The sequence below is a fragment of the Heptranchias perlo genome, chromosome 20, assembly GCF_035084215.1.
Source record: "Heptranchias perlo isolate sHepPer1 chromosome 20, sHepPer1.hap1, whole genome shotgun sequence".
Lineage (NCBI taxonomy): Eukaryota > Metazoa > Chordata > Chondrichthyes > Hexanchiformes > Hexanchidae > Heptranchias > Heptranchias perlo.
This window is the reverse complement of record NC_090344.1, coordinates 26,593,631-26,665,719: the sequence shown is the minus strand read 5'-3', so window position 1 is coordinate 26,665,719 and position 72,089 is coordinate 26,593,631. Positions and strand designations below refer to the sequence as shown.

General features: G+C 44.0%; 12 non-coding genes across 12 annotated transcripts; 2 read left to right on the top strand and 10 right to left on the bottom strand.

The window, feature by feature from the left end:
- Positions 1-4,448: 4,448 nt before the first annotated feature.
- trnak-uuu (transfer RNA lysine (anticodon UUU)) lies at positions 4,449-4,534 on the bottom strand. The gene is given in 2 exon segments: positions 4,449-4,484; positions 4,498-4,534. It is a non-coding gene; the product is annotated as a tRNA-Lys (tRNA).
- Positions 4,535-13,926: 9,392 nt separating this feature from the next.
- trnat-agu (transfer RNA threonine (anticodon AGU)) lies at positions 13,927-14,000 on the bottom strand. Its single transcript has one exon. It is a non-coding gene; the product is annotated as a tRNA-Thr (tRNA).
- Positions 14,001-20,238: 6,238 nt separating this feature from the next.
- Positions 20,239-20,311, bottom strand: trnav-cac (transfer RNA valine (anticodon CAC)). The gene has a single exon. It is a non-coding gene; the product is annotated as a tRNA-Val (tRNA).
- A 7,814-nt stretch (positions 20,312-28,125) lies between these two features.
- On the bottom strand, positions 28,126-28,198 carry trnar-ucg (transfer RNA arginine (anticodon UCG)). Its single transcript has one exon. It is a non-coding gene; the product is annotated as a tRNA-Arg (tRNA).
- Positions 28,199-30,825: 2,627 nt separating this feature from the next.
- On the top strand, positions 30,826-30,917 carry trnar-ucu (transfer RNA arginine (anticodon UCU)). The gene is given in 2 exon segments: positions 30,826-30,862; positions 30,882-30,917. It is a non-coding gene; the product is annotated as a tRNA-Arg (tRNA).
- Positions 30,918-32,797: 1,880 nt separating this feature from the next.
- Positions 32,798-32,870, bottom strand: trnav-cac (transfer RNA valine (anticodon CAC)). The gene has a single exon. It is a non-coding gene; the product is annotated as a tRNA-Val (tRNA).
- A 7,942-nt stretch (positions 32,871-40,812) lies between these two features.
- trnar-acg (transfer RNA arginine (anticodon ACG)) lies at positions 40,813-40,885 on the bottom strand. Its single transcript has one exon. It is a non-coding gene; the product is annotated as a tRNA-Arg (tRNA).
- Positions 40,886-49,789: 8,904 nt separating this feature from the next.
- On the bottom strand, positions 49,790-49,860 carry trnag-gcc (transfer RNA glycine (anticodon GCC)). Its single transcript has one exon. It is a non-coding gene; the product is annotated as a tRNA-Gly (tRNA).
- Positions 49,861-52,801: 2,941 nt separating this feature from the next.
- On the bottom strand, positions 52,802-52,872 carry trnag-gcc (transfer RNA glycine (anticodon GCC)). Its single transcript has one exon. It is a non-coding gene; the product is annotated as a tRNA-Gly (tRNA).
- Positions 52,873-58,567: 5,695 nt separating this feature from the next.
- On the bottom strand, positions 58,568-58,638 carry trnag-gcc (transfer RNA glycine (anticodon GCC)). The gene has a single exon. It is a non-coding gene; the product is annotated as a tRNA-Gly (tRNA).
- A 2,948-nt stretch (positions 58,639-61,586) lies between these two features.
- On the bottom strand, positions 61,587-61,657 carry trnag-gcc (transfer RNA glycine (anticodon GCC)). Its single transcript has one exon. It is a non-coding gene; the product is annotated as a tRNA-Gly (tRNA).
- A 10,092-nt stretch (positions 61,658-71,749) lies between these two features.
- Positions 71,750-71,831, top strand: trnas-gcu (transfer RNA serine (anticodon GCU)). Its single transcript has one exon. It is a non-coding gene; the product is annotated as a tRNA-Ser (tRNA).
- Positions 71,832-72,089: the final 258 nt, after the last annotated feature.

Below are 72,089 nucleotides of genomic sequence, written 5' to 3'. Positions count from 1 at the left end.
TCCAGGCAACATCCTTGCAAATCTTTCTTGCCTTGTATAAAATGTCTGCTATTTGAAAGTCGTGACATTGATCAAAGTCCGCGTTCCTTTTTCTTGCCATTTCTGTCAAGATTTGGAAAAGATCTGTTACCTGACACTTTAAATGTTGCCGACCTTTAACTGTAGCTCACAGTGTCTGAACAGTCCCTGTTATCATTGGACTTTTATGTATCTTCTTGTGCTCCATCTCCTTAACAACACAAGCTGATCACAGCAATGTTTTCTTCAAATGGAATCCCAGTGTAAAAAATGCACAATTTCAGAGCGAAGCAACATATGCAAGATTGGTGGGAGATGCGACTGGAGATAACGGGCCTGGGGCAGTGTGAACATCTCTTGAGCATTAAGATATTCAGTATCCGAAGAAGCAGGGAGATGAGGTCGTTGTGTCAATTTATCCTGGTATCTGCAAAATCCATCGTCTCTCAATGCCCAGCACCATTCTTCCCCTCTCCTCATTTCCAGTTGAGGTTTTTTTCTCGTTAAGTCTCTGTATTTACTTTGAACATCTACTTCACCGGCATGTGGAGGTGCAGAGGAAGCTCGAGATAAAGTAGTGACAGAAACAGAAGGAGATGGCAGGTGATGGCAGAATCTTGTGTGTGTCAGTTGCTTCATGTGAGACATGACAGCCCTGCGTTGCCTTGTAAATTTCCGTGGAGTTTCACTGATTCGGTGCGTGCGTTTTGGAAATGGAAACAGTTGCACCAGCAGCTTGTGGTAATATTTCCCCTCACTGTCCATTTCATGTACTTGCCGACCCGCACTTGGTGCTGTCGTTGTCAGAAAAAGGCTTTCATGTTCTAACAGTAAATTCCATTTTGTGCGAGCAACTTGTCTGGGCGAAAGTGACGTGAGTTTCAAAGGGACAAGTCGGAAAGGCAACGTTGGTCTGTTTGCTTTAATGAAAATTGCAGCGGATTCGCTGGTGGTTTAGTGCTGAGGATTCGGCGCTCTCGCCGCCGCGGTACCATGTTTGATTCCCGATCAGGGAACTTGACTTTCCTGGTGTGGTTCAAAATAGCACCAACCAAATTCCCCCGACTGAGCACAAAGCTCGCTCCTGATCAACATGAGTAATTTCACCGCTCCTGCCTGAACAGCCAGCAGCCCATCATTCTTCAATTTTACAACCCATAAGAGCGATACACAATGCACTTTCTTGCCTTCTGTAAAATGTCTCCTGTTCGAAAGTCGTGCCGTTGATCAAAGTCTGCATGAAATTTTCGTGCCATTTCTGTCATGATTTGGAAAAGATCTGCTGCCTGACACTTTAAATGATGAAGAACCTTTAAATGTAGCTCACAGTGTTCGAACAGTCACTGTTATCATTCGCCTTTGATGTATCTTCTTTTACTCTATTTCCGGAACAACACCAGCTGATCACAGCATCGTTTTCTTCAAATTGAATCCCAGTGTGAAAAAATGCATAATTTCAAAGCTAAGCAACGTGTGCAAGATTGGAAGGAGAGTGCGAGTGGAGATAATTGGCTTGGATCAGCGATCTCTTGAGCATTAAGACATTCATTATCTGTAAGAAGCACGGAGATGAGATTTTTGTCGAGATTTATCAGTGTAGAAAAGAAGCAGGGAGTTGAGATCCTTTTGTCCATTCATCCTGCTATCTACAAATTCCTTCGCCTCTCAATGCCCAGCATCTTTCTTTCCAACTCCTTGCTCTGCAGGGAAGTCTTGGTTTCATTAATTCTCCGTGTTTACAGCAAACATCTAATTCACCTGGCAGATCTGGCCTTGTCTTCCAGTCATAATACGTCCCATCGTGCTGACATCATGTTAGCAACTCAAGATAAGCTGTTTTATGTTGATGGAATGCATTCGAGACAGTTTTCTAGATCAATACGTCGAGGAACCAACAAGGGAACAGGCTATTTTAGATCCAATATTGTGTAATGAGACAGGGTTAATTAGTAATCTTATAGTAAATGATCCTCTGGGGAAGAATGATCATAATATGATAGAATTTCAGATTGAGTTTGAGAATGATGTCGTTAAGTCCGAAACTAGGGTTTAAACAAAACCAATAACGGAGTTATGAGGGGTGAGTTGGCTGAGACGGTTTGTGAAATTAGATTAAAAATATGATGGTAGATAATCAATGGCGAACATTTAAAGAAATAATTCATAATTTCTCAACAAAGTTACATTCGCTTGAGGATTAAAAACACCACCGGAAAAGTAGAGAAATTAATGATAGAATTCGGGTAAAAGAGGCTCATATTTTCCCCAAAAAGAGTAGTAAGCCTGAGGATTAGGAGGGTTTTGGAAATCAGCAAAGGATGACCAAGAAATTGCTAAAATGGGAGAATATAGAAAGAGGATAAATCAGCAGGAAATGTAAACATGAATTGTAAGAGCTTCTTCAAGGGAATTCGGGGTTACGGGGAGCGGGCAGGAAACTGGACATGAATTTGGATTTGAGGTTAGGATCAGATAAGCCATGATCTTATTGAATGGCGGAGCAGGCTCGAGGGGCCGATTGGCCTACTCCTGCTCCTATTTCTTATGTTATTATGTTCTTAAGAATGTTTAAAGGAAGAGATTAGCGTATGTAAACATGGGTCCTTGGAGACAGAGACAGGAGAATTTATATTGGAGAATAAGGAAATGGCAGAGACGTTAAACAAGTATTTTGTATCTGTCGTCATAGTAGAAGACACAAAAATCATACCAGAACTATTGGGGAACCAAAGTTCTAATGAGAGTGAGGAACCTAAAGCAATTAAGATTAGTAATGAAAAAGTACTGGAGGAATTAATGGGACTAAAAGCTGCCAAATTCATTGGCCTTGGTGGCCTACATCCTAGGGTTTTAAAAGAGGTGGCTGCAGAGATAGTGGATGCATTGGTTTTATCTTCCAGAGTTCCCATGATTCTAGAAAGGTCCCCATGGATTGGAAGGTACCAAAAGTAACCCCGCTATTCAAGAAAGGAGGGAGAGAGGAAACAGGGAACGACAAGCCATTTAGCCTGACAATAGTAGGAGGGAAAATGTTAGAATCTATGACTAGGGACTTGATAACAGGACACTTAGATAATCATAACATGATTAGGCACATGCAACACGGTTTTGTGAAAGGGAAATCGTGTTTGACAACTCTGTTAGAGGTTATGAGGGTGTAGATAGCAGGGTAGATAAGGGAGAACCAGTGGATATAGAATATTTGGATTTTCAAAAGGTAATCGATAAGGTGCCACACAAAAGTTTGTTAGACAAGATTAGGGCTCATGGGATAGTGGGTAATATATCAACATGGATTGAGGATTTGTTGATGTACATAAAATAGAAAGTCGGAATAAACAGGTCATTTTCGGGTTGGCAGGTTGTAACTAGTGGGGTGCCGTGAATATCAGTGCTTGGGCCTCAGATATTTACAATCGATATTAATGACTTAGATGAGGGGACCGAGTGTAATGTATCCAAGTTTGCTGACGATACAAAACTAGGTTGGAAAGTAAGCTGTGAGGAGGACGCAAAGAGGATGCAAAGTGATACAGACAGGTTAAGTGAGTGGGCGAGAAGTTGGCAGATGAATTATAACGTGGGGAAATGTGAGGTTATTCACTTTGGTGGGAAGAATTGAAAAGCAGAATATCTTTTCAAAGGTGAGAGACTGCGAAATGTTGGTATTCAGAGGGATTTGTGTGCTCTTGCACACGGATCACAGAAAGTTAACATGCAGATGCAGCAAGCAATTAGAAAAGCAAATGGTATGTTGCCCTTTATTGCGAGGTGGTTGGAGTACAAAGATAAGGAAGCCTTGCTGTAATTATATAGGGTTTGGAAAGACCACATCTGCAGTACTGTGTACAGTTTTGATCTCCTTACCTGCGGAACGATACACTTGCCTTAGAGTGGATGCAACAAAGGTTCACTCGATTGATTCCTGGGATGAGAGGGTTGTCTTGTGAGGAGAGATTGAGTAGAATGGGCCTATATTCTCTGCAGTTTTCAATAATCAGGTGATCTCATTGAAACATATAAAATTCTTTGAGGGCTTGACAGGGTAGATGCTGGGATGCTGTTTCCCCTTGCTGGAGAGTCTAGAGCTAATGGTGATAATCTCAAGATAAGGGGCCGGCCATTCAGTACAGAGATGAGGAATAATTTCTTCACTGAGAAGGTTGTGAACTATTGGAATTCTCGACCCCAGAGGGCTGTGGATGCTGAGCCATTGAATAGATTCAAAACTGAGATAGATAAAATGCTGGACACGAAGGAACTCAAAGGATATGGGGACAGGTCAGGAAAGTGGAGTTGAGGTCGAAAATCAGCGATGACCTTATCAAATTGGCGAAGTCGGATCGAGGGACTGGATGGCCAACTCTTGCTCCTTTCGCTGATTTTGGTCCGCTGGAAAAGCAGAACTTGCCAGCTATTTTAAAAGTTTTCGCCTGAACAGGGACTTGAACACTGGACCCTCAGATCACTACCCGTTCTTAAAAGTCTGATGCTCTACCGACTGAGCTATCCAGGCTCGTTGTTGGATTAGCTTCCATCATACAGATTCATGGTCGGACTCTGAATTATCCCTGTCGATGTCGAATTCGGGAGAGTGTCCCTTTGAAACAATTTTCAGCAACGTGTTGAGGAGAATCCTTGTTTCTGTTGAACATGATGAAAGAAACATGGACAGCGAACTCGTGATTTTGCAATTCTTCTTGTTTGTACAAAATGTCTTGTCATTCGTTGGCAGCAATTGAAAACAACACTTTACACATTGGCTCAAAAGCTAAACTTGTTCCACACGGGAGCTGGAAAAGGCCTCTCGACATTTCAGCCGATCAACAATTGAAAGCTGAATAATTTCACCCGTCACACCGTGACACCAGGCAGCAGACTTACTTCCCGAATTTTCCCGACACGACACTTCAAACCGATGAATACCTGCTTCACGGAAAGAAGAATTGTGTTTTTGGTTCTTTCGATTTAAAGATGTCGTGCCGGCCGCTTTACCATTTCAGTTGTCGCCAATTGCCCTCTCTCCCTCCAAGAAACAAATAAACTCTCACCTGCTATTGCAAGACGGTCGGCCAGAGGAGCCTCAGTGCCCACATGGGGACATGAAGAAGTCGATGTGTTCTGGAACCGGTTTTACATTGAACTCCAGTCAAAATGTTGAGAAGGTTCAACGACCTTCGACGGCGCTGGAGTTCACAACCCCAGCATTTCTCGAGGGTATAATTATTGTCGAAATAACGCGCGCTGACCGATTGCGCCACTGGAGCCGCGCACGGTCTGTGTCACCAGTGCTCCCATCAAACAGCTTCATCCTCGGTCTCTCAATTATCGCTTCGTGATCTTTCCCACACAGAAGCCTCCAGCCAAGAGGCGATTCGTTTAACATCCGCAGTGACCGTTAAAAGCCGTGGCATCTGAAACAAAACCCCAGACCATCAGAACTTTTAATTATATTGTTATTATTATTAACTTAAGGACAATTATTTTCATGCTACTTTGAGGATTTGCGGAAATTGGGAGCTGAAACTAAGAAACTCTCTCTGGGCTGTCGTTGATTGAAGAGATGGGCGTTATTTCATTTAAAAACCGAGACTCGGAACTTTCTGATGGAGAAGTGTGACAGAAGATTGTGGTTAGTGGCAGTTGTCGGGGAGATCCAGAGGAGACGAAGAAAAGTCAAAGTCACAGCTGTGACAGCTCAAGTGATCCGCTTATCTGTAATATTTTAAAAGTAATGTACAGTACAGGACAAACCGATTTAGTATCGGTTATAAAAATATTAAAGTCCAAGGTTCAAAGGCGGATTCGTAAAAAGGGAACGGATTTAACCGCCAGACCGAAATCATTCCACATGAATCTGAAGCGTCTTGGGGAAAACGGCAGTGCGAACTGTTATGTTCGTGTCATGACTTGAAAGACCCTCCAATTACCGACAGTATCTTTGATCGAGTTGTGCAGCAAAACCGCGATTGAAGCCGCTTTGCATTCGTCAAACGTGTGGGTGACGATATTGAGGTTGAAAAGGGTCGATTTCAATTATTTGAAATCTCACCATGTGACCCGAAGATTGATGGCAGAATCGAGTATTTCCTGTAAGTTCTGAATTGAAGGAAAAGGCGCAACAAGCAGGTCGGAGAAATGAAGAGCAGAAAATGTGGATGAAAGTTGCACGAGTGAAAATCCCTGGATGCTGGAAGACTCAGTCCCCAGTGGTGGAGAGGATTGGTATTTCAAGCTGTTTCACAGCTCACACACACACCATTGGCTCATTCAATCACCTTCAACAACTCGATTACATCATCACTTAATCTTCAATACACAAGGAAATACAAACATTTTCTATTCAACTTGTCCGCATAATTTAACCATTTTAGCTCCGGTATAATTCTGGTGAATCTGCGCTGCACCCGCTCCAAGGCCATTATATCCTCCCTGAGGTGTGGTGCCGAGAACTGAATGCAGGACTCGAACTGTGGTCTCATCAGAGTTTATATAACTGTAACATAACTTCCACCCCTTTGAATTCCAGCTCCCTGAAGATAATGGCCAAATTTCCATTAGCCTTTTTAATTATTTTTTTGTAACTGTCCACTGACTTTTCATGATTTCTGCACTTGGACCCGTAAACATCTTTCCTCCTCCACAGTTCCTAGTTTCTCACCAGTTAGAAAATATTCTCATCTATCTTGCTTAGGTCCAAAGTGGATGAACTCACACTTCCCCATATTGAAAGATTGAAGAGCCTACGGCTCTTTCCATAGAAAATAGAAGGCTGAGGGTGACATGAAATAGGACTTTAAGATTATGCAAGGGTTTGAGAAGTCAGAGGTGTTTGCAATTTTGTGGGGTGGAGTCCAAAATTGGGGCCATAAATATAAGATCGTCACATTTAATCCAAAATGGCATTCAAGTGAACCATATTTACAATGAGGCTCGCTACAATGTGCAACTCACTACCACAAGGAATAATTAAGGCGAAAAGCATGGATGCATTTACAGGGAAGCGAGATAAACACAGGGAGGAGAAAGGAATATTCGAGTTTGCTCATTGGGTTAGATGAAGAGGGGTTGAAGGAGGCGCGTCTGCAGCATAAACACCGGTATAGTCCAGTTGGGCCGAATTGCCTGTTTCTGTGATGTACATTCTATGTAATTCTATGTAAGCTCCATCAGCCACAGTTTTACCAACTCACTTCATCTATCAATTTCGCTTTGCAACTTTATGCTCCCATCTACATTACTCACTGTGTCACCTAACTTGGTGTCGTCGACAAACTTGGATATATGGCTCTCTATTTCTTCATTTGCCTCATTTATACATATAGTAAAAAGCTGATGCCCCGGTACAGATCCCTGGGGGACACCATTAATCACATCCTGTCAATTTGAGCACAGATCCATTATCCCTGCTCTCTGTCTCCTACCTCCAAACCAACTCCCTACCCATGTCAATAGGTTGCTTTAATTTCCATGTGATCTCATTTCTGTTAACAGTCTCTTATGTGGTCCCTTATCGATTGCCTCTGGAAGTCAATATACATATAACACCCATAGACACTGCATTATCTACCACATTATTACATCTTCAAGAAGTTCAACTTGCTTTGTTACACTTGACTTACCCTTTACAAATCCATGCCGGCTTCTCTGATCAATTCATATTCATCCAAGTGCTCAGTCACTCTTCCCTAATAACAGATACTGGTAACTGCCCGACAATAGGCGTCAGACTAATAGGTCTATAATTTCCTACTTTATCTCTCCTCCCATTCCTAAATAATGGAATGACATTGGCAATTTTTCAATCCATGGAACAATTCCTGAAACAAGAGAGTTTAAACGATCATGACTGAAGCATGTACAATTTCCTCACCTACTCCATTTAATCCCCTGGGATGGTAAACATCAGGTCCTGGAGATTTGTCTATCTTTAATCCAATTATTTTCTCCAATACCATTATTTTACTTAGACTGAATCTCCTTGATTTATTTCTGGGCTCGATGAGGTCGGGATATAATTCTCGATTCAAGGTTCATACCCCGGAGAAATCCAAATTTCGCCCTCGAATTTTGATCTTGACTTGCGGTTCAAACTTTTGTAAAGAGGGAAAAGAAGTCCCCAAATCACTCCACCTGAAACTCAAGCGCTTTCAGATGAAGTTCAGTTCAAACAATCTGGACTTTAAAGGCACCTCAATGATCTGCACTTTCATTGAACGAGCTTTCTTTGCAATTGCATTCCGCCTTGAAACCGCTCTGGGCTTTCATCTCACTGAAGCAGAGTTTGGCCGCTTTGTATCTGTGAGCATGTCGGTGACGAGGTTCGCTCTGATATGGGTCGCTTTCAATTTTGAAGATCTCGTCAAGTTCAAGGAAAAGAAACCGAGAATCGAATTGTCCCTGTAAGTGATGAATTGAAGGGATTGGTGCTCCAAGCAGATCTGGAAAATGCGCAGTGCGGTCGATCAGAAATTCCAAATCCACCCTCTCGCCACTCGGCGATCATATTTACTGAGCTTTATTCTGGCCCAGTGTCACCGCGCTGAAATCGAATATTTCACGGCACGTTTCTCTTAACTTCACAGTTGCTGGTTTAAGAGTGAAGACCGGCTCGTTGGATTTTCACTCCCGCAAGCTTCAACCATTCATTGTGGAAAAGTAAACTGACAGTGGACAGCTTTTATATTGGTCACTGCAGCCTCAAGGTTTCGCTCAGTGAATTACTGGTTTAGCAGGTGGACTCTTCACTTGTCTCGATGGTGCTATTGGTTGGATTGATTCGAGCCCTTATTTTAATTCTCCTGAGGATTCATCGCCTCAAAGTTCCAGGGTTTAATGTGGGTTTTGTCTGCAAGAAAATGTACCGTGATCATTGGCGGCTGAGCAGAGCTAATATTCCACCATTTACCCTGTGGACTAAAAAAAAACCTTGTGATCGCAAAGCAGGCACATGAAACATATAAAGGAATGGAACATTGGCTTCACGGAAATCACAATTCATCTTGACAGACAAGGTCCCGAAAGACTAATTCTCTGTGACATGGAGATGAAAAGCAAAATGGTGGGGATTTTTGTCACAGCCCGATGCCTTTCGTGTTGTATCAATTGTCCATCTTTGCGTTATTTTCATCTTGATCGCATAACCAGTTAGGGCGTTCTTGTGATAAACGGCGACAATTGCCTGCTTTGATAAATTTAACAACGGCTGCACCAGATTCCTGGCATCGTAAACACTGAGCTTTTAATCCCACTCTTAAGATACAGTCTGTAAAATGATGAAATTTCATCACATGCAAAGCACAAAAATCAAAGATTCCAACCACTCGCTGTGTAAAGAAGTTTTTCCTCATATCACCTTTGGTTCTTTTGCCAATCGCCTTAAATCTATGCCCTTTGGTTCATGTCCCTTCCGCCAATGGGAACAGTTTCACTCTATCTACTCTGTCTAGGCCCTTCATGATTTTGAATATCTCGATCAAATGTCCTCTCAGCCTTCTCAGTTCCAAGGTGAACAATCCCAGGTTCTCCAGTCTATCCATGTAATTTAAGTCCCTCATTGCTGGAATCATTCTAGTAAATCTCCTCTGCGCCCTCTCAAGGCCTTCACATCCTTCCAAAAGTGCACTGCCCAGAACTGGACCCAATACTCCATTTGTGGCCGAAATAGTATTTTATAAAGGTTCATCATGACTTCCTCTTTATAAAGCCCAGGACCCCGACTGCTTTTTAAACCGCTTTCTCAACCTGCCCTGCCACTTTCAACGATTTGCGCACATATACCCCCAGGTCCCTCTGTTCCTCTCACCCTTTTAGAATTCTGCTCTCTAGTTTATATTGCCTTTCCTCTTTTTTCACACCGAAATGCATCATCTCGCATTTTTCCGCGTTAAACTTCATCTGCCACGTGTCCGTCCATGTCACCAGCGTGTCCATATCCTCTTCATGTCTATCCACCTCACTGTTCTCTACCCGTCCACGTTTTGTGTCATCTGCAAATATTGATATTGTACCATTTACTCCCAAGCCCAAGTAAATAATATATATCAAGAAAAGACGTTATCGCAGCACCGACCCCTATGGAACACCATTGCCCACCTCCCTCCAGTCCGAAAAACAACCGTTCACCACAACTCTCTGTTTCCTGTCATTTAGCCAGTTCTGTAACCATATTGTTTTTGCCCCCTGTGTTCCATGGGCTGCAATCTTGATCAATAGCCTACCACGTGACACTTGATCAAACGCTTTTTGAAAGTCCATATACACCACGTCAACTGCATTGACCTCATCTACCCTCTCTGTTACCTCATCAAACAACTTTATCAAGTTGGTAAAACACGATTTGCTTTTAACAAATCCGTGCTGGCATTCCCTAATCAATCCACACTCGTCCAAGTGACTGTTCATTCTGTCCCGGATTATCATTTCCAAAACTTTCCCCATCACCGAGGTTAAACTGCCTGACCTATAGTTGCTGGGTTTATCTTCACACCATTTTTTTGAACAAGGTTGTAACCTTTGCAATTCTCCAGTCCTCTGGCACCATCCTCATATATAAGGATGTCTGGAAGATTATGGCCAGTACCTCTGCAATGGTCCCCTTTACTTCCCTCAGCATCCTAGGTTGCATCACATCCGGACCAGTTGACTTATCTATTTTAAGTACAGCAAGCCTTTCTAGTACCTCTTCTTTCTCATTTTTTAGTCCATCCAGAATCTTAACTATATCTTACTTTACCTAGAATCTGGCAGCATCTTCTTCCTTGGTAAAGACCAATGCAAAGTAATCATTTAGTTCCTCTGCCATGCCCACTGCCTCCATGAGCAGATCTCCTTGATGGTCCCGAATCGTCCCCAACCCTCCTCTTACTCCCCGTTTACTGTTAACTTGTCTGTAGAAGACTTTTTGATTCCCTTTTATGTTTTCCGCTTTCTTATGCTCTCTCTTTGCCCCTCTTATTTCCTTTTTCACTTCCCCTCTGATCTTTCTCTATTGTCTCTGGTTGGCACTTGTGTTATCAACCTGACACCTGTCATACGCCACTTTTTCCCCCTTCATCTTACTCTCTATCTCTCTTATTATCGTTGGAATGTACCTTCTCTCTACCCGAATCATCTTTTTAAAAGCCGCCCACTGTCCAATTATAGTTTTGTCAGACAATGTTGTATTCCAATTTACCGGGGCCAGATCTGTTCTCATCCCACTGAAATTGGCCCTCCTCCAATTGAGTATTTTTACTTTAGAGTTGACAGAGTCCATTTCCATAGCTATTCTAATCCTTATGAAACTGATCGCTGCTCCCTAAATGCTCCCCCACTGACACTTGCTCCACTTGGCCCGCCTCATTCCTTTGAACCAAGTCCAGCAATGCCTCCTTCCTCAGTGGGCCAGAAACGTACTGGTCGAGAATGTTATCCTGAACACATTTCAAAAATTCTTCCCCTTCTTTGTGCCTTGTATTATTGTTATCTCAGTCTACATGAGGATATTGGAAATCCCCGGTTATTAATACTCTATGGCTTTTGCACCTCTCTGTAATTTCCCTGCAAATTTGTTCCTCGATATCCGTCCCAGCAGCTGTTGGCCAATAGAATACACCAAGTAGTGTAATCGCACCTCTATTGTTCCTTAACTCGAACTCAGTACCCAGGAGAAATTCCCTCGTTCCTGAGCACTTTGTATTAAGCAGAAGTTAGCAGCAATCAGTGTTTGTAGTGGGACTGAGAAATGCATGAACAGGCGGCACCCTGTAAAACAGAGCTCCAAGTATCGGTTTAAATAAAGTCCTGAACTGACAGAGCGGAGGGCAGGTGAGGATTGAATTAAATCCCAATTCACTGAATCTAAAAAAGGTTTAAATAAGTGAATCTGTCAGGAGTGGGATTCCTGAGCTTGTGTGTGAGCTGAAACTGGATCGGTCCCGTTCTGGCGCTTAAAGTCTGCGGTTTCGGAACAAAATCTCCTCCGCGACGAACATTCAAAGGACCTTTCGCTCACGGCCAATCTCCTGTAATCGACACTTTTTCACCATTGCCGCTCTTTTCATTTCTCCTCATTCCTTTACAATTGGACGTTTCCACAGACCTATTACGATCAAGCGGAACATTTCCGACTTTCCTGCACCGCCCAGATTGCTAGAAGTGCAGCTTTCATCCGTCTTTCGCAGCTATGTCGCGCCGCCCGTCTCTACCGCAAATCAACTGCTCGGGGAAAAGCGCGAACGACCATGGAAACAAAACCCAGTTGTTCAGTTAACATCCCCCGTGTCACAAGATACCCCATGGAAATTTCACGGAAAAGTATGCGCTCTCCTTCCAAATGCCAGCCCTGCTTTCTTTGAGCTTGTCTCTGGAGCAGATCGAAATGTATCGACTGGTTTCAAGGCACAAATGAACATTGATGCGAACGGGACATGTGCCCCCGAGAAACAGCGGTCGATGCAGTGCAAACTTAAAGGTGTAAGAATGTGAAAGTGAGTGTTAGAGTGGGCAAGGCCGCAGGAAAGTCTCAATGAAATAGACCATGATTGTGGAAGGAAGAAAAAGCTGGAGGCAGCGGCGGGTCTGAATTTTGGATCATCCAACAGAGACACATGAGAGAACAAAAACAGGATACAGACAAAGGTGCTGGGGCAGAAAGAAAAAGCACGAAATAAGAGGAATGAAATGAGAGTGAAAGAAAGAATGGGAGAGAGGGAGGTGAAAGGAAGAAAGAGAGAAAGAAAGATAGAAGGGAGAGAGAAAATCAAGCGTGCAATACTCAGCCCGCAAATGGGCGCTGCTCCCAATCGGCTACACTTCGCCCCACAGACCCTCATCCCATTCACACCATCCGTCAATACACTGTCAATGCTGTGCAGTGAAACAGAGAGTTTAAAGGTATAAAGACACTCACACCGTCCTGCAATACACTTTCAATGCTGTGCAGTGAAACAGAGAGTTTAAAGGTATAAAGACACTCACACCGTCCTACAATCCACTGTCAATGCTGTGCAGTGAAACAGAGAGTTTAAAGGTATAAAGACAATCACACCGTCCGACAATACACTGTCAATGCTGTTCAGTGAGACAGAGAGTTTAAAGGTATAAAGACAATCACACCGTCCGACAATACACTGTCAATGCTGTTCAGTGAAACAGAGAGTTTAAAGGTATAAAGACATTCACACCGTCCTACGATACACTTTCAATGCTGTGCAGAGAGACAGAGAGTTTAAAGGTATAGAGATACTCACCTTTTTTTTTCAAAAGTAGCACATCCCAGGAATAAGAGAGAGCGTGGGTTTGCTCTCCTGGTGTAGCTGAGGCTTGTCAGTCAAGAGTCCCCTCCTCCCAGTATTGGCTGTGGAGGAAGTACAGTGTAGATTTAATGAAATACCTTCAGCCTGACCGAGGTTATTCTGACTGGCCAGTAATTACTCGATCTACCCCTTTCTCCCTTTTAAACAACGGTACATCTTTAGCAGTCCTCCAATCCTCCGGCATCACACCTGCAACCAGGGAGGATTGGAAAACGATGGTCAGAGCCTCCGCTATTTCCTTCCTTGCTTCTATTAACAGCCTGGGATATATTTCGTCAGGGCACGGGGATTCAGGTGGAATGATTTGGGAACTTTCATTTTCCAGTTTGCAAAAGTTTGCACCGCTGGTCAAGATCACAAGTCTCGGTCAGAATTAGCGCTACTTCCGGGTTTAAACCTCAAATCGTGAATTATACCCCGACCCCAACGAGACCAGAAACAAGAACGTGTTACAGACACATTCTATGAGAGGTCTGTCTGAATAATGAGAGTGCGTTTTTGAGCAGTCATCTTGATATCTGTTCCCGCCTGAAACCTGAACAAATCCAAACACCACAGTGTTATTTTGTCGCTTAATTCCACAAATTAGGTGAAAATAATAAGTTGCATAAGGCACTGCTGGGAGTTGAATCCAGGATCCCCTGTTTACTAGACAGATGCTTTAACCAGCTAAGCCACAGCGCCAATTGGTGACAACTTGTTCACACCTCCTCTCAATAACATCTATCAGCGACACGTTATTGTCTGTTCGGGGTTCAGACCGTTTGATTTTGTCGATTTCGCTTGTCCGTTCACCTGTGCATCCCGATACTTGCTGCATTTTTTCGCTGTGTTTATCTTTGTGTGTCCGTCAGTGCATTGATACACCGATAATTATGTGTGCTTGTGTTTGTTACATTAAATAAATTAGGGGATCAGACAATTCTCTCTCTGACAGTAAATAACTAATGAGCCGAACTTTATTGCAAAGTATTATTTCTTGCGGTGCTGAAACTAAAAACCGGAAGAGGAACAATCAGGGAAAAGGAGAAAAACCTGTGAGGGAAAATGAGGACAACAATCAAGATTTTTACCAGTACAGGAAGAGAAAGAAGGGTGACTAAGAGTAATGTGGGCCCTTTAAAGACAGATGGAGGTGATATTGTAATTGAATATCAGGAAATAGCAGAATTGCTAAATATTTACTTCACAGAATAGGATGAGGATAACATACCAGAGATACGAGGACAACTGTAAATAAATCATGGGGATTCAGTACAAGTAAAATAATGGCAATGGAGAAAATAATTAGATTAAAGATAGACAAATCTCCAGGACCTGATCGTTACCACCCGAGGGGACTAAGAGGAATAGGCGAGGAAATTATACATGCTTTAGTCATGATCGTTCAAAATATCTTGATTCAGGAATTGGTCCTTTGATTGAAACATTGTCAATGTCACTCCATTATTTAGGATGGGTAGCAGAGATGAAGTTGGAAATTATAGACCCATTAGTCTGACGTCCGTGGTGGGGACGTTACCAGTATTCGTTATTAAGGAAGGAATGCCTGAGCACTTGGATAAATATGAAGTAATCAGAGAGAACCAGCATGGATTTATACAGTCAAGTCCAACAAAGCTAGTTGAACTTTTTGAAGATATATCAAACGTGGTAGATAATGGAGTGTCTATGGATGTTATATGATATTGAATTCCAGAGGGATTCGATAAGGTACCACAGAAGATATTGTTAACATAAATGGGAGCGCGTAGAATTTAAAGCAACCTATCGAAACGGGTTGGGAGTTGGTTAGAAGGTGGGAGGAAGAGACCCGGTGTATAAATGACGTAGACGACGGAATAGACTGCCGCATATTCTGGCGATTTGGAGGAGGGGACCGAGTGTAACGCATCAAAGTTTGCAGATGATACAAAGATGGGAGGGAAAGTAGAGAGTGAGGAAGACATAAAAAACCTTCAAGGGGATATCAACAGGCTGGGTGAGTGGGCGGAGATTTGGCAGATGCAATGCAATATTGGAAAATGTGAGGTTATGCACTTTGGCAGGAAAAATCAGAAAGCAACTTATTATCCTAATGGTGAGAAACTGGAAAGTACTGCAGTACAAAGAGATCTGGGAGTCCTCGTGCAAGAAAGTCAAAAAGTTAGTATGCAGGTGCAGCAGGTGATCAAGAAGGCCAACGGAATGTTGGCTTTTATTGCTAGGGGGATTGAATATAAAAACAGGTAGGTATTGCTGCAGTTATATAAGGTATTGGTGAGACCGCACCTGGAATACTGCACACAGTTTTGGTGTCCATACTGAAGAAAAGACATACTTGCTCTCGAGGCGGTACAAATAAGGTTCACTCGGTTAATCCCGGGGTTGAGGGGGCGGACATATGAGGAGAGGTTGAGTAGATTGGGACTCTACTCATTGGAGTTCAGAAGAATGAGAGGCGATCTTATTGAAACATATAAGATTGTGAAGGGTCTTGATCGGGTGGATGCGGTAAGGATGTTCCCAAGGATGGGTGAAACAAAACTAGGTGGCATAATCTTAGAATAAGGGGCTGCTCTTTCAAAACTGAGAGGAGGAGAAACTTCTTCACTCAGAGGGTAGTAGGTCTGTGGAATTTGCTGCCCCAGGAAGCTGTGGAAGCTACACCATTAAATAAATTTAAAACAGAAATAGACAGTTTCCTAGAAGTAAAGGGAATTCGGGGTTACGGTGAGCGGGCAGGAAATTGGACATGAATTTAGATGTGAGGTTAGGATCAGATCAGCCATGATCTTATTGAATGGCGGAGCAGGCTGGAGGGGCCGATTGGCCGACTCCTGCTCCTATTTCTTATGCTCTTATGTTCTTATATCCACGTTTGTCGCTGACACCAATTTAGGTGTCACAGTGAATATTGTAAATGGAAGCATAGGGAAACTGAAAGATTAAGTGAGTTGGCAAAATTGCGGCAGATGGAGTTACATAGAATTACAAAGAATGTACATCACGGAAACAGGCAATTCGGCCCAACTAGATTATGCCGGTGTTTATGCTGCAGACAAGCCTCCGCCAACCCCTCCTCATCTAACCGTATGTGCAGACCCTTATATTCCTTTCTCCTCCATGTGTTTATCTTGCTTCGCCGTCAACGAATCCATGCTATTCGCCTAAACTACTCCTTGTGGGAGCGAATTGCACATTCTAACCACTCTCTGGGTGAATGTGTTCCTCTTGAATGCCATATTGAATTAAATAGTGACTACCTTATAATCATGGCCCCAATGATTTGGAGTCCCCGCATTCACAAGTGCAAACACCTTATCTACGTCTAACCTATCAAACCCTTGCATAATCTTAAAGTCCGATATCAGGTCACCCCTCAGCCTTCTCTTTTCTATACAGAAGAGCCCCAGTCTGTTCAAACTTTCAAAATGGGCAAGTGTGAGCTCATCTACTTTCGACTGAAGTAAGATAGATCAGAGTATTTTCTAAATGGTGAGAATCTAGCAACTGTGGAGGAGCAGAGAGATTTAGGGGTCCAAGTACAGAAATCGCTAAAAGCCAGTGGAATGTTAGAAAAATGAATTTAAATGTATCATGGCATGTTGGCCTTTATATCATGGAAACCGGGATTCAAAGGGGGGAAGTATGTTACAGATAGAAATCCCTGCTGAGACCCCATTTAAAGTATTGCATTCAGCTCTGGGCACCACACATCAGGAAGGAAATATTGGCCTTGCAGAGGGTGCAGCGCAGATTCACCAGAATGATACCGGGGCTAAAATGGTTAAATTATGAGGACAGGTTATGCGGAGGTCGGTCCTCATTTTGCTCTTATGGATCCGGCCCCATCCGTTTACTGTTGACGGGAGCGCGTCTGATACTAAGTCAGTCAGAATCGGATGCAAATCACATAACCGGCACAGCAGCTCTGGAACTGGCGACTGGTTTTACATTGAGTCTTTTTTAAGGGATAGGCTGTACATTGTTTGTATAATAATAATAATAAGTTTGATACAATTAAGGTTTTTTTCGGTTATTTCCCATTTCCACCCTCGCCAGTTTTATATAGTAACAGATAACAATGTTTAATGGATGTGATGTGCAGTGTTGGTGGAATCAGTGTAATTTAACTTGATACATTGAAGAATCTCTTGTCTATCCCAGGCTTTTACCTTATGTTTAGACCCTCACCTAGTTTAAAATCGGTCACTCACTGATATAAATAAACCAATAACAACCCCGAAACCAAAGCGGGTATATTTGTTCCGATAATTAGTGACGGTCGCAATTTCCATTGAAATTACAATCGGCAAATCCCAGAGGCTGTTTCGGGTTTGACAAACTGTGAAACAGATTGTTTTAAAAGCCGAAAAAAGGGAAAACCCGGTGGTAGATATAAAGTTTTATACATTATCTCTTTCTGTTTCAGATTTACAATTTCTCTTTGTGTGTTGCTGACAGGAGCGGCTATAATGGAGCCCAGTGACTGGGTAATGAGCTGCACTGAGACATTGGCCTGTGTTACAGACTGGCTCGTTGGACCTGCTCATTTCGACTCATCTCATTGTCAGCAACGGGAAATTACTGAAATTGAGGCTGGTGAATAACTGCTCGAAATACCAATCCTCTCCACCACTGGGGACTGAATCTTCCGACAAACAGGGATTTTCAATCGTGCAAGTTTCATTCACCTATTCTGCTCTTCGTTTCCCTGATCTGATTGGTGCGCCTTTCCCTTCAATTCAGGACTGATAGGAAAAACTCGATTTTACAGTCGATTTTCGGGTCATGACGTATAGTGATATTTCAAATAATTGAAATCGACCTTTATCAATCCCAATATCGTCCCCTGCACGTTTGACAAACGCAAAGCGGCTTCAATCACGGTTTTGCTGACACAACTCGTTCAAAGATACTGTCGGTAATTGGTGGGTCTTTCAAGTCATGACACGAACGTAACGGTTCGCACTGCCGTTTTCCCCAAGACACTTCAGATTCATGTGGAATGATTTCGCTTTGGGGGTTAAAACCATTCCCTCTTCACAAATCCGCGTTTGACCCCGTGTCTTTTAATATTTTTGATAAGCGATACCAATTCGGTTTGCCCCGTAGTGTACAATACTTTTTAAATATTACAGATAAGCGGAGCACTTGAGATGTCACAGCTGTGACTTTGACTTTTCTCCCTCTCCTCTCGATCTCACCGGCAACTGTCACGAACCACAATCTTCTGTCACACTTCTCCATCAGAAAGTTCCGAGCCTCGGTTTTCAAATGAAATAACGCCCATCTCTTCAATCAACGACAGCCCAGAGAGAGTTTCCCAGTTTCGTCTCACACTTTCCCCAAATCCTCCTTAAAGTACCATCAAAAATTGTCCCTAAGTTAATAATAATATAATTAAAAGTTCTTATCTTCTGGGGTTTTGTTTCAGATTCCACGGCTTTTAAAGGCCACTGCGGATATTTATCGAAGTGCATCTTGATTGGAGGCTTCTTGGAGAAATCGGAGAAAGATCTCGAAGCTCTTGTAGCGCAAGCGGTCAGCGTGCGGCACTTTTATCAGCTTCAGAAATGCCCAGGTTGTGAGTTTCAGCCTCACCGAGAACAGTCGAACATTTTACTCCGAACATTTTGACCGGAGTTCAAGGTACAACTGGTCTGTTCCGTCACGCATCTGCTTCTTAGTGTTCCCATGTGGGCACTTGGGTTCCTCTGGCCTACCGTCTTACAACAGTAGGTGCGAGTTTACTTGTTTACAGGGGGAGAGGGGGCTATTCGCGATTAGCGTCAGCTGATATGGCAAAGGCGCCGGTACGAAATCTTTAAATCTGAAGAACCAAACACACAATTCTTCTTTTCGTTAAGCGGATATTCATCGGGTGGAAGTTTCGTGTGGGGAAAATTTGGAAGGGAAATCTGCTGCCTGGTGTCACTGTGTAACGGGTGAAATTATTAAGCTTCCAGATGTTAATACATGAAAGGTCGAGAGGCCTTTTCCAACTCCCGTGTGGGACAAGTTTTGCTTTTGAGCCACTGGATAAAGTGTTATTTTAATTGGTGCTAACGAATGAGAAGACATTTGGCACAAACAAGAAGAATTGTAAACTCAAGAGTTCACTGTCCATGTTTCTTACATCATGTTCAACAGAAACAAGGATTCTCCTCAACACGTTACTGAGAATTTTATAAAAGGGATCTTCAACTCAGTTCGACGTTCACGAAGGATAATTCAGAGTCCTACCATAAATTTGTACAATGGATCTTTTTCGTATATTGAGCCTGGGTCGCTCAGTCGGTAGACTCTGAGATTTCTATAAGCGGCTCGTGATTTGAGTGTGCAGAAATCAAATCCTTGTTCAGGCAATAAACTTTGAAACAGCTGGCAAGTATCTATGTTTGCGGGACAAATGATGCCTGCGATGTGTTGTCAAAGCTTCGGTGGTATATTGTTTCCCAGGGATCGGCAGTATTGCGCTGTCTGAGGCGGGATTTGCGGCCTTCCGCCAGCAACCTGTGATTGGAGGGAGCGGGGCCGGACAGGCGGCCTGAATGTCGTTGCTGTCGTGGCCGCACTCAATCAGGGAGCTGGGGAACATCGAACTTCGAAAAACGGATGTGTTTGTTGCCGCGGTTGCCATGCTGTTTAGAACTATAGTTATGAACCGATGCAGCTCTTCAGGGTCCTTGAAAAATCTCTCACAAATCAACAAAAACCAGTCGCAATGAGTAGCTTTGAGAGGAGATTTCTGCACAGGCAGGGCAGGAAACTGAAGTGAGGGAGATATATTTTCGGTATCTGTGTAATGTTTGAGTGTGTGCAGAACTGGACAGAGAAAGGAAAATATACCGGTTCTGTATTTTATTCATATTTCAATACAGAGTGAAATATTGCGTGTTTTATATTTATTGATTTTTAGTGGATGACGTTTTGAAAATGTTTCCGCGCGGTTTCGAACCGGGGACCTTTCGCGTGTGAGGCGAACGTGATAGCCACTACACTACGGAAACTCTGCTGTGCAAACGGTTATACGAAATGCTCGGAAGATAGTTGCCGTCTTCAAATGTTCTCAGTGCTGGGAGACGGGGCCGGGTCCCATTCAGGGGATTAAGTTTTACAAAATAGTTTGTTGTATTAATTTCGCAAAGCTCATTAAACTCAGTAAAAAGACGAATAGTTGTTCAAATCGCCATTGATCAACCAATAACTTTCTGTTTCAGACTGACGGAAATCCAGCATGTTTTTCATTCATTCATTCACCAGGCTGAATATGGAAAGTTCAGAGGGGAAGTGAAAAAGGAAATGACGGGCAAAGAGAGAGTGTGAGAATAAACTGGCGGCCAACATAAACTGGCATGTAAACATTAAACGGGCAGTAGGAGCCGTACTCTGATAAGGGACCATAAAGGAGAGCTATTCATGGAGGCAGAGAGGATGACAGAGATATTATATGAATACATTGTATACGTCTTTACCAAGGAAGAAGATGTTGCCAGAGTCTCGGTAAAGGTAAATACAGTTGAGATCCTGAATGGGCTAAACATTGATAAAGAAGAGGTACTCGGAAGGCTCGCTGTACTTAAAGTAGATAAGTCAACCGGTCCGGATGGGATGCATCGTCGGCTGCTGAGGGAAGGAAGGGTGGAAATAGCAGGAGGTACTGACCATAATCTTACAAACATCCACAGATACGGGGGTGGTGCTGGAGGACTGGAGAATTGCAAACGTTACATCCTTGTTCAAAAAAGGTTGTAAAGATAAAGCCAGCATCTATATGCCAGTCAGTTTAACCTCAATGGTGGGGGAACTTTTAGAAACGATAATCCGGGACAGAATTAACAGACGCTTGGACGACTGTGGATTGATTAGGGAAAGCCGGCATGGGTTTGTTGAAGGCAAATCGTGTTTAACTAACATGATAGAGTTTTTTGTTGAGTTAACAGAGAGGGGAGATGAAGGCAACGCAGTTGATGTGGTGCATATGGACTTTCAAAAGGTGTTTGATAAAGTGCCGCACGGTAGGCTTATCAGTAAGATTGAGGTCCATGGATTAAAGGGGGCAGTAGAAACATGGATGCAGAATTGGCTCAGGGACAGGAAGCAGAGAGTAGTGGTGATTGGTTGTTTTTTGGACTGGAGGGAGGTGTACAATGGTGTTCTCCAGGAGTCAATGCTGGGACCACTGCTTTTCTTGATTTATATTAATGACTTGGACTTGCTTGTACAGGGCACAATTTCAAAATTTGCAGATGACACAAAACTTGGAAGGGTAGTGAACAGTGTGAAGGATGGTGACAGACTTCAAGAGGTTATATATTGGCCTGTGGCATGGGCGGACAAGTGGCAGATGAAATTTAACACAAAAAATGCGACATGATACATTTCGGTAGGAAGAACCAGGAGAGGCAATATAAACTAAAGGGCGCAACTCCAAAATGGGTTTTGGCCCAGAGAGATCTGGTGGTTTATGTGCACAAATCGTTGAAGGCTTCAGAGCAGGTTGAGAATGCGGTTGAAAAGGTATACGGGATCCTGGACTTCATAAATAGAGGCATCGAGTAAAAAAGTATGGAAGTCATGATGAACCTTTATAAAACACTGTTTCGGCCACAACTACAGTATTGTGTCCGGTTCTGTGCACCGCAGTTCAGGAAAGATGTGAAGGCCTTACAGAAGGTGCAGGAGAGATTTACTAGAATGATTGCAGGGATGAGGGAATTTAGTTACTTGGACAGACTGGAGAAGCTGGGGTTGTTCTCGTTGGAACAGAGAAGGTTGCGGGGAGATTTGATAGAGGAATTCAAAATCATGATGGGTCTAGACAGAATAGATAGAGAGAAACTGTTCCCAATGGTAGAAGGGTCGAGAACCAGAGGACATAGATTTCAGGTGATTGGCAAAAGAACCAAAGGTGACATGAGGAAAAACGTTTTTAAATAGCGAATGGTTAGGATCTGGAATGCACTGCCCGAGGGGGTGGTGAAGGCAGATTCAAAGGCAACTGGATAAGTGCTTGAAAGGAAAAAAAATGCAGGGCTACAGGGAAAGGGCGGGAGAGTGAGACTAGCTGGATTACGATTGCGTGGAGCCGAATGGCCTCCTTCCGTGCTGTAAACATTCTACGATTCTATGAGATTTGAGCGTCGCTGGCAAGGCCAGCATTTATTGGCCATCCCTAATTGTGCTTGAGAAGGTGGTGGTGATCCAGCTCCTTGAACCGCTAAAGTCCGTGCGGTGAAGGTTCTCCCACAGTGCTGTTAGGAAGGGAGTTCCAGGATTTTGACCCAGCGACAATGAAGGTACGGCGATATATTTCCTAGGCAGGATGGTGTGTGACTTGGAGGGGAACATGCAGGTGGTGTTGTTCCTATGTGCCATATGCCCTTGACTTTCTAGGTGATAGAGGTCACGGATTTGGGTGGTGCTGTCGATGAAGCCTTGGCGAATTGCTGCAGTGCATCCTGTAGATGGTACACACTGCAGCACGGTGCGCTGGTGGTGAAGGGGTGAATGTTTAGGGTGGTGGATGGGGTGCCAATCAAGCGGGCTGCTTTGTCCTGGATGATGTCGAGCTTCTTGATTGAAGCTGAAGCTGCACACATCCAGGCAAGTGAAGGGTATTCCGTCACACTCCTGACTTGTACATTGTAGATAGTAGAAAGACTTTGGGGAGTCAGGAGATGAGTCACTCGCCGCACAATACCGATCCTCTGACCTGCTCTTGTCGCCACAGTATTTATGTAGCTGGTCCAGTTAAGTTTCTGGTCAATGGTGACCCCCAGGCTGTTGATGGCGGGGAATTCGGCGATGGTAATGCCGTTGAATGTCAAAGGGAGTTGGTTAGGTTTTCTCTTGTTAGATTTGGTCATTGCCTGGCACTTGAATGTTACTTGTCACTCATCAGCCCAAGGCTGAATGTTGTCCAGGTTTTGCTGCACACGGGCACGGACTGCTTCATTATTTGAGGGATTGCGAATGGAAATGTACACTGTGCAATCATCAGCGAACATCCCCATTTCTGACCTTATGATGGAGGAAAGGCTATTGATAAAGCAGCTGACGATGGTTGGGCGTCGGACACCGCCCTGAGGAACTCCTGCAGTGATGTCCTGGGGCGGAGACGATTTGCCTCCAACAACGACTACATTCTTCCTTGGTGCCAGGTACGATTACAGCCACTGGAGAGTTTTCCCCCTGATTCCCGTTGACTTCAAATTTCCTAGGGCTCCTTGAAGACACATCGGTCAAAGGGTGCCTTGATGTCAAGGGCGGTAACCCTCACCTCACCTCCGGAATTTAGCTCTTTGTCCAGGTTTGGACCCAGGCTGTTATGATGTCTGGAGCCGAGTGGTCCTGGCGAAACCCAAACGGAGCATCGATGAGCAGGTTATTGGTGAGTGAGTGCCGCTTGATAGCACTGTCGACGACACCTTCCATCACTTTGCTGATGATAGAGTGTAGACTGGTAGGGTGGTAATTTGCCGGATTGGCTTTGTCCAGCCTTTTGTGAGCAGGACATCCCTGAACAATGTTCCACTTTGTTGGCTTTCCACCTTGGTTACCAAGTGACAGTCGAAACTTAAATGAGTTTGCTGTGTTTTCCCTGTGTTGAATTGTCACCCGTTCTCATTTTACAGACGGAATTTTAGGACTTGGTTAAAAATGTTCCGTGCTTGTGATGCAAGTTATCTGGTGCAGCCTTTGTTAAATTCCCCGCCTCAGTAAGACAGAAGGGCAACGTCTGCTCCACTCTATCATACAACCCCAACTAGTGCCGCCTCAGTTAATGTACATTAACTAGTGCCCCCCACTCTTGTACAACCTCAAGTGAGTATATACAAAGAGTGTGCGTTTGTTTGACTGTAATGTTTATGCAGCGGCCGCCGCCAATCTTTCCGTTGCTATGGAAAGTTTGTTAGAGACGAAAATCGAATCCCACCCTGACAGTCCTGAAGAATCAATGTCCATGCTCAGTGCACTCGGCCATCCTCTATGTCAGTGTTGTCCAAGAGAAATTGTTGACTAGCCGCAGGTGTGGCCATGGTGGCATTGTTTAAGTCACATGAACGAAAACATCTTGCACACACACAATATACAGTGAGGTGTACTTCACATGTGTATATTTCCTTACAAACATCTCCCACCATTCAGTAACCTAGGAAGTAAAGCACTCACAACGATCAAAAACATTCGCACACTCTGCTTTTCACCATTTTATCAACAACTCACAAAAAGTTTGAAGTCCACATGCGAATATGAGTATTGAGATCACAGGTCTAAAGACTGTGTCCATGACTCATTTTGATTTAATAATCGCAATTGCAATTAGCCATATCTGGATTCCCATTTAGCCAGATGAGGCTCGTGGCAAAGATATTGGAACAACTGGTCAAAGACACAATGGATTGATTCCACGGGCCGTGTTCTGCTGACCCCAAGCACGACACATTCTCAGAACAAATAAAAACAAACCTGCCGTGGACGGATGTCGGGTTTGTTTTCTGGAAGCAGCAAATCAACTGGGCAGAAAAATCACCTCCATCCTAAGGCACAAGAAAAAAATTCGTACAAGCAAAGGACTGAATGTGAAGATTGAGGATTCAAAACCACACCACCAGGCGAAACTGCGATCTGAATACAGCGCCCTCAACCGCTGGCTCATCCTGACTCCAGAATCTCGAGTTGACTGACCCCGATTTTCTCAGTGAGGCAGTTTCACTCTCTCTGGTTCTCGCTTAATCCTGCTGGAAGGCCAATTTCAATGGGTTGAGAACGCATCTGGCCAGGGTAAATTAGAATCAAAGATTGACATGGAAAACTGTAACTGAACAATGGGCGGCCTTTAAAGAAGTGATGGTTCAGGTACAGTCTAGGGACATTCCCACGAGGGGGAAAAGTAGGGCAAATAAAGCCAGAGCTCCCTGGATGACGAAAGAGACAGAGAGTAAGGTGAAACAGAAAAAAGAGGCGTAGGACAGATGTCAAGTTGATAATACAAGTGAGAACCGGGCTGAATATAGAGAGTTCAGAGGGGAAGTGAAAATGGAAAAAAAGGGGCATGGAGAGAGTATGAGGATAGACTGGTGGCTAACATAAAAGGGAATCCAAAAGTCTTCTTTTGGCACATGAACAGTAAACGGGTAGGAAGAGGAGGGGTGGGACCGATTAGGGACCAAAAAGGGGAGCTACGCATGGAGGCAAAGGCCATGGCTGTGGTACAAAATGAGTACGTTGCATTTGTCTTTACCAAGGAAGAAGATGCTGCAAAGTTACAGTAAAAGAAGTAGTTGAAATACGAGATGGGATATAAATTAATAAAGAGGAGCTATTAGGAATTCCAGCTGTTTTTAAAGTAGATCAGTCACCTGGTCCGGATGGGATGAATCCTAGTTTTCTGAGGGAATTTGGGGTGAAAATTGTGGAGGTACTGGCCATAATCTTCCAATCATCCTTAGATACGGGGGTGGTGCCAGAGGACTGGAGAATTGCAAATATTATACCCTTGTTCAAAAAGGCGTGTATGGATCATCCCAGGAACTATAGGCCAGTCAGTTTAACCTCGGTGAAGGGGGAACTTTTAGAAACGATAATCCGAGACAAAGTTAATCGTCACTTGGACAAGTGTCGATTAATTAAGGAAAGCAGCACGGATTTGTTGAAGGCAAATCGTTTTTAACTAACTTGATTGAGTTTTTTGTTGAGGTAAGAGAGATTCGATGAGAGCAATGTGGTTGACATGGTAAACATGGACTACCAAAAGGCGTTTGATGAAGTGTTGCTTAATAGGCTTGTCATCAAAGTTGAAGCCCAAGGAATAAAAGAGGCAGTGGCAGTACGAAATTGGCTAAGTGACAGGAAACAGAGAGCAGTGGTGAACGGTTGTTTATCAGACTGGAGGGAGGTGTACAGTCGTGTTCCCCACGGGTCGGTACGAGGACCACTGCTTTTCTAGATATATATTAATGAATTGGACTTTGGTGTACAGGGCACAATTTCAAAATTTGCAGATGACACAAAGCTTGGAAGTGTAATGAACAGAGAAGAGGATAGTGATAGTACAAAGACAGGCTGGTGGAATGGGCAAACATATGGCACATCAAATCTAACGCGGAGAAAAGCGAAGCGATACATTTTAGTTGGAAAAACGAGGAGAGGCGAATTAAACTAAAGCGTTTAATTCTAAAGGAGCTGCAGGAACCGAGAAATCTGGGGGTTTGTGTGAACAAATCTTTAAAGGTGGCAGGGCAGATAGAGAAAACAGTTTTAAAAAGCATATGGGATCCTGTGCTTTACAAATTGAGGCAAAGAGAACAAAAACAAGGAAGTTACGATGAGCTTTTGTAAAACACTGGTTCGGCCACAACTGCAGTATTGTGTCCAGTTCTGGGCACCGCACTTTGCGACGGGTGTGAAGGCCTTAGAGAGGCTGCAGAAAAGATTTATTAGAATTGTTCCAGGGATGAAGGACTTCAGTAACGTGGATAGACTGGAGAAGCTGGGGTTGTTGTCCATGGAGCAGAGAATGTTGAGAGGAGATTTCATCGATGTATTTAAAATCATGAAGGGTCCAGACAGAGTAGAGAGAGAGAAACTGCTCCCATAGGCGGAAGGGTCAAGAACCAGAGGACAAAGATTTATGGTGATCGCAAAAGAATGAAAGTCGACATGAGGAAAAATGCTTTTACACAGCGAGTGGTTAAGATCTGGAATTCACTGCCTGAGTGAGTGCTGGAGGCAGATTCAATTGTGGCTTTCAAAAGGGAATTGGATAAGTACTTGAAGGGAAAAAATGCAGGGCTACGGGTAAACTGCGGGGGAGTGTGACGAGCTGGATTGCTCTAGCAAAGTTCCGGCATGAACTCGATTGGCCGAATGGCCTCCTTCCGTGCTGTAACCATTCTAGGATTCAAAGAAGCAGAAACTAAATAACTCAAACTGCCGAAACCCGAGATCTTTAGTCAAACGTCCTCCCAACTGAGCTATTTCCACCCCACTGTTAATTGATCTTTGTGTCCTTATGTTGGAAGAACATATAACCCCAGGGGGAATTGCCCCTCCCGGTCATTCCGCACTTCATATATAAACATCGCACTCATAAAAACACACCCATAGTTCATATATAAACATCGCACTCATATATACACACCCACAGTTCATACATAAACATCGCACTCATTTATACACACTCATAGTTCATTTATAAACATCGCACTCATATATACACACTCATAATTCATATATACACATCGCACTAATATATACACACCCACAGTTCATATATAAACATCACACTCATATCTACACTCCCACAGTTTATAAAAACACAGCGCACTCCTCCTCCACACCCAATTTAAATGTATCCAAACTCCTGTTTATGGTTCTCACCAATGTCTGAACACTGAAAGTTTAACTGTTTTCCAGATACTGTCCGTCCTACTTTGTATTTTCAGCATCGGATTTCCTGCAGACCGGCAAAGGGAGCGGAATAGCGGTCCTGTCGGTGAATGCTGCTTTCAACGAACGTCTCGGCGTCCAGGAGCTGGCGGGGATTGGAAAGCTCTTGTGTCACACGAAGTGTCAGAACGGCCCGGATACACCTGAAGGTCATCAGCGCGGTGCCTCCACGTCGTGCTGCAATGTTCGTGTGTCTGACATCAAACTAAAAGGCGGCTTGTTGGTAAACGTTGTGATCACAGTTTATTTTTGTAATTGAACCTAAATCTTTCAAGATGGAATGTTTTCTTTCCTGCTTCACCATAAACAATATCTTATTACGAAATTTGATTCTTCGTTCCCCAGTGTCAGAGATAAAATTGCATGAACCCGAGCCAGGTAGGAGTCGAACCTACAATCTTCTGATCCGAAGTCAGACGCGTTATCCATTGCGCCACTGGCCCAAGTCATGGGAGTTGATGCATTTTATTTCACTTTTCATTCAGAATCAACCGACAGGTTGACAGATAAAAACAGCGAAATGTGCAAGCGGAATCGAAATGAACCAAACGGCCTCAAAATCCAACACACAGTGGCGAGTATCTGACAGGTGTCAGTGAGAGGAGATGGTGAATTTGCAGCTTGATTTGGCTCCGTGGCTTTGCTGCTCAAAGTGCCTGTTTCGTCGGGTCCTTTATTGTCTTAAGCCTCCGATGTGATATTTACCCAATTTGTGAGTTCAACAACAAAATGATCTTTAACAAAATAATATTTGTATTAGTTTCGGAGTCAACAAGGAAAGGATTCCAGAACTGCAGTGCGGAAGTGCTCCTTCATTGAACAGATGGAGCTCTCACACAATGTCTCCGAAACACGTTTCGAGGATACTGTTCCAGAGGGCTGATTTTACAAACTACTTTAGTTACAACCAGCAACCCATCTCCATTAAATTTGCGAAGCGAAACTCGTTTCAGAGCAGTTTCGCTGTTCAGCTTTTGTAAAATTAGCAGAAACTCATTCTGAACACATCATAGTATTAATGAGAATATCAGGCACATGACAATTGGGATGGAACCGTCTCTTACAATAAGTACAAAGTATAATCGATTACAAAGTGAAAAAGCCAATCCAGTCTCTCAGTCTCTCTGTCACTTTCTCGGTGAGTGAACGTAAACCAACAGAAGAAGCTAAAACAAAAAAACTGAGCAGTTTTGTTTGTTTCCTTTTCCTTCGGGCGAGTACAGTTGAAAAGAATGATTTCTGTTTCCTGCTGGACAAATAACTGGAAAGAGCAGTGTATCAGGTTCCCATGGTACCCAGTGAAATATCCACGTTTATATATCACATTTTCACTGATACCTTCCTTCCTCACTAATTATAGGAAACTTTTGGGAAGGTTCAATCACACTTCAGAAGTCCAGAAGCGCAAAGAAAGCTGGACATCTCATAGTGACGTCACCTACAGGCGAAGGAGGTTTGCAGGTTTTACCTGGAGCTGTAAATGTATAAACTCCTTCCAATGTACAAACTCCCCTCACCAACAGCAATTCAATTCTTACTGATCTGAGACTTTGGTCATTTATGGTGATTAAAGTTTGTGGAGTTGAAGCAGCAGTAAAATCCGTTCTGCGTTATGTACATAGCCGTTCAGTCAATATAAAACATTGTCATCCGACCTACCATGAGCAATGCCACACGGGGTATGTTAGGAGACAGTTCTGCCTCCAGCAGTTGTTCTCTCGGTCACACATCCGGCATCACCTCTCGGTCTCACACTTCAGAGTCACGCCTGCATATAAACACATTTCTGTTTCAGATTTTTACCTGAAGGTCGACAAATCACAAGTCAAGAGGTAGGGAACAAACAAATCAAATATTTAAGAACGTTAACGGATAGAAAATTCACCATAAATGACTGAAAAAAATGAAGCAAACGGATCAAGATCAACAATTATCAAAAGGTAACAATTAAAGAAAGGAGAAGGGGAACCGATCAAATCGCTCCAAATAGTTTTTGAAAAATCCTTTTGGTTTTCATCTTAGTTTCTCTGTTATGTTGGGGACGGACATCTAGAAATATTTTTCGCACCATCATAAAGACAATTAGAATATAAGTTTCACAAAGTCAGCCTTAATCTTACTTATACGATCGCATGTTTTGTGTTTGTAAAACCTGCAATTGTTTTACCATTCTTTAAGTTTAGAGAGATGCTCTGAATATATGTTTTACATTGAAACGTAAGTGGATTAATAAAATAAAATGAGGAAATTTGTTTAAGAACATGAAGAGCTGCTTTTCCATGTTGGATATCGCGGTATATTTATTTACACAACTGTCATTTGTGAAATGATGGAATGTATTTATTTCTATATCTGTACGGGTAAGCAAATCCCCACTGGATCATTTCCAGGAACCAGGCAAGTAAAAAAGTTAGTTTGTCAAACCCAAAACACCCGTTGGGATTTGCTGATTGAAAATTTCAATGGAAATCGAGATCATCATAAAGCATTGGAACAAATATACCCGCTGAGGTTTCGGGGTTGTAACTGATTGATTTATATCACTGAGTAACCTATTTTAAACAGGGTGAAGCTACAAATCTAGCAAAGTCTGGGTTAGAGAAGGAACTGATGAAAGTATCCAATTTAATTACACTGATTCCACAAGCACTGCACACCACATCCCTTAAACATTGTTAACTCTTTCTACATAAAACTGGAGAGGGTGTAAATAGAAAGTAACAGAAAAAAAGCTCATTAATGTATCAAACTTAATTTTGATATTGTTGCACAAACACTGAACATCCCATCCCTGAAACACGGTCCCGATCTAAAATCAGTCGGCAGGACCCTGAGCCACAGTGAAAATGCTGTGATTTCAACCTGGTTCAAAACACGCAGCCTTCTGATTTGGAGTCAGACGCGACTGTTCTTGCACCAGGCCCACAACAAGCGGCTGGAGCCGGATCCATTGGAGGGTGATCCGTGCAGACTGCCGCTGCGCTCAGGGAATGTGAGAAGCGGAAGCAGGAGCAGCCTGACCGCCTCAACCACAGCACAACACCCCCGCTCTCCGGCATGTTACATAACTGACTCTGTGGCGCAATGGATAGCGTGTTGGACTTCTACTGAATGATTGGAGGAGGTATTCAAAGGTTGTGGGTTCGAATCCCACTAGAGTTGAATTTTAGTTTTGGGAGCTGGGAAGTGATATTTTGCAGCAAAACCGCAACAGGATCATTGATGTCCGTCAAGGACGGGAAACTGCTCCCTGCACTTCATCTTACACAAGTGTCTCCAGTCAAACCAGAATTTATGATTCTAAATCCACTCTGAGCTGGATTGGCGAAACACTCTCAAGATGGAGACTCAACATCATCTCAGACCGAAAGTCAATCTGCTGGACTTCCGGTTCTGTCAGACTGCATGTTCCTTCAGACAGGTTTCCAACTGGACACATGCATCCTGCTGCCGTGCGAGCATTGGTGCTTGAGGGGTAGAATTCTTGCTTGTAGTAATTCAATTCCTGTAAAACTAGCTCCAGAAGTGTCGGATGGAAAGTATCCTGGCTGAGCGGTCTAAGGCGCTGATTTAAAGCTCTAGTTAAATCGCACGATTTGTCGATGGATCAAAATCATAGTTTGTGTCTCCAAAACCGCAGCCTCCCTCCTGTAAACAAGTAATACTGAACATCTCATCTGCTATTGCAACAGCGTAGTCCGGAGGAAACACGTGGCAATACAAATGAATGGATGCATTTTGGAACACACCAATTGTACCTTTAACTCCGGTCGAAATGTTCCCTACTTCTCAGTGTTCCCATGTGGGCCCTTGGGTTCCTCTGGCCTACCATCTTGCAATAGCAGGTGCCAGTTTGCTTGTTTATAGTGGGAGAGGGGGGCTATAAGCGGCAGTTGATGTGCCAAAGGGCCCGGTCCGAGATCTTGAAATCTAAAGAACCAAACACACAATTCTTTTTTTCTTTTAGCAGATATTCATCGGGTGGAAGTTTAGTGTGGGGAAAATTTGGAAGGGAAATCTGCTGCCTGGTGTCACTGTGTAACGGGTGAAATTATTCAGCTTACAGATGTCGAGAGGCCGTTTCCAGCTCCCGTGTGGGACAAGTTTAGCTTTTGAGCCACTGGGTAAAGTGTTATTTTAATTGGTGCTAACGAATGACAAGACATTTGGCAAAAACAAGAAGAATTGTAAACTCACGAGTTCACTGCCCATGTTTCTTGCATCATGTTCAACAGGAACAAGGATTCTCCTCAACACGTTACTGAAAAATTTATAAAAGGGATCTTCACCTCAGTTCGACGTCTACGAAGGATAATTCAGAGTCCTACCATAAATCTGTATAATGGATCGCTTTTTAATGATGAGCCTGGGTAGCTCAGTCGGTGGACTACTGGACTTCGTTAAAGTGGCCAGTGAGTTGAGTGTGCAGAATTCAAATCCTTGTTCAGACAATGAACGTTGAAACAGCTGGCGAGTTCTGTGTTTGCAGCGAAGTAAGAACACTGTGGGACAGATGATGCCTGCGATGTGTTGTCAAAGCTTCGGTGGGAAATTGTTTCCCAGGGATGGGCAGTATTGCGCTGTCTGAGGCGGCATTTGCGGCCTTCCGTCAGCAACCTGTGATTGGAGGGAGCGGGGCCGGACAGGCGGCCTGAATGTCGTTGCTGTCGTGGCCTCACTCAATCCGGGAACTGGGGAATATCGAACATCGAAAAACGGATGTGTTTGTTGCCGCGGCTGCAACGCTGTTTCGAACTGTCGTTATTAACCGAGGCAGCTCTTCAGGGTCCTTCAATGATCTCTCACAAATCAACTAAAACCAGTTGCAAAGAGTCGCTTTGAGAGCGGATTTCTGCACAGTCAGGGCAGGAAACTGGAGTGAGGGAGAGACATTTTCGGTATCCGTGTAATGTTTGAGTGTGTGTAGAACTGGACAGAGAAAGGAAAATATACCGGATCTGTATTTTATTCATATTTCACCACAGAGTGAATTCTTGTGTTTTTTCATATTTATTGATTTTTAGTGGATTCCGTTTTGAAAATGTTTCCGCCCGGTTTCGAACCGGGGACCTTTCGCGTGTGAGGCGAACGTGATAACCACTACACTACGGAAACTCTGCTGTTCAAATGCTTGTAGGAAATGCTCGGAAGATAGTTGCCTTCTACAAATGTTCTCAGTGCTGGGAGACGGGGCCGGTTCCCCTTCAGGGAATTAAATTTTACAAAATAGTTTGTTGTATCAATTTTGCAAAACTCATCAAACTCAATAAAAAGACGAATAGTTGTTCAAATCGCCATTATATCAACCAATAACTTTCTGTTTCAGACTGACGGAAACCCAACATGTTTTTCATTCATTCATTCACCAGGCTGAATATAGAAAGTTCAGAAGGGAAGTGAAAAAGGAAATGACGGGCAAAGAGAGAGTGTGAGAATAAACTGGCGGCCAACATAAACTGGCATGTAAACATTAAACGGGCAGTAGGAGCCGTACTCTGAAAAAGGACCATAAAGGAGAGCTATTCATGGAGGCAGAGGAGATGGCCGAGATCCGATATAAATACTTTGTATACGTCTTCACCAAGGAAGAAGATGCTGCCAGAGTTTCAGTAAAGTTAAATACAGTTGAGATACTGAATGGGCTAAACATTGATAAAGAAGAGGTACTCGGAAGGCTAGCTGTACTTAAAGTGGATAAGTCACCCGGTCCGGATGGGATGCATCGTAGGCTGCTGAGGGAAGTAAGGGTGGAAATAGCAGGAGGTACTGACCATAATCTTACAAACATCCACAGATACGGGGGTGGTGCTAGAGGACTGGAGAATTGCAAACGTTACATTCTTGTTCAAAAAAGGTTGTAAGGATAAAGCCAGCATCTATATGCCAGTCAGTTTAACCTCAATGGTGGGGGAACTTTTAGAAACGATAATCCGGGACAGAATTAACAGACACTTGGACGACTGTGGATTGATTCGGGAAAGCCGGCATGGGTTTGTTGAAGGCAAATCGTGTTTAACTAACATGATAGATTTTTTTTGTTGAGTTAACAGAGAGGGTAGATGAAGGCAACGCAGTTGATGTGGTGCATATGGACTTTCAAAAGGTGTTTGATAAAGTGCCGCACGGTAGGCTTATCAGTAAGATTGAGGTCCATGGATTAAAGGGGGCAGTAGAAACATGGATGCAGAATTAGCTAAGGGACAGGAAGCAGAGAGTAGTGGTGATTGGTTGTTTTTTGGACTGGAGGGAGGTGTACAATGGTGTTCCCCAGGTGTCAATGCTGGGACCACTGCTTTTCTTGATTTATATTAATGACTTGGACTTGGGTGTACAGGGCACAATTTCAAAATTTGCAGATGACACAAAACTTGGATCGGTAGTAAACAGTGTGAAGGATGGTGACAGACTTCAAGAAGTTATAGATTGGCCGGTGGCATGGGCGGACACGTGGCAGATGAAATATAACGCAAAAAAAATGCGAAATGATACATTTCGGTAGGAAGAACCAGGAGAGGCAATATAAACTAGAGGGAACAACTCCAAAATGGTACAGGCCCAGAGAAATCTAGTGGTTTATGTGCACAAATCGGTGAAGGCTTCAGAGCAGGTTGCGAAAGCGGTTGAAAAGGTATACGGGATCCTGGACTTCATAAATAGAGGCGTCGAGTAAAAAAGTATGGAAGTCATGATGAACCTTTATAAAACACTGTTTCGGCCACAACTGGACTATTGTGTCCGGTTCTGTGCACCGCAGTTCAGGAAAGATGTGAAGGCCTTACAGAGGGTGCAGGAGAGATTTACTGGAATGATTGCAGGGATGAAGGATTTTAGTTACTTAGACAGTCTGGAGAAGCTGGGGTTGGTTGTCGTTGGAACAGAGATGGTTGCGGGGAGATTTGAGAGAGGTATTCAAAATCATGATGGGTCCAGACAGAATAGATAGAGAGAAACTGTTCCCAATGGTAGAAGGGTCGAGAACCAGAGGACATAGATTTCAGGTGATTGGCAAAAGAACCAAAGGAGACATAAGGAAAAACTTTTTTAAACAGCGAATGGTTGGGATCTGGAATGCACTGCCCGAGGGGGTGGTGAAGGCAGATTTAAAGGCAACTGTATAAGTGCTTGAAAGGAAAAAAAATGCAGGGCTACAGGGAAAGGGCGGGAGAGTGGGACTAGCTGGATTACGATTGCATGGAGCCGAATGGCCTCCTTCCGTGCTGTAAACTTTCTACGATTTCTATGATATGTGAGTGTCGCTGGCAAGGCCAGCATTTATTGGCCATCCCTAATTGTACTTGAGAAGGTGGTGGTGAGCCACCTCCTTGAACCGCTGACGTCCGTGTGGTGAAGGTTCTCCCACAGTGCTGTTAGGTCTGGAGTTCCAGGATTTTGACCCAGCGATGATGAAGGTACGGCGATATATTTCCAAGACAGGATGGTGTGTGACTTGGAGGGGAACATTCAGGTGGTGTTTTTCCTATGTGCCATATGCCCTTGACTTTCTAGGTGATAGAGGTCGCGGGTTTGGGTGGTGCTGTCGATGAAGCCTCGGCGAATTGCTGCAGTGCATCCTGTAGATGGTACACACTGCAGCCACGGTGCGCTGGTGGTGAATGGGGTGAATGTTTAGGGTGGTGGATGGGGTGCCAATCAAGCGGGCTGCTTTGTCCTGGATGGTGTCGAGCTTCTTGATTGAAGCTGGAGATGCACTCATCCAGGCAAGTGAAGGGTATTCCATCACACTCCTGACTTGTACATTGTCGATAGTAGAAAGACTTTGGGGAGTCAGGAGATGAGTCACTCGCCGCACAATACCCAGCTTCTGACCTCCTCTTGTAGCCTCCGTATTTATGCAGCTGGTCCAGTTCGTTTCTGGTCAATGGTGGCCTCTCCCAGGCTGTTGATGGTGGGGAATTAGGCAATGGTAATGCCGTTGAATGTCAAGGGGAGTTGTTAGACTCTCTCTTGTTAGAGTTGGTCATTGCCTGGCACTTGAATGTTACTTGTCACTCATCAGCCCAAGGCTGAATGTTGTCCAGGTTTTGCTGCACACGGGCACGGACTGCTTCATTATTTGAGGGATTGCGAATGGAAATGTACACTGTGCAATCATCAGCGAACATCCCCATTTCTGACCTTATGATGGAGGAAAGGCTATTGATAAAGCAGCTGAAGATGGTTGGGCGTCGGACACCGCCCTGAGGAACTCCTGCAGTGATGTCCTGGGGCGGAGACGATTTGCCTCCAACAACGACTACATTCTTCCTTGGTGCCAGGTACGATTACAGCCACTGGAGAGTTTTCCCCCTGATTCCCGTTGACTTCAAATTTCCTAGGGCTCCTTGAAAACACATCGGTCAAAGGATGCCTTGATGTCAAGGGCGGTAACCCTCACCTCACCTCCGGAATTTAGCTCTTTGTCCAGGTTTGGACCCAGGCTGTTATGATGTCTGGAGCCGAGTGGTCCTGGCGAAACCCAAACGGAGCATCGGTGAGCAGGTTATTGGTGAGTGAGTGCCGCTTGATAGCACTGTCGACGAAAACTTCCATCACTTTGCTGATGATAGAGTGTAGACTGGTAGGGTGGTAATTTGCCGGATTGGCTTTGTCCAGCCTTTTGTGAGCAGGACATCCCTGCACAATGTTCCACTTTGTTGGCTTTCCACCTTGGTTACCAAGTGACAGTCTAAACTTAAATGAGTTTGCTGTGTTTTCCCTGTGTTGAATTGTCACCCGTTCTCATTTTACAGACGGAATTTTAGGACTTGGTTAAAAATGTTCCGTGCTTGTGATGCAAGTTATCTGGTGCAGCCTTTGTTAAATTCCCCGCCTCAGTAAGACAGAAGGGCAACGTCTGCTCCACTCTATCATACAACCCCAACTAGTGCCGCCTCAGTTAAAGTACATTAACTAGTGCCCCCCACTCTTGTACAACCTCAAGTGAGTATATACAAAGAGTGTGCGTTTGTTTGACTGTGATGTTTATGCAGCGGCCGCCGCCAATCTTTCCGTTGCTATGGAAAGTTTGTTAGAGACGAAAATCGAATCCCACCCTGACAGTCCTGAAGAATCAATGTCCATGCTCAGTGCACTCGGCCATCCTCTATGTCAGTGTTGTCCAAGAGAAATTGCTGACTAGCCGCAGGTGTGGCCATGGTGGCATTGTTTAAGTCACATGAACGAAAACATCTTGCACACACACAATATACAGTGAGGTGTACTTCACATGTGTATATTTCCTTACAAACATCTCCCACCATTCAGTAACCTAGGAAGTAAAGCACTCACAACGATCAAAAACATTCGCACACTCTGCTTTTCACCATTTTATCAACAACTCACAAAAAGTTTGAAGTCCACATGCGAATATGAGTATTGAGATCACAGGTCTAAAGACTGTGTCCATGACTCATTTTGATTTAATAATCGCAATTGCAATTAGCCATATCTGGATTCCCATTTAGCCAGATGAGGCTCGTGGCAAAGATATTGGAACAACTGGTCAAAGACACAATGGATTGATTCCACGGGCCGTGTTCTGCTGACCCCAAGCACGACACATTCTCAGAACAAATAAAAACAAACCTGCCGTGGACGGATGTCGGGTTTGTTTTCTGGAAGCAGCAAATCAACTGGGCAGAAAAATCACCTCCATCCTCAGGCACAAGAAAAAAAATCGTACAAGCAAAGGACTGAATGTGAAGATTGAGGATTCAAAACCACACCACCAGGCGAAACTGCGATCTGAATACAGCGCCCTCAACCGCTGGCTCATCCTGACTCCAGAATCTCGAGTTTACTGACCCCGATTTTCTCAGTGAGGCAGTTTCACTCTCTCTGGTTCTCGCTTAATCCTGCTGGAAGGCCAATTTCAATGGGTTGAGAACGCATCTGGCCAGGGTAAATTAGAATCAAAGATTGACATGGAAAACTGTAACTGAACAATGGGCGGCCTTTAAAGAAGTGATGGTTCAGGTACAGTCTAGGTACATTCCCACCAGGGGGAAAAATAGGGCAAATAAAGCAAGAGCTCCCTGGATGACGAAAGAGACAGAGATTAAGGTGAAACAGAAAAAAGAGGCGTGGGACAGATGTCAGGTTGATAATACAAGTGAGAACCGGGCTGAATATAGAGAGTTCAGAGGGGAAGTGAAAATGGAAAAAAAGGGGCATGGAGAGAGTATGAGTATAGACTGGTGGCTAACATAAAAGGGAATCCAAAAGTCTTCTTTTGGCACATGAACAGTAAACGGGTAGGAAGAGGAGGGGTGGGACCGATTAGGGACCAAAAAGGAGAGCTACACATGGAGGCAAAGGGCATGGCTGTGGTAATAAATGAGTACGTTGCATTTGTCTTTACCAAGGAAGAATATGCTGCAAAGTTACAGTAAAAGAAGTAGTTGAAATACGAGATGGGATATACATTAATAAAGAGGAGCTATTAGGAATTCCAGCTGTGTTTAAAGTAGATCAGTCACGTGGTCCGGATGGTATGAATCCTAGTTTTCTGAGGGAATTAGGGGTGAAAATTGTGGAGGTACTGGCCATAATCTTCCAATCATCCTTAGATACGGGGGTGGTGCCAGAGGACTGGAGAATTGCAAATATTATACCCTTGTTCAAAAAGGCGTGTATGGATCATCCCAGGAACTATAGGCCAGTCAGTTTAACCTCGGTGAAGGGGGAACTTTTAGAAACGATAATCCGAGACAAAGTTAATCGTCACTTGGACAAGTGTGGATTAATTAAGGAAAGCAGCACGGATTTGTTGAAGGCAAATCGTTTTTAACTAACTTGATTGAGTTTTTTGTTGAGGTAAGAGAGATTCGATGAGAGCAATGTGGTTGACATGGGATATATGGACTACCAAAAGGCGTTTGATGAAGTGTTGCTTAATAGGCTTGTCATCAAAGTTGAAGCCCAAGGAATAAAAGAGGCAGTGGCAGTACGAAATTGGCTAAGTGACAGGAAACAGAGAGCAGTGGTGAACGGTTGTTTATCAGACTGGAGGGAGGTGTACAGTCGTGTTCCCCACGGGTCGGTACTAGGACCACTGCTTTTCTAGATATATATTAATGAATTGGACTTTGGTGTACAGGGCACAATTTCAAAATTTGCAGATGACACAAAGCTTGGAAGTGTAATGAACAGTGAAGAGGATAGTGATGGTACAAAGACAGGCTGGTGGAATGGGCGAACATATGGCACATCAAATCTAACGCGGAGAAAAGCGAAACGATACATTTTAGTTGGAAAAACGAGGAGAGGCGAATTAAACTAAAGCGTTTAATTCTAAAGGAGCTGCAGGAACCGAGAAATCTGGGGGTTTGTGTGAACAAATCTTTAAAGGTGGCAGGGCAGATAGAGAAAACGGTTTTAAAAAGCATATGGGATCCTGTGCTTTACAAATTGAGGCAAAGAGAACAAAAACAAGGAAGTTACGATGAGCTTTTGTAAAACACTGGTTCGGCCACAACTGCAGTATTGTGTCCAGTTCTGGGCACCGCACTTTGCGACGGGTGTGAAGGCCTTAGAGAGGCTGCAGAAAAGATTTATTAGAATTGTTCCAGGGATGAAGGACTGCAGTAACGTGGATAGACTGGAGAAGCTGGGGTTGTTGTCCATGGAGCAGAGAATGTTGAGAGGAGATTTCATCGATGTATTTAAAATCATGAAGGGTCCAGACAGAGTAGAGAGAGAGAAACTGCTCCCATAGGCGGAAGGGTCAAGAACCAGAGGACAAAGATTTATGGTGATCGCAAAAGAATGAAAGTCGACATGAGGAAAAACGCTTTTACACAGCGAGTGGTTAAGATCTGGAATTCACTGCCTGAGTGAGTGCTGGAGGCAGATTCAATTGTGGCTTTCAAAAGGGAATTGGATAAGTACTTGAAGGGAAAAAATGCAGGGCTACGGGTAAACTGCGGGGGAGTGTGACGAGCTGGATTGCTCTAGCAAAGTTCCGTCATGAACTCGATTGGCCGAATGGCCTCCTTCCGTGCTGTAACCATTCTAGGATTCAAAGAAGCAGAAACCAAATAACTCAAACTGCCGAAACCCGAGATCTTTAGTCAAACGCCCTCCCAACTGAGCTATTTCCACCCCACTGTTAATTGATCTTTGTGTCCTTATGTTGGAAGAACATATAACCCCAGGGGGAATTACCCCTCCCGGTCATTCCGCACTTCATATATAAACATCGCACTCATAAAAACACACCCATAGTTCATATATAAACATCGCACTCATATATACAAACTCATAGTTCATCTATACACATCGCACTCATATATACACACCCACAGTTCATACATAAACATCGCACTCATTTATACACACTCATAGTTCATTTATAAACATCGCACTCATATATACACACTCATAATTCATATATACACATCGCACTAATATATACACACCCACAGTTCATATATAAACATCGCACTCATATATACACACTCATAGTTCATTTATAAACATCGCACTCATATATACTCACCCACAGTTCATATATAAACATCACACTCATATCTACACTCCCACAGTTTATAAAAGAACAGCGAACTCCTAATCCACACCCAATTTAAATGTATCCAAAGTCCTGTTTATGGTTCTCACCAATGTCTGAACACTGAAAGTTTAACTGTTTTCCAGATACTGTCCGTCCTACTTTGTATTTTCAGCATCGGATTTCCTGCAGACCGGCAAAGGGAGCGGAATAGCGGTCCTGTCGGTGAATGCTGCTTTCAACGAACGTCTCGGCGTCCAGGAGCTGGCGGGGATTGGAAATCTCTTGTGTCACACGAAGTGTCTGAACGGCCCGGATACACCTGAAGGTCATCAGCGCGGTGCCTCCACCTCGTGCTGCAATGTTCGTGTGTCTGACATCAAACTAAAAGGCGGCTTGTTGGTAAACGTTGTGGTCACAGTTTCTTTTTGTAATTGAACCTAAATCTTTCAAGATGGAATGTTTTCTTTCCTGCTTCACCATAAACAATATCTTATTACGAAATTTGATTCTTCGTTCCCCAGTGTCAGAGATAAAATTGCACAAACCCGAGCCAGGTAGGAGTCGAACCTACAATCTTCTGATCCGTAGTCAGACGCGTTATCCATTGCGCCACTGGCCCAAGTCATGGGAGTTGATGTATTTTATTTCACTTTTCATTCAGAATCAACCGACAGGTTGACAGATAAAAACAGCGAAATGTGCAAGCGCAATCGAAATGAACCAAACGGCCTCAAAATCCAACACACAGTGGCGAGTATCTGACAGGTGTCAGTGAGAGGAGATGGTGAATTTGCAGCTTGATTTGGCTCCGTGGCTTCGCTGCTCAAAGTGCGTGTTTCGTCGGGTCCTTTATTGTCTTAAGCCTCCGATGTGATATTTACCCAATTTGTGAGTTCAACAACAAAATGATCTTTAACAAAATAATATTTGTATTAGTTTCGGAGTCAACAAGGAAAGGATTCCAGAACTGCAGTGCGGAAGTGCTCCTTCATTGAACAGATGGAGCTCTCATACAATGTGTCCGAAACACGTTTCGAGGATACTGTTCCAGAGGGCTGATTTTACAAACTACTTTAGTTACAACCAGCAACCCATCTCCATTAAATTTGCGAAGCGAAACTCGTTTCAGAGCAGTTTCGCTGTTCAGCTTTTGTAAAATTAGCAGAAACTCATTTTGAACACATCATAGTATTAATGAGAATATCAGGCACATGACAATTGGGATGGAACCGTCTCTTACAATAAGTACAAAGTATAATCGATTACAAAGTGAAAAAGCCAATCCAGTCTCTCAGTCTCTCTGTCACTTTCTCGGTGAGTGAACGTAAACCAACAGAAGAAGCTAAAACAAAGAACTGAGCAGTTTTGTTTGTTTCCTTTTCCTTCGGGCGAGTACAGTTGAAGAGAATGATTTCTGTTTCCTGCTGGACAAATAACTGGAAAGAGCAGTGTATCAGGTTCCCATGGTACCCAGTGAAATATCCACGTTTATATATCACATTTTCACTGATACCTTCCTTCCTCACTAATTATAGGAAACTTTTGGGAAGGTTCAATCACACTTCAGAAGTCCAGAAGCGCAAAGAAAGCTGGACATCTCATAGTGACGTCACCTACAGGCGAGGGAGGTTTGCAGGTTTTACCTGGAGCTGTAATTGTATAAACTCCTTCCAATGTACAAACTCCCCTCACCAACAGCAATTCAATTCTAACTGATCTGAGACTTTGGTCATTTATGGTGATTAAAGTTTGTGGAGTTAAAGCAGCAGTAAAATCCGTTCTGCGTTATGTACATAGCCGTTCAGTCAATATAAAACATTGTCATCCGACCTACCATGAGCAATGCCACACGGGATATGTTAGGTTACGGACAGTTCTGCCTCCAGCAGTTGTTCTCTCGGTCACACATCCGGCATCACCTCTCGGTCTCACACTTCAGAGTCACGCCTGCATATAAACACATTTCTGTTTCAGATTTTTACCTGAAGGTCGACAAATCACAAGTCAAGAGGTAGGGAACAAACAAATCAAATATTTAAGAACGTTAACGGATAGAAAATTCACCATAAATGACTGAAAAAAATGAAGCAAACGGATCAAGATCAACAATTATCAAAAGGTAACAATTAAAGAAAGGAGAAGGGGAACCGATCAAATCGCTCCAAATAGTTTTTGAAAAATCCTTTTGGTTTTCATCTTAGTTTCTCTGTTATGTTGGGGACGGACATCTAGAAATATTTTTCGCACCATCATAAAGACAATTAGAATACAAGTTTCACAAAGTCAGCCTTAATCTTGATTATACGATCGCATGTTTTGTGTTTGTAAAACCTGCAATTGTTTTACCATTCTTTAAGTTTAGAGAGATGCTCTGAATATATGTTTTACATTGAAACGTAAGTGGATTAATAAAATAATTTGAGGAAATTTGTTTAAGAACATGAAGAGCTGCTTTTCCATGTTGGATATCGCGGTATATTTATTTACACAACTGTCATTTGTGAAATGATGGAATGTATTTATTTCTATATCTGTACGGGTAAGCAAATCCCCACTGGACAATTAGAATGCAAATTTCGCAAAGTGATGATTAAACTTACTTATACATTAGCATCATGTTCTGTGTTTGAAATCTGGAATTGTTTTCCCATTTTTTAAGTTTAGAGGGCAGTTCTGAATGTACGTTCTACATTTAAACGTAAGCAAATAAAAAAATGCGGAAGTTGTTTTTAATGACAGGAAGAGCTGCTTTTCCATGTTACATGTCGCAATTTATTTATTTACGCAACTGTCATTTGCGAAATGATCGAATGTATTTATTTAATTATCTGTACGGGTAAGGAAATCCCCACTGGATCATTTCCAGGAAACGGTAAAGTAATTAAATTAGTTTATCAAACCCAAAATACCCGCTGGGATTTGCTGATTGAAATTTTCAATAGAAATCGAGATGGTCACTAAGTATTGGAACAAATATACCCGCTGAGATTTCGGGGCTGTTACTGATTTATTTATATCACTGACTATCCCATTTTGAACTAGGTGATGTTAAAAATCTAACGACAAGAGATTGGGTTGGAGAAGGAATAGACTGAAGTAGCAGATTGAATTGCACCGATGCCACAAACATTGCACACTACAGCCCTTAAAAATGAGACCTATTTCTATATTAAACTGGTGAGGGTCTAAATAGAAAGTTACAGAAAAAGCCATTCAATGCATCAAATTGAATTACACTGATTCCACAAACATTGCACAGCACACCCCGTAAAGATTGATATCTGTTTCTATATAAAACTGGAGAGGGTGTAAATAGAAAGTAACAGAATAAAAAACAATGATGTTTGAAATATAATTTTGTTATTACTGCGCAAACGCTGAACAGCCAATCCCCAAAACACTGTCCCAATTTCGAATCAGTGGCAGAGCCCTGAGCTGTAGTGAAAATGCTGCGACCCAACGTAATTCAAACACGGAGTCTTCGGATCTGGAGTCAGACGCTGCAGTTCTGCCACCAGCTCCACGGGAAACGTGTGGACCCGGATCTATAGGATAGAGATTGGTACCGACCTCCACCGCGCCTCTCGGAGTGCGGAGGACGGAAGCAGCAGCCCGACACACTTCCTCACCAAAAGCGCAGGAATCCCACTCCTGACAGATTCACTTCTTTAAACGTTGTTTAGATTCAGTGAATTGCGATATAATTCAATCTTTAATTGCCCTCCGCTCTGTCAGTTCAGGATTTTATTTAGACCGATACCTGGAGTTCTGTTTTACAAGGTGCGGCTGTTTTAGCATTTCTCAGTCCCGCTATTCCCATTAATAACACTTCTTGCTGCTAACTTCTGTTTGATACAAAGCACCGGTCCTGTGAAATTGAACAGCGGTTGCACCATGTTACTGATGTGATAAACACTGAGCATTTTTACAAATACTTACCGTGTTGCGGTTTCTGTATTATCGCGATTATCACGTTCGCCTCACACGCAAAAAGCCCCCGATTCGTTCCCGGGCAGAATGTTTTCATTATATTGGAACTTGCCCCAGATGTACCTACAGGCGCGAGTTTCTTCTCCTGTGTTGATTGGTTCACAATATTCTGTTCCTATTCAATTTAACAACGGCTGCACCAAACTCCTGGTGTGATACACACTGAACATTTCCAAACAGTCTCCTAAAATGCAGTCTGAAAAGCGTTTCACATACAAAACAAATCATTATTAAACTTATGAGTGTCACTCGGTAAGCATGTTCGGATTTCTTTCAGTCAGCAACAGAAAGTTATAGGTTGGTTAATGGTGTTTACAGAAATATTCCTCTTTTCGTAGAGTTTATTTGGTTTCATGTAATTAATTATATCGGTGTGAGCGACGAATCATAACCACGAGCCCACCAGGCACCTGGACGGACAGTTCAACCAATCCGGTTACTTTGATCATCTGCCCTAATCTGGCAGAACAGAACAATAGGATGAACAGCCCTTCTCTGTGAAAAGTGTCCTCTCCCCTTGATCAAACTAATATCTGCAATTGATGTACTGGAGCGAATTGAGCTCGAAGCAGTTCTGGAAAATGCGCAATGCAGCCGCACAGGAATTCCAAATTAACTCTACGTGGAGGAAAAGGAGTGACAGAAGCAGAAGGAGATGTCACGTGAAAGATTTGGGCCCAGGCCTGCTGCATGAGACTTTAAATGTTGTCAGCCTTTAACTGTAGCTCACAGTGTGAGAACAGTCATTGTTATCATTAGCCTTTTATGTATCTTCTTACACTGCATCTCCTCAATAGCCCCGGCTTATCACAGCATCGCTTTCTGCAAATTAAACCCCAGTGTGAAAACATATACGATTTCAAACCTAAGCAAAGTGTTTGAGATTGGAAGGAGAGTGCGAGTGGGGGTCATGGGCCTGGTGGGCTGTGAGATCATCTCCTGAATACTAAGATATTCCACAAAGCAAAGAAGCAGGGAGATAAGACCCTTGTGTCTATATGCAAAATCCATCCCTTCTCAATGGCCAGCACCGTTCTTTCCCTCTCTCTCCCTGCTGACCAGGTCAAGATGGGTTTCATGTATTCGTTGTTTTTGCATCAAGCATCTAATTCAACTGGCAGCTGGAGGAGCAGAGGAAGCAGGAAGGAAAGAAGATTCATAAACTGGAGATGCCACGTGAAATGGGCCGAATCTTGTGTGTGCCAGTTGCTTCAAATGATCCACGGCAGCCCTGCGTCGCCTCGCAGATTTCCCAGGATCTGCATCGATTCGGCCCGTGCATGCGTGCAATGTGGAAATGGAAACAGAGACATCCGCTGCTTGTGGGAGTATTTCACCTCACTTTTCCATTTCACGCGCAGGCCTATCCGCACTCGGTACTGTCATGGCCTGAACAAGTCTTTCGTGTTCTCACAGAAAATGCCACTTTTGCGAGCAGCTTGTCTGGACCGGACTGCAGTGAGCTGGGACACTGGGAGTATTCAATTAATGAAATCAGTACTTCAAACAGAAAACAATCTTCACTCACTCATCCTGATACATTCGGGTCTCTTTCCCTGAATTATTATTTCATTTATTGGAACATAGGAACATGAGTCGGCCATTCAGTCCCTCGAACATCCAGGATCATACATCCTTCCTGAGGTGGGGTGGCCAGAATTGAATGCTGTCCTCCAGATGGTGTCTCGCCAGAGCTCTGTGTAGCTTCAACAAAACTTCCAACCCTTTGTATTCCAGCCCTCATGAGATAAACGGGGAGAGTGAGAGCTCAAGAGAGAAAGCGAGAGTGAGCAAATGGGAGAGAGAGAGAGGACTATGCATTGCACAAACCATCGCTGTGTCGCTTTCTCAGGCGCGCGATGAATCCCCACTGAGCTTTTGAACCACTTACTGCACCGCAGCAAAAGTTCCAAAGCAGCATAAGGGTTACGTGAAATAACCTAATCGATAGCCGATTTGTGGTGCCATGCGTAGCACGTGGGACTTCTTCTAATCACTGCAAAGGTTGTGTGTCCAAATCTCACCATCGTTGAATTTTAGCTCAGGGTTCGATGATTTCGGCGCTGGGAAGTGAAATTTTGCAGCAAAACGACAACAGGATCATTAATGTCCTTCAAGGAAGGGAAACAACCCCCTACACTTCATCTTATACACGTGGCTCCAGTCCCACCCGAATTTATAATGCTTAATCCACTCTGAGCTGGATTGGCGAAACACTCTCAAGAAGGAGGCTCATCATCTGCTCACCGCAAAAGTCAATCTGCTGGACTTCCGGTTCTATCAGACTGCATGTTCCATCAGACAGGTTTCCAACTGGACAAATGCATCCGGCTGCCTGCGAACATTGGTGCTTGAGGGGTAGAATTCTTGCTTGCAGTAATTCTATGCTGTAGAAGTAGCTCCTGAAGATCGCAAGATGGAAATTATCGTGGCTGAGCGGTCTAACGCGCTGGTTTAAAGCTCAAGCTAAATCCCATAATTTACAGATGGATCAAAATCATAGTTTGTGGCTCCAATTCCGCAGCCACCCTCCTGTAAACTGATAACACTAAATATCTCATCTGCGATTGCAACAAGAGGAACCACGTGGCGATACAAATAATTGATGCATTTTGGAACACCTCAATTATACCTTTTGCTCCGTTCGAAATGTTCACAAGGAAAAGGATTCGTTTATCTAGGTGAGACTCGACTAACAACCTCGCCATTTCCCTACCGTGTACAGTCATAAAAGGACGACGCACTGACTGATTGCGCCGCTGGAGCCCGGTCACTCTGATCACCTGTCCCACTCTGCTGGAAAGAATCTTAAGGTGAGAGAGCCTTCCCTGTGGAAACGTGTCCTGTCCCCGTGATGAAAATAATATCTGCACTTTCACTTTCAGCTTCTTTCACATCCTCTGCTCCATCGCACTACAATTGGGATTTCTGTGAACAGGTCAAAATAAACATTGGCAGAAATTCTAACTGCATTGGGATTCAAAACCACGCCTCCATAGAAATTTGATGGAACACCTGAGACTGCGAGGCCACGCTATCAGAATGTCACAGTAATGTTTAAAGAGCTGTTTAATGCTCAAATTAAAGAATTGAAGCTAATTGATCGCATTCACCCCGTGCTGGGTTTGTTCTCCTGAGAGCAGAGAACGTTCAGAGGAGATTTGATAGAAGTGTTCAAAATCATGAAGAGTTTCGATAAAGCAAATAAAGAGAAACTGTTCTCATTGGCGGAAGGGTCGAGAACCAGAGGACACAGATTTACGGTGATTGGCAAACGAACCAAAGGCGATATGAGGAAACACTTTTTTAACCAGCGAGTAGTTATAACCTGGAATGTGCTGCCTGAAAGGATGGTGGAAGCAGATTCAATCGTGGCTTTTAAAAAGGAATTCGATAAATACTTGAAGGCATAAAAATATAGAGCTACCGGAAGGAGCGGGGGAATGGGACGAACTGGATTGCTCTAAAAATGACCCGGCACGGGCTCGATGGGCCGAATAGCCTCCTTCTGTTCTGTAACCATTTTATGATTGTATGATTCTATTTATAACCTTTATTTTATTTGCATGCATTTCTCTATCTCTCCCTGTCTCTGTCTCCTGTGTTGTCGCCTGATGGACTTTTTAGGCTTCCTTGAACGGCGTTGGCTGATCGAACCTGCAACACCAGCAGAGAAGGTTAAAGAAAGACTGAGACGGTAGGAAAAGTAAAGGTGCAACCCCGCTGCTGCAGCCAATGTCTACACATTTATGTCTCGTCGCTCTCACAGTGAAACAAATCACCAATTTGATTAAAGTATTCTTATGGTAGAGTGTATGTTATCACCATGCCGAGATAGACGACAATCATATCAGAGAATCAGACAATCTTAACAATTTACGCCAGCAGAGGCCATTCCGCCCATCGTATTTTTACCGGCAGGAAAAGAGGTATCCAGCATCGCCCGACTTACCAGCGTTTGGTCCGTAGTCTTGTCGGTTATGGCTCTTCAAGTGCATAACAAAGTGCTTTTTAAATCCGATGAGGGTTTTTGCTTCTCCCACCCTCTCAGGCAGTGAGTTCCAGACCCCCACCACCCACTGGGGGGAAAACATTTCCCTCTGCTCCACTCGAATCCTCGACCAATTACCTTAAATCTATGCCCCCTTTTTATTAACCTCCCTGCTAAGTGAAAAAGGTCCTTCCTTTCCACTCTATCGAGGACCGTCATAATTTTGTACACCTCAATTAAATCTCCCCTCAGCCTCCTCGATTCCAGAGAAATCACCCTCTGCCTATCCAATCTATCCTCATAGCTAAAATTCTCCAGTCCTCTCAACATCGTCGTAAATCACATCTGTACCATTTCTAGTGTAGTCACATCTTTCCTGGAATGTGGTGACCACAACAGTACGCAATACTCCAGATGTAGCCTAGCGAGTGTTATATTCATTTCGAGAATAACCTCCCTTCTCTTACTTTCGATGCCTTGGCAACACATGTAAAGTAAATAAAATGTCTCAAGATGATGAAGAGATTGATGCTGAATTGGAATTTCCCCCATGTCAAGGCGGTTTCATTGATATTAGATGACGGGATAGAGAACGACACATCGAAGTTTGCCGATAGCCCCAAAATGGGTAGCGTTGTAAGCAGTGTAGATGAACGCACAACATTCCAGAGAGATATTAATATAATAAATGAATGGCCAAAACCGTGGCAAATGGATTTCAATTTTGGCAAGTGTGAGGTCATCCACTTTGGACTTCACAAAGATAGATCAGAATACTTTATAAAAAGTGAAAAATTCGAAACTGTGGAGTTCCAAAGGAACTTAGGTGTCCATGTACATAGATCAATAGCATATCATGGACAGGGACAAGAAATAATCAAAAAGGCTAATGGAATGGTGGCCTATATATTTAGAGGACGAGAATAGACAAAATTCTAGAGCTGCACAAAGCTCTGGTTGGACCACACCTGGAGTATTGTGTTCAGTTCTGGACACCGCACCTTCGGAAGGGTATATTGTCCTTGGAGGGAGTGCAGTGTGGATTTACTGGAATGATACCTGGACTCTAAGCGTTAAATTACGAGGAGAGATTACACAAACTATGGTTGTATTCCATGCAATTTAGTAGATTAAGGGCTGATGTGATCGAAATTATCAAGGTATTACGAGGAACTGTTGGGGTAGTTACAAAAAAACTATTTCCGCTCTTTGGGGTGTCTCGGACTTGGGGGCATAGCCTAAACATTGGAGTCAGGACTTTCAGGAGTGAAGTTAGGACACACGTCGACAAGCAAAGGGAGGTAGAAGTGTGGAAATCTCTTCCACAAACGGCAGTTGATGCGAGCACAATTGTTAATTTCAAACCTTTGATTTATAGATTTTTGTTAACCAAAGGTATTTAGAGATATGGGACGAGGGCGGGGACAGGGAGTTCGGTCACAACTCAGCCATGATATCATTGAGTTGCGGAACCGGCTGGAAGGAACAAATACCGGAATCCTGTTCCGAAGTTCCTCCTTAGTACAGAATGCAAAATGGTCGTGCATTGGCCGGGAATCGAACCCGGGTCTCCCGCGTGGCAGGCGAGAATTCTACCCCTGAACCACCAATGCTGGCTTGTGCAAAGTTTCCATGTTTCTAAATGGAATCCTGTCTGAACGAACATGCCGTTTCCAGCTGCGATGGACGAGTGGTTAAAGCTGTTGTCTCAAAACCCCAATGGAGTTTTCCTGCTCAGGTTTGAATTCGGATCGCAGTGCTGCGGCTTGAAGATCTCTTCAATGCTCAAATACATTAATTGGAATTAATTGAACACATTCACCTCTCTCCCAGCATGAGAGATACTTCAACGTGGCCGGTGCTTTTAATTGGGCGTCCAATCTTCTCTTCCAAGATTTCAAGACCGAGAAGCAATATCTCCCAATCTGTAACTTAAATTCTGCTAGCTTGCAAAACCTGACATTTATACTCTTTATTTTCTTTGCATGCATCTCTCTATCTTTCCCTGTCTCTGTCTCTTGTCTCTCTATGTGACCCCTGATGGACTTCTCAGGCTTCCTTGAACGGCGAAGGCTGATCTAACCTGCAACACCAGCAGAGGACGGCAAAAAAGGGACTGAGACGGTAGGTAAAGTAAAGGTGCAACCCAGCTGCTGTAGCTAATGCTTATACACTTATGTCTCTTCGCTCTCACAATGAAACAAAGCACCAATTTGATTAAAGTGTACTTATGGTAGAGTGTATGTTATCACGATGCCAAGACAGACGGCAATCCTATCATAGAATCCGAGAAAGTTAGGCCACAGAAGGAAACCATTCTGCACATCGTGCCTGTGCCGGCCGAAAAATCGGTACCGAGCCTCATCTCACTTTCCAGCGTTTGATACCTAATCCTATTGGTTACGGATCTTAACATGCATATTAAAGTTTTTATTTTGTCAATGCGATAAGGGTTTCTGCATCTCCCACCCTTTTCGGCAGTGATTTCCCGACCCCCACCGCCCACTGGGTGGAAAAAAAAATCTTCCTCTCCCCTCTAATCCTTCTACCAATCACCTCAGATCTATGTACCCTGATTATTGACCTCCCTGCTAAGGGAAATAGATCCTTGCTATCCACTCTATCTAGGCCCGTCATAATTTTATACACCTCAATAAAATCTGCCAACAGCCTGCTCACCTCCAGTGCAAAAAACCTCATCCTATCCAATCTAATCTCATAGCTAGAATTCTCATCTTCTGACAACAGTGTCGTAAATCTCCTCTGTACCATCTCTAGTGCAATCACATCTATGCTGTAATGTGGTGACCACAACTGTATGCAGTATTCTTGCTGTGGCCTAACTATTGTTTTAAAATTTCTGCCATAACCTCCCTGCTCTTACATTCTCTGCCTCGGTTAATAAAGGAAAGTATCCTGTATGCATTTGTAACCACGTTAACTACCTGTCCTCTTACATTCTGGGATCTGTGGACATGCACTCCAAGGTCCCTCTTTTCATTTACACCTCTCGGTATCCTCCAAAGCAATGTTGTTTCAGAGCAACTAATTCTGAAACGTCTTACTTGATAATACAAGTCGTACAGACGAAACCAATTCAGTAAAGGGAAACGAATATTGGCGACAGGAAATAGTTAGTGTACAACTTGATATTACCGCACACCGGAATAGAAAACGAGATTGGATGGATAGAAGAGGTCTGAAAGGATGGCCGATCGGCTTTGGAAGACAGCGAAACTTCACACTGGCTGCACGAAGCAAGTAACAGCGCCTGGTTGATCTCGATGCATGATTCTCGCTTCGGGACTTTAGTTGATGAATATCCGAGAAGTTCCGGGTTCAAGTCCCCGATGAGCCTTGCTGTGCCACTACTTTGAGTTAAAAGACACCAACTGGCTTCTGACATCTTCTCACAATTGCATTTGGTAGGATTGAATTACATGCGGATCATGTTTGAGCTCCAGAGGACAGAGTGCTGAGGTTCCCAAGGCGCAACACATGTAAAGTAAATAAAATGTCTCAAGGTGATGAAGAGATTGATGCTGAATTGGAATTTCCCCCATGTCAAGGCGGTTTCATTGATATTAGATGACGGGATAGAGAACGACACATCGAAGTTTGCCGATAGCCCCAAAATGGGTAGCGTTGTAAGCAGTGTCGATGAATGCACAACATTCCAGAGAGATATTAATATAATAAATGAATGGCCAAAACCGTGGCAAATGGATTTCAATTTTGGCAAGTGTGAGGTCATCCACTTTGGACTTCACAAAGATAGATCAGAATACTTTATAAAAAGTGAAAAATTCGAAACTGTGGAGTTGCAAAGGAACTTAGGTGTCCATGTACATAGATCAATAACATATCATGGACAGGGACAAGAAATAATCAAAAAGGCTAATGGAATGGTGGCCTATATATTTAGAGGACGAGAATAGTCAAAATTCTAGAGCTGCGCAAAGCTCTGGTTGGACCACACCTGGAGTATTGTGTTCAGTTCTGGACACCGCACCTTCGGAAGGGTATATTGTCCTTGGAGGGAGTGCAGTGTAGATTTACTGGAATGATACCTGGACTCTAAGCGTTAAATTACGAGGAGAGATTACACAAACGATGGTTGTATTCCCTGCAATTTAGTAGATTAAGGGCTGATGTGATCGAAATTATCAAGATATTACGAGGAACTGTTGGGGTAGTTACAAAAAAACTATTTCCGCTCTTTGCGGTGTCTCGGACTTGGGGGCATAGCCGAAACATTAGAGTCAGGACTTTCAGGAGTGAAGTTAGGACACACGTCGACAAGCAAAGGGAGGGAGAAGTGTGGAAGTCTCTTCCACAAACGGCAGTTTGATGCGAGCACAATTGTTAATTTCAAACCCGTGATTGAAAGATTTTTGTTAACCAAAGGTATTCAGAGATATGGGATGAGGGCGGGGACAAGGAGTTCGGTCACAACTCAGCCATGATATCATTGAGTTGCGGAACAGGCTGGAAGGACCAAACACCGGAGTCCTGTTCCGAAGTTCCTCCTTGGTGCAGAATACAAAATGGTCGTGTATTGGCCGGGAATCGAACCCGGGTCTCCCGCGTGGCAGGCGAGAATTCTACCCCTGAACCACCAATGCTGGCTTGTGCAAAGTCTCCATGTTTCTAAATGGAATCCTGTCTGAACGAACATGCCGTTCCCAGCTGCGATGGACGAGTGGTTCAAGCTGTTGTCTCAAAACTCCAATGGAGTTTTCCTACTCAGGTTTGAATTCGGCTCGCAGTGCTGCGGCTTGAAGATCTCTTCAATGCTCAAATACATTAATTGGAATTAATTGAACACATTCACCTCTCTCCCAGCATGAGAGATACTTCAACGTGGCCGGTGCTTTTAATTGGGCGTCCAATCTTCTCTTCCAAGATTTCAAGACCGAGAAGCAATATCTCCCAATCTGTAACTTAAATTCTTCTAGCTTGCAAAACCTGACATTTATACTCTTTATTTTCTTTGCATGCATCTCTCTATCTTTCCCTGTCTCTGTCTCTTGTCTCTCTGTGTGACCCCTGATGGACTTCTCAGGCTTCCTTGAACGGCGAAGGCTGATCTAACCTGCAACACCAGCAGTTGAGGGCAAAAAAGGGACTGAGACGGTAGGTAAGGTAAAGGTGCAACCCAGCTGCTGTAGCTAATGCTTCTACACTTATGTCTCTTCGCTCTCACAATGAAACAAAGCACCAATTTGATTAAAGTATACTTATGGTAGAGTGTATGTTATCGCGATGCCGAGACAGACGGCAATCATATCATAGAATCCGAGAAAGTTAGGCCACAGAAGGAAACCATTCTGCACATCGTGCCTGTGCCCGCCGAATAATCGGTACCGAGCCTCATCTCACTTTCCAGCGTTTGATACCGAATCCTGTTGGTTACGGATCTTAACATGCATATTAAAGTTTTTATTTTTTCAATGCGATGAGGGTTTCTGCATCTCCCACCCTTTTCGGCAGTGATTTCCCGACCCCCACCGCCCACTGGTTGGAAAAAAAATCTTCCGCTCCCCTCTAATCCTTCTACCAATCACCTTAGATCTATGTACCCCGATTATTGACCTCCCAGCTAAGGGAAATAGGTCCTTGCTATCCACTCTATCTAGGCCCGTCATAATTTTATACACCTCAATAAAATCTGCCAACAGCCTCCTCACCTCCAGTGCAAACAATTTAATCCTATCCAATCTAATCTCATAGCTAGAATTCTCATGTTCTGACAACAGTGTCGTAAATCTCCTCTGTACCATCTCTAGTGCAATCACATCTATGCTGTAATGTGGTGACCACAACTGTATGCATTATTCTTGCTGTGACCTAACTATTGTTTTAAAATTTCTGCCATAACCTCCCTGCTCTTACATTCTCTGCCTCGGTTAATAAAGGAAAGTATCCTGTATGCATTTGTAACCACGTTAACTGTCTGTCCTCTTTCATTCTGGGATCTGTGGACATGCACTCCAAGGTTCCTCTTTTCATTTACACCTCTCGGTATCCTCCAAAGCAATGTTGTTTCAGAGCAACTAATTCTGAAACGTCTTACTTGATAATACAAGTCGTACAGACGAAACCAATTCAGTAAAGGGAAACGAATATTGGCGACAGGAAATAGTTAGTGTACAACTTGATATTACCGCACACCGGAATAGAAATCGAGATTGGATGGATAGAAGAGGTCTGAAAGGATGGCCGATCGGCTTTGGAAGACAACGAAACTTCACACTGGCTGCACGAAGCAAGTAACAGCGCCTGGTTGATCTCGATGCATGATTCTCGCTTCGGGACTTTAGTTGATTAATATCCGAGAAGTTCCGGGTTCAAGTCCCGGATGAGCCTTGCTATGCCACTACTTTGAGTGAAAAGATACCAACTGGCTTCTGACATAGAATCATAGAAGTTACAACATGGAAACAGGCCCTTCGGCCCAACATGTCCATGTCGCCCAGTTTATACCACTAAGCTAGTCCCATTTGCCTGCACTTGGCCCATATCCCTCGATACCCATCTTCCCCATGTAACTGTCCAAATGCTTTTTAAAAGACAAAATTGTACCCGCCTCTACTACTGCCTCTGGCAGCTCGTTCCAGACACTCACCACCCTTTGAGTGAAAAAATTGCCCCTCTGGATCCTTTTGTATCTCTCCCCTCTCACCTTAAATCTGTGCCCCCTCGTTATAGACTCCCCTACCTTTGGGAAAAGATTTTGACTATCGACCTTATCTATGCCCCTCATTATTTTATAGACTTCGATAAGATCACCCCTTAACCTCCTACTCTCCAGGGAATAAAGTCCCAGTCTGTCTAACCTCTCCCTGTAAGTCAAACCATCAAGTCCCGGTAGCATCCTAGTAAATCTTTTCTGCACTCTTTCTAGTTTAATAATATCCTTTCTATAATAGGGTGACCAGAACTGTACACAGTACTCCAAGTGTGGCCTCACCAATGCCCTGTACAACTTCAACAAGACATCCCAACTCCTGCATTCAATGTTCTGACCAATGAAACCAAGCATGCTGAATGCCTTCTTCACCACCCTATCCACCTGTGACTCCACTTTCAAGGAGCTATGAATCTGTACTCCTAGATCTCTTTGTTCGATAACTCTCCCCAACGCCCTACCATTAACGGAGTAGGTCCTGGCCCGATTCGATCTACCAAAATGCATCACCTCACATTTATCTAAATTAAACTCCATCTGCCATTCATCGGCCCACTGGCCCAATTTATCAAGATCCCGTTGCAATCCTAGATAACCTTCTTCACTGTTCACAATGCCACCAATCTTGGTGTCATCTGCAAACTTACTAACCATGCCTCCTAAATTCTCATCCAAATCATTAATATAAATAACAAATAACAGCGGGCCCAGCACCGATCCCTGAGGCACACCGCTGGACACAGGCATCCAGTTTGAAAAACAACCCTCGACAACCACCCTCTGTCTTCTGTCGTCAAGCCAATTTTGTATCCAATTGGCTACCTCACCTTGGATCCCATGAGATTTAACCTTATGTAACAACCTACCATGCGGTACCTTGTCAAATGCTTTGCTGAAGTCCATGTAGACCACGTCTACTGCACAGCCCTCATCTATCTTCTTGGTTACCCCTTCAAAAAACTCAATCAAATTCGTGAGACATGATTTTCCTCTCACAAAACCATGCTGACTGTTCCTAATTAGTCCCTGCCTCTCCAAATGCCTGTAGATCCTGTCCCTCAGAATACCCTCTAACAACTTACCCACTACAGATGTCAGGCTCACTGGTCTGTAGTTCCCAGGCTTTTCCCTGCCGCCCTTCTTAAACAAAGGCACAACATTTGCTACCCTCCAATCTTCAGGCACCTCACCTGTAGCGGTGGATGATTCAAATATCTCTGCTAGGGGACCCGCAATTTCCTCCCTAACCTCCCATAACGTCCTGGGATACATTTCATCAGGTCCCGGAGATTTATCTACCTTGATGCGCGTTAAGACTTCCAGCACCTCCCTCTCTGTAATATGTACACTCCTCAAGACATCACTATTTATTTCCCCAAGTTCCCTAACATCCATGCCTTTCTCAACCGTAAATACCGATGTGAAATATTCATTCAGGATCTCACCCATCTCTTGTGGTTCCGCACATCGATGACCTTGTTGATCCTTAAGAGGCCCTACTCTCTCCCTAGTTACCCTTTTGCCCTTTATGTATTTGTAGAAGCTCTTTGGATTCACCTTTGCCTGATCTGCCAAAGCAATCTCATATCTCCTTTTTGCCCTCCTGATTTCTCTCTTAACTCTACTCCGGCAATCTCTATACTCTTCAAGGGATCCACTTGATCCCAGCTGCCTATGCATGTCATATGCCTCCATCTTATTTTTGACTAGTGCCTCAATCTCCCGAGTCATCCAAGGTTCCCTACTTCTACCAGCCTTGCCCTTCACTTTATAAGGAATGTGCTTACCCTGAACCCTGGTTAACACACTTTTGAAAGCCTCCCACTTACCAGACGTCCCTTTGCCTACCAACAGACTCTCCCAATCAACTTCTGAAAGTTCCTGTCTAATACCATCAAAATTGGCCTTTCCCCAATTTAGAATTTTAACTTTTGGGCCAGACCTATCCTTCTCCATAGCTATCTTGAAACTAATGGAATTATGATCACTTGTCCCAAAGTGATCCCTCACCAACACTTCTGTCACCTGCCCTTCCTTATTTCCCAAGAGGAGGTCAAGTTTTGCCCCCTCTCTAGTCGGGCCATCCACATACTGAATGAGAAATTCCTCCTGAATACACTCAACAAATTTCTCTCCATCCAAGCCCCTAATGCTATGGCTGTCCCAGTCAATGTTGGGAAAGTTAAAGTCCCCTACTATTACCACCCTATTTTTCTTGCAGCTGTCTGTAATCTCCTTACATATTTGCTCCTCAATTTCCCGTTGACTATTTGGGGGTCTGTAGTACAATCCTATCAAAGTGATCTCTCCCTTCTTATTTTTCAGTTCTACCCATATGGACTCAGTGGGCGAACCCTCGGATATATCCCCTCTCACTACTGCCGTGATGTTCTCCCTAATCAAGAACGCAACTCCCCCTCCTCTCTTACCTCCTGCTCTATCTTTCCTATAGCATCTGTACCCTGGAACATTGAGCTGCCAGTCCTCAGAATTGCATTTGGTAGGATTGAATTACATGCAGATCATGTTTGAGCTCCAGAGGACAGAGTGCTGAGGTTCCCAAGGCGCAACACATGTAAAGTAAATAAAATGTCTCAAGGTGATGAAGAGATTGATGTTGAATTGGAATTTCCCCCATGTCAAGGCGGTTTCATTGAAATTAGATGACGGGATAGAGAACGACACATCGAAGTTTGCCGATAGCCCCAAAATGGGTAGCGTTGTAAGCAGTGTAGATGAACGCACAACATTCCAGAGAGATATTAATATAATAAATGAATGGCCAAAACCGTGGCAAATGGATTTAAATTTTGGCAAGTGTGAGGTCATCCACTTTGGACTTCACAAAGATAGATCAGAATACTTTATAAAAAGTGAAAAATTCGAAACTGTGGAGTTCCAAAGGAACTTAGGTGTCCATGTACATAGATCAATAACATATCATGGACAGGGACAAGAAATAATCAAAAAGGATAATGGAATGGTGGCCTATATATTTAGAGGACGAGAATAGACAAAATTCTAGAGCTGCGCAAAGCTCTGGTTGGACCACACCTGGAGTATTGTGTTCAGTTCTGGACACCGCACCTTCGGAAGGGTATATTGTCCTTGGAGGGAGTGCAGTGTAGATTTACTGGAATGATACCTGGACTCTAAGCGTTAAATTACGAGGAGAGATTACACAAACTATGGTTGTATTCCCTGCAATTTAGTAGATTAAGGGCTGATGTGATCGAAATTATCAAGATATTACGAGGAACTGTTGGGGTAGTTACAAAAAAACTGTTTCCGCTCTTTGGGGTGTCTAGGACTTGGGGGCATAGCCTCAACATTAGAGTCAGGACTTTCAGGAGTGAAGTTAGGACACACGTCGACAAGCAAAGGGAGGTAGAAGTGTGGAAGTCTCTGCCACAAACGGCAGTTTGATGCGAGCACAATTGTTAATTTCAAACCCGTGATTGAAAGATTTTTGTTAACCAAAGGTATTTAGAGATATGGGACGAGGGCGGGGACAAGGAGTTCGGTCACAACTCAGCCATGATATCATTGAGTTGCGGAATCGGCTGGAAGGACCAAACACCGGAATCCTGTTCCGAAGTTCCTCCTTGGTGCAGAATGCAAAATGGTCGTGCATTGGCCGGGAATCGAACCCGGGTCTCCCGCGTGGCAGGCGAGAATTCTACCCCTGAACCACCAATGCTGGCTTGTGCAAAGTCTCCATGTTTCTAAATGGAATCCTGTCTGAACGAACATGCCGTTTCCAGCTGCGATGGACGAGTGGTTAAAGCTGTTGTCTCAAAACTCCAATGGAGTTTTCCTGCTCAGGTTTGAATTCGGCTCGCAGTGCTGCGGCTTGAAGATCTCTTCAATGCTCAAATACATTAATTGGAATTAATTGAACACATTCACCTCTCTCCCAGCATGAGAGATACTTCAACGTGGCCGGTGCTTTTAATTGGGCGTCCAATCTTCTCTTCCAAGATTTCAAGACCGAGAAGCAATATATCCCAATCTGTAACTTAAATTCTGCTAGCTTGCAAAACCTGACATTTATACTCTTTATTTTCTTTGCATGCATCTCTCTATCTTTCCCTGTCTCTGTCTCTTGTCTCTCTGTGTGACCCCTGATGGACTTCTCAGGCTTCCTTGAACGGCGAAGGCTGATCTAACCTGCAACACCAGCAGAGGACGGCAAAAAAGGGACTGAGACGGTAGGTAAAGTAAAGGTGCAACCCAGCTGCTGTAGCTAATGCTTATACACTTATGTCTCTTCGCTCTCACAATGAAACAAAGCACCAATTTGATTAAAGTATCCTTATGGTAGAGTGTATGTTATCACGATGCCAAGACAGACGGAAATCATATCATAGAATCCGAGAAAGTTAGGCCACAGAAGGAAACCATTCTGCACATCGTGCCTGTGCCGGCCGAAAAATCGGTACCGAGCCTCATCTCACTTTCCAGCGTTTGATACCTAATCCGATTGGTTACGGATCTTAACATGCATATTAAAGTTTTTATTTTGTCAATGCGATGAGGGTTTCCGCATCTCCCACCCTTTCGGGCAGTAATTTCCCGATCCCCACCGTCCACTGGGTGGGAAAAAAATCTTCCTCTCCCCTCTAATCCTTCTACCAATTACCTTAGATCTATGTACCCTGATTATTGACCTCCCTGCTAAGGGAAATAGGTCCTTGCTATCCACTCGATCTCGGCCCGTCATAATTTTATACACCTCAATAAAATCTGCCAACAGCCTCCTCATCTCCAAAGCAAACAACCTCATCCTATCCAATCTAATCTCATAGCTAAAATTATCATGTTCTGGCAACAGTGTCGTAAATCTCCTCTGTACCATCTTTAGTGCAATCACATCTTTCCTGTAATGTGGTGACCACAACTATATGTTGCTTTCTTGCTGAGGCTGAACCATTGTTTTATAAATTTCTACCATAACCTCCATGCTCTTACATTCTATGCGTCAGCTAATAAAGGAGAGTATCCTGTATGCCTTTTTAACCACTTTAACGACGTGTCCTCTTACCTTCAGGAATCTGTGGACATGCACTCCAAGATCCCTCTTTTCATCGATACCTCTCAGTATCCTCCAAAGCAATGTAGTTTCAGAGCAACTAATTCTGAAACGTCTTGCTTGATAATAAAAGTCGCACAGACGAAACCAATTTAGTAAAGGGAAACTAATATTGGCGACAGGAAATAGTAAGTGTACAGCTTGATATTAGTGCACACCGGAATGGAAAACGAGATTGGATGCACAGAAGAGGTCTGAAAGGATGGCCGATCGGCTTTGGAAGACAACGAAACTTGTCACTGGCTGCACAAAGCAAGTAACAGCGCCTGGTTGATCCAAATGCATGATTCTCGCTTTGGGGCTTTAGTTAATTAAAGTCCGAGAAGTTCCGCGTTCAAATCTCTGATGAGCCTTGCTATTCCACAACTTTGAGTGAAAAGACACCAATTGGCTTCTGACATCTTCTCAGTATTGCTGTTGGTAGGATTGAATTACATGCAGAGCATGTTTGAGCTCCAGAAGACAGAGTGCTGAGTTTCCCAAGGCGCAACACATGTAAAGTAAATAAAATGTCTCTGGATGATGAAGAGATTGATGCTGAATGTGAATTCCCCCAGTTCAGGCGTTCTCATTAATATTAGATGACGGGTTCGAGAACGACATATCGAACTTTGTGGATGGCTCCAAAATGAGCAGCGTTGTGAGCAGTGCAGATGAAAGCATAACATTCCAGAGAGACATTAATATAATAAATGAATGGCCAAAACCGTGGCAAATGGATTTCAATTTTGGCAAGTGTGAGGTCATCCACTTTGGACTTCACAATGATAGATCAGAATACTTTACAAAAGGTGAATAATTCGAAACTGTGAAGTTCCACAGGAACTTAGGTGTCCATGTACATAGATCAATAACATATCATGGGCAGGTACAGGAAATAATCAAAAAGGCTAATGGAATGGTGGCCTGTATATTTAGAGGATGAGCATGCAAGGGAATAGACATTATGCTACATCGACACAAAGCTCTGGTTGGACCACACCTGGAGTGCTGTGTTCAGTTCTGGGCACCGCACCTTAGGAAGGATATACCCTCCTTGGAGGGAGTGCAGTGTAGATTTACTAGAATGATACCTGGACTCTAAGCCTTAAATTACGAGGAGAGATTACACAAACTATGGTTGTATTCCTTGCAATTTAGTAGATTAAAGGCTGATATGATCGAAATTATCAAGATATTAAGAGGAACTGATGGGGTAGTTACAAAGAAACTATTTCCGCTCGTTGGGGTGTCTTGGACTTGGGGGCATAGCCTAAACATTAGAGTCAGGACTTTCGGGAGTGAAGTTAGGACACACTTCCACAAGCAAAGGGAGGTAGAAGTGTGGAAGTCTCTTCCACAAACGGCAGTTGATGTAAGCTCAATTGTTAATTTCAAACCCGTGATTTATAGATTTTTGTTAACCAAACGTATTGAGAACTATGGGACGAAGGCGGGTACAGGGACTTCGGTCACAACTCAGCCATGATCTCATTGAGTTGCGGAACAGGCTGGAAGGACCAAAAACCACAATCCTGTTCCGAAGTTCCTCCTTGGTGCAGAATGCAAAGTAATCGTGCATTGGCCGGGAATCGAACCCGGGTCTCCCGCGTGGCAGGCGAGAATTCTACCCCTGAGCCACCAATGCTAACTGGTACAGAAATTGCATGTTTCTGAATGGAATCCTGTTTGAACGAACATGCCGTTTCCAGCTGGGATGGCCGAGAGGTTGAAGCGGTGGTCTCAAAACTCCGATGTGGTTTTCCTGCATCGGTTTGAATTCTGCTCGAAGCGCTACTCTTCAAAGATCTCTTCAATGCTCAAATACATTAAATGGAATTAATTTACCACATTTACCTCTCTCCCAGATGTTTCAACGTGGCCGGTGCTTTTAATCGGTCGTCCAATCTTCTCTTCTAAGATTTCAAGACCCGAGAAGGAATCTCTCCCAATTTGTAACTTAAATTCTTCTAGTTTGCAAAACCTGACATTTATACTCTTTATTTGATTTGCATGCATATCTCTATCTTTCCCTGTCTCTGTCTCATGTCTCTCTGTGTGTCCCTTGATGGACTTCTCAGGCTTCCTTGAACGGCGAAGGCTGATCGAACCTGCAACACCAGCAGAGAAGGCTGGAGAAGAGGACTGAGACGGTAGGAAAAGTAAAGGTGCAACCGAGTTGCAGCAGCCAATGTCTACACACTTATGTCTCTTCGCTCTCACAGTGAAACAAAGCACCAATTTGATTAAAGTATACTTATGGTAGAGTGTATATTATCGCGATGCCGAGACAGACGGCAAACATATCATCGAATCATAGAAAGTTAGGCCACTGAAGGAAGCCATTCTGCACATCTTGCCTGTGCTTACCGAAAAATCGGTACCGAGCCTCATCTCACTTTCCAGCGTTTGGTCACTAATCTTGTAGGTTACGGATCTTCACGTGCATGTTGAAGTTTTTATTTTTCAATGCGATGAGGGTTTCCTCCTCTCCCACCCTTTCAGGCAGTGATTTCCCGACCCCCACCGCTCACTGGCTGGGAATTAAATCTTCCGCTCCCCTCTAATCCTTCGACCAATTATCTTAGATCTATGTACCCTGATTATTGACCTCCCTGCTAAGGGAAATAGGTTCTTGCTATCCACTCTATCTAGGCCCGTCATAATTTTATACACCTCAATTAAATCTCCCAAAAGCCTCATCAGTTCCAAAGCAAACAACCCCAGCCTATCCAATCTATCGTCATCGTTAAAATTCGCCAGTTCTGGCAACGTTGTCGTAAATGTCCTCTGTACCCTCTCTAGTGCAATCACACCTATCCTGTAATGTGTGACCACAACTGTATGCAGTATTCTGGCTGTGGCCTAACTATTGTTTCATACATTTCTTCCATAACCTCCCTGCTCTTTTATTCTATGCCTCGCAAATAAAGGAGAGTATCCTTTGTGACTTCACAACCACCTTATCTACCTGTTCTACTACCTTCTGGGATCTGTGGACATGCACTCCAAGGTTCCACTGTTCATCTGCATCTCTCAGTCTCCTCCCAAGCAATGTACTTTCAGAGCAACTAATTCTGAAACGTCTTACTTCATAATTCAAGTCGTACAGTCGAAACCAATTTGGTAAAGGGAGACTAATACTGGTCACTGGAAGTAGTTAATGCACAACTTGATATTGCTGTGCACCAGAATAGAAAACGAGATTGGATGGACAGAAGAGGTCTGAAAGGATGGCCGATCGGCAGTGGGAGGCAGCGCACATTTTAACTGGTGTACGATTTCAATGTCAGCGGTTCGTGGGTCTCGGGGTATGATTCTCGCTTCGAGCTTTTGCGTTAAATGGTATACGTGAGATCTCAGTTTCAAATTCCGCACGATCTTTCCTGTCTCAGTGCTTTTCGTGAAAAGTCAGCAATTAGCTTCCGACATCATTTCGGTGTTGCTGTTGGGAGAATTGATTTTTTTCCAGAGAATATTTGAGCTCCAGAGGACAGGGTGTGGAAGTTTCCAAGGCGCAACACACGTGAAGGAGCGGGTGAGTGGGACGAACTGGATCGCTCTTACAATGAGCCGGCACGGGCTCAATGGACCGAATAGCCTCCTTCTGTGTTGTTACCATTTTATGACTGTATGATTCTATGTATTCTCTTTATTTTCATTGCATGCATTTCTTTATCTCTCCCTGTCTCTGTCTCTTGTATTGTCCCCTGATGGACTTCTCAGGCTTCCTGAAACGGCGATGCCTGATCGAATCTGCAACACCAGCAGAGAAGGTCAATAAGAAATAGGAGCAGGAGTCGGCCAATCGGCCCCTCGAGCCTGCTCCGCCATTCAATATGATCATGGCTGATCTGATCCTAACCTCAAATCTAAATTCATGTCCAATTTCCTGCCCGCTCCCCGTAACCCCTAATTCCCTTTACTTCTAGGAAACTGTCGATTTCCGTTTTAAATTTATTTAATGATGTAGCTTCCACAGCTTCCTGGGGCAGCAAATTCCACAGACCTACTACCCTCTGAGTGAAGAAGTTTCTCCTCATATCAGTTTTGAAAAAGCAGCCCCTTATTCAAAGATTATGCCCCGTAGTTCTAGTTTCACCCATCCTTGGGAACATCCTTACCGCATCCACCCGATCAAGCCCCTTCACAATCTTATATGTTTCAATAAGATCGCCTCTCATTCTTCTGAACTCCAATGAGTAGAGTCCCAATCTACTCAACCTCTCCTCATATGTCCACCCCCTCATCCCCGGGATTAACCGAGTGAACCTTCGTTGTACCGCCTCGAGAGCAAGTATGTATTTTCTTAAGTATGGAGACCAAAACGGTATGCAGTATTCCAGGTGCGGTCTCATCAATACCTAACATAACTGCAGCAATACCTCCCTGTTTTTATATTCTATCCCCAGAGCAATAAAAGCCAACATTCCGTTGGCCTTCTTGATCACCTGCTGCACCTGCATACTAACTTTTTGATTTTCTTGCACGAGGACCCCCAGATCCCTTTGTACTGCAGTACTTTCCAGTTTCTCGCCTTTAAGATAATAACTTGCTCTCTGATTTTTCCTGCCAAAGTGTATAACCTCACATTTTCCAATATTGTATTGCATCTGCCAAATCTCCGCCCGCTCACCCAGCCTGTCTATATCCCCCTGTCGGTTTTTTATGTCTTCCTCCTTCTCCACTTTCCCTCCCATCTTTGTATCATCTGCAAACTTTGAAATGTTACACTTGGTCCCCTCCTCCAAATCGTTAATATAGATTGTAAAGAGTTGGGGACCCAGCACCGACCCCTGCGGAACGCCACTGGCTCCTGGTTACCAGTCCGAGAATGAACTGTTCATACCAACTCTCTGCTTCCTGTTCGATAACCAATCCTCCACCCATGCCAGAATATTACCCCCAATCCAGTGATTCGTTATCTTAAGCAATAATCTTTTATGTGGCACCTTGTCGAATGCCTTCTGGAAGTCGAAATACACTACGTCCACTGGTTCCCCTTTATCCACCCTGCACGTTATGTCCTCAAAGAACTCAAGCAAATTTGTCAGACATGACTTCCCCGTGGTAAAGCCATGCTGACTTTGTCCTATTAAATTATGTTTATCCAAATGTTCCGCTACTGTCTCCTTAATAATAGATTCCAAAATTTTACCCACCACAGATGTTAGGCTAACTGGTCTATAATTTCCAGCCTTCTGCCGACTACCCTTTTTAAATAAGGGTGTTGCATTTGCAGTTTTCCAATCTGCCGGGACCTTTGCCGAGTCCAGAGAATTTTGGAAAATTATTACCAAAGCATCCACAATCCCTGCTGCCACTTCCCTCAAGACCCTCGGATGTAAGCCATCAAGTCCAGGGGATTTATCCGCCTTCAGTCCCATTATTTTACTGAGTACCAATTCCTTAGTGATTTTAATCGTATTTAGCTCCTCCCCCCCTCGAGCCCCCTGTTTGTCCAGTGTTGAGATATTCTTAGTGTCCTCTACCGTAAAGATTGAAACAAAATATTTGTTCAGCATTTTTGCCGTTTCCATGTTTCCCACCATTAATTTCCCGTTCTCATCCTCGAAAGGGACCGACGTTTACCTTTGCCACCCTTTTTTCTTTTTATATAACTATAGAAACTCTTGCTATCTGCTTTTATATTTTTTGCTAATTTATTTTCATAATCTATCTTCCCTTTCATAATCAATCCTTTAGTTACTTTTTGCTGTCTTTTGAAGTCTTCCCAATCTTCTATCCTCCCACTAAGTTTGGCTATCTTATATGTCCTTGTTTTTAGTCGGATACTGTACTTAATTTCTTTACTTAGCCACGGATGGCTGTCATTTCTTTTACACCCTTTTTTCCTCAGTGGAATATTTTTTTTTTGAAAGTTGTAAAATAACTCCTAGAATGAACACCACTGCTCATGTACCGTCTTACCCTTTAATCTATTTTCCCAGTCCACTTTAATCAATTCCGCTCTCATACCATCATAGTCTCCTTTATTCAAGCTCAGTACGCTTCTTTGAGAACCAATCTTCTCACCCTCAAATTCGATATGGAATGTCACCATGTTATGGTCACTCATTCCAAGGCGATCCTTAACTAGGACATTAATAATTAATCCTGGCTCATTACACAGGACCAGGTCCAAGGTTGCTTGGCCCCTTGTTGGATCAGTTACATACTGCTCAAGAAATCCATCCCTAATACACTCAATAAACTCTTCCTCAATGCTGCCCTGCCCAATTTGATTTATCCAGTTAATAAAGAAAGATTGAGACAGTGGGAAAATAGAAAGTGCAACCCCGCTGCTGCAGCCAATGTCTTCACATTAATGTTTTCTTCGTTCACTGGATGTGGGCGTCGCTGGCGAGGCCGGCATTTATTGCCCATCCCTAATTGCCCCTTGAGAATGTGGTGGTGAGCCGACTTCTTGAACCGCTGCAGTCCGTGTGGTGAAGGTTCTCCCAAAGTGCTGTTAGGAATGGAATTCCAGGATTTTGACCAAGCGACGATAAAGGAACGGCGATATATTTCCAAGTCGGGATGGTGTGTGACTTGGAGGGGAACGTGCAGGTGGTTTTGTTCCCATGTGCCTGCTGCTCTTGTCCTTCTAGGTGGTAGAGGTCGTCGGTTTAGGAGGTGCTGTCGAAGAAGTCTTGGCGAGTTGCTGCAGTGTATCCCGTAGATGGTACACACTGCAGCCACTGTGCGCAGGTGGTGAAGGGAGTGAATGTTTAGGGTGGTGGCTAGGGTGCCATTCAAGGGGGCTGCTTTGTCCTGGATGGTGTCGAGCTTCTTGAGTGTTGTTGGAGCTGCACTCATCCAGGCAAGTGGACAGTATTCCATTATACTCCAGACCTTAGCCTTGTAGACGGCGGAAAGGCTTTGGGGAGTCAGGAGGTGAGTCACTCTCCGCAGAATACCCAGCATCTCGTCGCCACAGCATTTACATGGCTGGTCCAGTAAATTTTCTGGTCAATAGTGACCGCCAGGATGTTGATGGTGGGGGATTCGGCGATGGTAATGCCGTTGAACGTCAAGGGGAGGTGGCTGGACTCTCTCTTGTTGGAGATGGTCATTGCCAGGCACTTGTCTGGCGCGAATGTTACTTGCCACTTGTCATCCCAAGCCTGGATGTTGTCCAGGTCTTGCTGCATGCGGGCTCGGACTGCTTCGTTATTTGAGGGGTTGCGAATGGAACTGAACACTGTGCAATCATCAGCGAACATCCCCATTTCTGACCTTATGATGGTGGGAAGGTAATTGATGAAGCAGCTGAAGATGGTTGGGCCGAGGACACTGCCCTGAGGAACTCCTGCAGCAATGACCTGGGGCTGAGATGATTGGCCTCCAACAACCACTACCATCTTCCTTTGTGTTAGCCACTGGAGAGTTTTCCCCTGATTCCCATTGACTTCAATTTTACTTGGGCTTCTTCGTGTCACACTCGGTCAAATGCTGCCTTGATGTCAAGGGCAGTCACTCTCACCTCACCTCTGGAATTCAGCTCTTTTGTCCATGTTTGGACCAAGGCTGTAATGAGGTCTGGGGCCGAGTGGTCTTGGCGGAATCAAACTGAGCATCGTTGAACAGGTTATTGGTGAGTAAGTGCCGCTTGATAGCACTGTCAACGACACCTTCCATCACTTTGCTGATGATTGAGAGTCGACTGATGGGGCAGTAATTGGCCAGATTGGATTTGTCCTGCTTTTAGTTGACAGGACATACCTGGGCAATTTTCCACATTGTCGGGTAGGTGCCAGTGTTGTAGCTGTACTGAAACAGCTTGGCTAGAGGCGCGGCTAGTTCTGGAGCACAAGACCTCAGTACTACCGCCGGAATGTTGTCGGGGCCCACAGCCTTTGCTTTATCCAGTGCATTTAGCCGTTTCTTGATCTCACGTGGAGTGAATCGAATTGGTTGATGACTGGCTGCTATGAATATGGGGAGGAGGCCGTGATGGATTCGTCCACTCGGCACTTCTGGCTGCAAACACTTACAGCCTTGTCTTTTGCACTCACGTGCTGGACTCGTCCATCACTTAAGGATGGGGATGTCTACAGAGTTCACAGAGCCTCCTCCTCCCGTTAGTTGTTTAATTGTCCACCACCATTCACGATTGGCTGTGGCAGGACTGCAGAGCTTTGATCTGATCCGTTGGTTGTGGATTCGCTTTGCTCTAATCTATAGCATGTTTAGCATGCATTTCGTCCTGAGTTGTAGCTTCACCAGGTTGGCACCTCATTTTTAGGTACGCCTGGTGCTGCTTCTGGCATGCTCTTCCACACTCCTCATTGTACCCGGATTGATTCCCTGGCTTGTTGGCAGAGTGAGGAATATGCCGGGCGAAGAAGTTACAGATTGTGCTGGAATACAATTATGCTGCTGCAGGATGGCCACACAGCACCTCATGGAATGCCCAGTTTTGAGCTGCTGGATCTGTTCTGAATCTATCCCATTTAGCACGGTGGTAGTGCCACACAACACGTTGGATGGTATCCTCAGTGCGAAGACAGGACTTCGTCTCCACGAGGACTGTGCAGTGGTCACTCCTACCAATACTGTCATGAACAGATGCATTTGCGACACGTCGATTGGTGAGGACGAGGTCAAGTTGGTTTTTCCCTCGTGTTGATTCATTCACCATCTACAGTCTGCCCAATCTTGCAGCAATGCCCTTCAGGCCTCGGCGAGTAGTGGTGCTCCCAAGCCACCTTTGGTGATGAGCATTGAAGTCTCCCAGCTACCCTCAGTGCTTCCTCCAAGTGGTGTTCAACATGGAGGAGGACTGATATCAGCTGCTGAGGGCTTGTCAGTAGGTGGTTTCACTTGCCCATGTTTGACCTGATGCCATGAGGTCCACAGTCAATGTTGAGCACTCCCATCCTGACTGCATATCACTGTACCGCCACTGTCTGTTCCGTCTGTCCTGCCAGTGGGACAGGACATACCCAGGGATGATGATGGAAGAGTCTACGGATTTTGGCTGAAAAGTATGATTCTGTGAGTATGGCTAAGTCAGGCTGTTGCTTGACAAGTCTGTGGGACAGCTCTCCCAATTTTGGCACAAGTCCCCAGATGTTCGTGAGGAGGACTTTGCAGACTCGACTGGGCTTGGTTTGAGCCTTTGTCGTGTCCGGTGCCTGGTGGCCCGTACGGTTTTATTATGACATTGTTGTTAATCGAGATTTTACAACTGAGTGGCTTGCCAGGCCATTTTAGAGGGCAATTAGGAATGAACCACATTGGTCGCTGTGGGTCTGGAGTCACATAGAGGCCAGACTGGGTAAGGAAGGCAGGTTTCCTTCCCTGAAGGGCATGAGTAAACCAGATGGGTTTTTACAACAATCCGGTTGTTTCATGGCCACCATTACTGATACTGGTATTTTAATTCCAACTTTTATTTTTCATGAATTGAATTTCTCCAGCTGTCATGGCGGGATTATGAACTCGTGACCCCGGATTCTGAGTCCAGGTCTCTGGCTTATTAGCCATTAACATAACCACTATGCTACTGTATCTCTTCGCGCTCCACTAAGTTACTCTCTTTTCATTCCTCTTATTTGGTGCTTTTTCTTTCTGCCTCCAGCACCTTTGTCTGTATCCTGTTTTTGTTCTCTCATGTGTCTCTGCTGGATGATCTAAAATTCAGACCTGTCGCTTCTTCCAGCATTTTCTTACTTCCACAATCATCGTCCATTTCATTGAGACTTTCCTGCGGCCTTGCCAACTGTAACATTCACTTTCACATTCTTACGCCTTTAAGTTTGCTCCACATCGACCGCTGTTTCTCGGGGGCACATGTCCCGCTCGCACCAATGTTCATTTGTGCCTTGAAACCAATCGATACATTTCGATCTGCGTGACTGTTCCAGAGACAAGCACTAAGAAAGCAGGACAGGCATTCGGAAGGACAGCGCATACTTTTCCGTGAAATTTCCATGGGGTATCTTGTGACACGGGGGATGTTAACTGAAGAACTGGGTTTTGTTTTCATGGTCGTTGGCGCTTTTGCCCGAGCAGTTGATGTGCGGGAGAGACGGGCGGCGCGACAGAGCTGCGAATGACGGCTGAAAGGTGCACTTTTGTCAGTCTGGGCGGTACAGTAAGACCGGAAATGTTCCGCTTGATCTTAATCGGTCTGTGGAAATGTCCGATTGAAAAGGAATGAGGAGAAATGAGAAGCGCGGGAATGGTGAAAAAGTGTCGATGACAGGAGGTTGGCCGTGAGCGAAAGGTCCTTTGAATGTCCGGCGCGGAGGGGATTTTGTTCAGAAACGACAGACTTTAAAGCGTGTGGGGAAAGTGAAGTGCGAGCTTTGTCCTTGGCTCAAAATGGGTGTTTTCAGGAAAACAGCCATTGTGAATTCACAAAAATGAAAACAGAAAATGCTGGAAACACTCAGCAGGTCAGGCAGCACCTGTGGAGAAAGAACCAGAGGTAAGCTTTCAGCCCTCTGAACTTTTATATCAGAAATGGACAGACTGGTATGGAGGAGAGCAATGCAGTTGTTCAAGATGGTGGAGTCAATCTTTCGATTATGTGGGTTCGGATCCCCCCTCTGCTACAATTAGTAGAGCTGTTCATTTTGGCCGCGTCACCCAAAAATCTTCTTTCCGAAGAAGTGCGTTTCCGCATTGCTGGCTTACATCTGTTTGCACAAATCAGCAAAGTCTGAATTGCCACCCAAAATGTTTCTTGCACGGAGGTGTTGGGATTGTAAGGGGTGATCCAGGTGAAGTTTCAATCAAAGTGCGCAATGGCCCCCTGGTAAACGAAGTATCTCTCGTGGTGAGCATAAGATGAAAGACATGTACCATAATTATGTATTTCTTCTTTGCATCACACTAGGATTTATTATCAGGGAATGGACATGAGCAGGTCGATTTACGTCACGCTCCGGTCGCTTTGCATCGCCCCCGACACACAGAATAGAATCATGGAAAGGTTACAGCATGGAAAAAGGCCATTCGGCACATCGAGTCCGTACCGGGTCTCTGCAAGAGCAATCCAGCAAGACCCCACCCCGCCCTTTCACTGTCGCCCTGTATTTTTTTTTCATTTCAAATACTTATTCAGTTCCCTGTTGAAGGCCATGATTGAATCTGCCTCCACCACCCCCTCGGGCAGTGCATTCCAGATCCGAAACACTCGCTGTGTAAAAAATTTTTCCTCATGTCACCTTTCGCTCTTTTGCAAAACACCTTAAATCTATGTCCTCTGGTTCTTGACCCTTCCGCCAATGGGAACAGTTTCTCTCCATCAACTCTGTCCAGATCCTTCATGATTTTGAATACCTCTATTAAATCTCCTCGCAGCTGTCTCTATTCCAAGGAGAACAACCCCTTATTCTCCAGTCCATCCATGAAACTAAAGCCCCTCATTCCTGGAATCTTTCCAGGAATCACCCACCATCAACATCCTGGTGGTCACCATGAACCAGAAAGTTCACTGGACCAGCCAGCTGAATGCTGTGGCAACAAGAGCAGGTCAGAGGCTGGATATTCTGCGCCGAGTAACTCACCTCCTGACACCCCAAAGCCGTCCCACCATCTGCAAGGCGCAAGTCAGGATTGTAATAGAATACTCATGTGATGGTCATCTACATGAAATGTTAACTCTGTATCTCAAGATTCTGCCTGACCTGCTGAGGATGTCCGGCATTTACTGTTTTATTTCAGTTTGGCAACATCGGCAGTATTTTCATTTTGAATAAAGGAGCTTTCGCAAATTTGCGCATGCGACGAGGTGGCCGAGTGGTTAAGGCGATGGACTGCTAATCCATTGTGCTCTGCACGCGTGGGTTCGAGTTTTATCCTCGTCGACGTTGTGTTTAATCTTGTTTCTTTCATTCAGTCCATCCAGAAGGTCGGCAAACGGCAGAAGGAAGTTTTTGCATTGTTTGCTGAAATCAGCAACAGTTCCGACCAAGAAGGTATTGAGATTGCAAGGTCGTGAATAATAAAAGTGTACAGTGGTGTCGTTGTAAAACGAGTAAATCTTGTAGTCAACGTAAGAGAAATTTATGTACCATAATTATGATTTATGTCCGGATCATTCCGTGTCTCTGTCGGTGTAAAAG